At 53.8% G+C, this 63,542-nt stretch overlaps 3 protein-coding genes across 14 annotated transcripts; 2 read left to right on the top strand and 1 right to left on the bottom strand.

Annotated features, from left to right (window-relative positions):
• The first annotated feature begins 14,419 nt into the window (after positions 1–14,419).
• RFX5 (regulatory factor X5) lies at positions 14,420–21,624 on the top strand. Its single transcript, XM_084865482.1, has 10 exons — positions 14,420–14,577; positions 15,429–15,563; positions 15,828–15,861; positions 16,274–16,356; positions 16,825–16,944; positions 17,608–17,727; positions 17,871–17,952; positions 18,460–18,661; positions 18,880–18,980; positions 19,132–21,624. The coding sequence occupies exons 1-10, from the start codon at positions 14,438–14,440 to the stop codon at positions 20,143–20,145; spliced, it is 2,031 nt and encodes a 676-aa protein (XP_084721608.1). The 5' UTR covers positions 14,420–14,437; the 3' UTR covers positions 20,146–21,624.
• A 4,666-nt stretch (positions 21,625–26,290) lies between these two features.
• PI4KB (phosphatidylinositol 4-kinase beta) lies at positions 26,291–52,647 on the top strand. 8 transcript variants are annotated; one of them, XM_084865419.1, is made up of 14 exons: positions 26,296–26,435; positions 28,660–28,905; positions 32,752–32,849; positions 33,887–34,823; positions 39,507–39,551; positions 41,897–42,124; positions 42,916–43,143; positions 45,111–45,220; positions 46,006–46,110; positions 46,327–46,450; positions 47,497–47,762; positions 50,350–50,482; positions 50,734–50,854; positions 51,818–52,647. In XM_084865419.1, the coding sequence occupies exons 4-14, from the start codon at positions 33,915–33,917 to the stop codon at positions 51,997–51,999; spliced, it is 2,451 nt and encodes an 816-aa protein (XP_084721545.1). In that variant the 5' UTR covers positions 26,296–26,435; positions 28,660–28,905; positions 32,752–32,849; positions 33,887–33,914; the 3' UTR covers positions 52,000–52,647. The 8 variants fall into 8 exon arrangements, with proteins under 8 accessions (XP_084721549.1, XP_084721547.1, XP_084721550.1 ...); XM_084865423.1 differs by lacking the exon at positions 39,507–39,551 and having other exon boundaries at positions 26,291–26,435; XM_084865420.1 differs by lacking the exon at positions 28,660–28,905 and having other exon boundaries at positions 26,301–26,435.
• Positions 52,648–52,848: 201 nt separating this feature from the next.
• ZNF687 (zinc finger protein 687) lies at positions 52,849–62,112 on the bottom strand. 5 transcript variants are annotated; one of them, XM_084865418.1, is made up of 9 exons: positions 62,008–62,112; positions 56,226–58,387; positions 55,908–56,086; positions 55,371–55,547; positions 55,120–55,282; positions 54,633–54,968; positions 54,417–54,529; positions 54,067–54,208; positions 52,849–53,945 (listed from the first exon to the last, which is right to left on the bottom strand). In XM_084865418.1, exons 2-9 carry the CDS (start codon positions 58,368–58,370, stop codon positions 53,451–53,453), a joined length of 3,750 nt encoding a protein of 1,249 aa, XP_084721544.1. In that variant the 5' UTR covers positions 58,371–58,387; positions 62,008–62,112; the 3' UTR covers positions 52,849–53,450. The 5 variants fall into 5 exon arrangements, with proteins under 5 accessions (XP_084721544.1, XP_084721543.1, XP_084721542.1 ...); XM_084865417.1 differs by lacking the exon at positions 62,008–62,112 and adding an exon at positions 61,320–61,461 and having other exon boundaries at positions 56,226–58,390; XM_084865416.1 differs by lacking the exon at positions 62,008–62,112 and adding an exon at positions 61,320–61,455.
• Positions 62,113–63,542: the final 1,430 nt, after the last annotated feature.

The raw sequence follows: 63,542 nt of genomic DNA, 5'->3' as shown, positions 1-63,542 counted from the left end.
AATGGGGTGTGTGTGTGTGTGTGTGTGTGTGTGTGTGTGCCTGTGTGGGTGTTCCTGTGGAGGTGCGGGAGGCAGCTAATTGATGTTATTCTCTCATTGATGTTTCTAACTCGCTATCCCTCTCCCTCCCTCCCTGTAAAAAATCAGTAAAATATATTTTTAAAAATTTTAAGGCAGCCAACACTGGTTTGGCTCAGTGGATAGAGCGTCGGCCTGCGGACTGGAAGGTCCCAGGTTCGATTCCTGTCAAGGTCATGTATCTTGGTTGCGGGCACATCCCCAGTGGGGGGTGTGCAAGAGGCAGCTGATCAATGATTGTCTCTCATTGATGTTTCTAACTCTCTATCCCTCTCCCTTCCTCTCTGTAAAGAATCAATAAAATATATTTTAAAAAAATGTTTAAGGCAAATGACCAAATGACCCAGTGCATGAGCTCAATCTCTCTCTCTCTCTCTCTCTCTCTCTCTCTCTCTCTCTCTCTCTCTCTCTCTCTCTCTCTCTCTCGGGCATGCACGTGACTTCCTCCTTCAGGCATGCGTCTTCGCTTTCTTTCTCCTAAGCTCTAAGGGGCCTTCTTTTGTCTCTGAACTTTTCTGAGTCCACGCAGCCCAGCTGGCTCACTTCTGCCTCCACGACTTTCCCTGAAAGGCTCTCTCTGAGCAGCCCCCTTGAATCTTCTCTCCCAGTGTCCTTCCGTTTTGCAGCTAAATAAACGTTTGCAGCTGGCTCTCCCCGGCAGGCAAAGGGCGCGCTGGAAAGGGAACCTGGAGCCGGGAGCCTCCAGGCACAGGCAGGGCTCAGTCCTCATCTTGCCAAATACCTCGTGGACAAATACCTCGGACCTGGCCGGAGAAGGACGGTGGAGTGGTGGGTCATGGGGACACGTCTGTCACGCTTTCCCAGAGCCACGCACCGGGGTGGGGGCATATGTGGTGGCTGTGGGGGTGCCGGTCTGGACAGGAGGGGGCGCGGCGCAGGAGGCAGAGGGGTGCACACACTTGGGTCACAGGATGGGAGCCTGGGAGAGGGTGAGGCGCTGGGCAGGGCGAAGGGGATGGAGGGGCGCAGTGTGGCCCGGGGCACCGAGGAGGCCAGGGGAGAGCTCGTGGGGTCACCATCCCGGGTGCATGGCCGAGCCGGCCCGGGAGAACCGCCCTGGTGATCACGTGTCTCCCTGCCAGGTGGGTCTGAGCGCCCTCAGCACCTAGCAGCCTCCGTCCCTCCTCCTGCACTCGGGGCCCCCACCCCGGCCCCGCAAACGCCCACGGGAGACCCCTCTCCCTCCGCCTGGCGGCAGCGGCACCAAACCTGGCGCCCCGCTGCCACCTGCCGCTCCCCCTGCGGCTCTGCGGCGGGGTCCCGGGCTCCCCGTCTGCTCTGCCCCCACCCCCGGGCCCCAGGGGACCCCGCGTTCATCCTGCCGGGCTCCGGAGGGACAGGGGCCCCGGCCCCGCACCCGGGATAGTCCACGGATTTAGAGATAACGGTCCTCTTGGGCCTGTACCCCGGGCGGGCGGTGTGGAGCGGGTGTGATTCCTCCTCCCGCCCGGCCAGAGAGACAGACGGACGGACGGACGGACGGACGGTCACCCCTGGCGGCAGCGCCTCTTCCGAAGCCGAGCGAACATCTGTGCGCGCCCGCCGAGCTTGGGGGCCCGGCCGCCGGCGCGTGTCCCGAAGCGCACCCCCGCCCTCCTCTCCGGGATGCGGCCGAGCCGGCGCGGCGGGTGCCGCCCCCGGGGATGCCACCTCCGCACCTCTGGCCCTGTGAACCCGAGCGGGAGGCCCCGGAGCCCTCGGAAGCCCCGTGTGCGGGGTGGCGGCCGCCGGAGAGAAAAGCGAGGCCCGTGAGCCCCGAGCAGCACAGCGCGCGCCCCCGTGTCCCTCCTGCGGGAGTGGAAGGCTCCCTCGGTGCGCGGAGGACAGATGTCAGACGGCGGCAAAAAGGGTGTTCCCTGACCGGGAATCGAACCCGGGCCGCGGCGGTGAAAGCGCCGAATCCTAGCCACTAGACCACCAGGGACTCGATAGCAGTTTGCCTTGCCGCTGCCATTCGGAGGTGAGTGACAGTTCTCCCGATCTCTGATGGCCTTTACCTGGAGCAGGAGGTGGGGAGGGGCGTGTCACCCCTCCTCCCCGGGATGCTTCCCTGCCCTCCCCCCCAGAGGAGCCCGCACACCGCCCGTCGAGCGCCCCCAGGCCGGGGCGCGAGCGGTCCTGCCCCCGCCGCCCATCCGAGCCCCCGGGAGGGAGCGCCCTTTGCCGCCCGGAGAGAAGGTCTCCTGGGCGGGTCAGAGGACCAAGTGGTCGGGGAGGAGGCGAGAGGAGAGGCGCCCAGGGTGAGACCCCGGGATCCCCAACCTCAGCAGGTACTCTGGGGGGTGCGGGACCCGAATAGCGGGTGGAACTCTCTTTCCAGCGAGGCTCTGCGGCCCTGACCCCCCTCCCCACCTGCGCCCCGCATATCCCCCGCGTGGCTGATGGAAAGCCCATCCTTTCGGGTGCTCTGGCCAGAAACCAAGTGAAGTTGTCTCGGTCGCCGGAGCTTCCCCGCATCCAAGGAGGCAGGTGTCCTCCCTTCGGTCCGGTGTGCCGCCCTGGGTCTGCACGGGGGACCGGGATCCGATCGGTTCCGTGCGGAGGACTCCGCCGAGCTCTAGAGTCCCAGCGAGGCCCGGGGGTGTGTATTGGGGATGTCGCCCCGGATTGAGCACCAGCCGGGTGCACCGTCCCCGCTGCTCCTGGTCTCGGGACTTTTCTGATCAGGGCGCAGACACACACACCCCCCCCCCCTCCCCCGCCCCGGCCATTCGGCTTTCGGGCCCGGGGCCCTTGGACGTGGGATTTGAGACTCGTCCTGCGATCGTGGGGTTTTCTACCGTGAGCCTTCCCTTTGGGTCTGTCCAAAAATCAGCCTCTTCGGACGCTGTGCACGGGGGCCACCGGGAGCTGGGGAGGGTGGGCAGGCCGGGGTCCCCGTGGCCAACGCGGGGAGGCGGGAAAGTGCGGGGGAGACGGGGACGGGGTGGGTGCCTTACCAGGAGGCCGGGGCAGAGGCCGGGGCCGGGTTTGGGGAGAGGAGAATTGCTGGGAGGAGGAGGGGGCGGGGGTCTGTTTTGTTTTATCCTCAGAGCTGAGGGGAAGGAGGGGACACAGAAGGAGCAGGAAAGAGGAGATCCCTGCAGTCCTTCAGGAACAAAGCGCAGCGAACGGAATGGTTTTACGCCAAAGCTCCCAGAGCGAGGCCGCGGACAGGCGCTGCGGGCGTGGCGGGCCGTGATCGTATAGTGGTTAGTACTCTGCGTTGTGGCCGCAGCAACCTCGGTTCGAATCCGAGTCACGGCAGGGACCTCCTCGGTGCCTGGAGCTTAGTTTTTACACGTCCGTGCCGCCCGCCCCCTTTCTTATCTGGGGCCACAGGCCAGCGCTTCCCTCTGCCCGGCACCCCCTCAGGGGAAGGTGTCGCCCCGCCGGGTAAGGGCTGGCGCCGTGCAGCCTCGGTGAGGTCGGTTGCAGCCGAAGCAAATCACTGGAGCCCACGGGTCGGTCAGCTGCTTTTGGGCCCCACTCGACTCAGGCCCAGGGAGTCCCGGGTCCGGGGTCTCTGGGGCGCTGGCAGCTAAGGAGAGAGTAGAGCAAGGCCAGGGAGACCGTTCGGCCGCCCACTGCCTTTCAAACGCGACCAACGGGCAGCGGGAACTCACCTCTTCCCCCCGCCGCCCCTCTACGGTTTTCCGAGGTTTTGGAGTCTACACGGTCCTCTGTCCAGGAACAGGGATGTGGCTCTACTAGCGGTGACTGAAGACTTGGTCTCCGGTACCTTGAGAATTCACTCTCCATCCGTCTCTGTGGCGCAATCGGTTAGCGCGTTCGGCTGTTAACCGAAAGGTTGGTGGTTCAAGCCCACCCAGGGACGCCTTTGTTATTCTTTAAGAGCAAAAGCCAAACCTTTGTTACCTCTCTCTTCTCTGCACTCTCTTTCAACTATTACCGGAAAAAGGTCACTTCCATTGTTACCCCCTAGTCTTCTACGCCTGCTGCACCACAGGGGGACCTGGCCAAAATCAGGGGCAGAAAACAGGTCAAGAGGAACCTGGCAGTCATTGTTTGTTTTCCGAACACTTTTCATATACTTTTCAAATTAATGTGGGGTTAAAAGTATGCTGTAGTCTTTGTTCTTTTTATTTTTATTTATTTATTTATTTATTTATTTATTATTTTTTTTAGTCTTCGTTCTTGTACAAATATCTGGCCATTTGTTGAAGCATTTTATAGGGGAGAGTCCCAGGAGAGCAGTTGCTCTAAGATAGTGTTTTCATGCTTTCTGTAGAATTCCATTTTCTCTCCTTTTGTTGACTTAGGATATATCATTCCTTTGTTATTTCAGCGGCTGCCTTAGGCTCTAGAGCACACACCTGTCACTTACCACAGTCTGCCTTCAGGTGGTGGACTACCTCTCCCTCTCCCCTCCTGCCTGCCCCTATGCTGTGGTCACCATGCATTGCCCTTGGCATGTGCTATAAGCCCCGGAATCCACCGTTAGTGCTGTGTTGAGTCTAGCCCACGTTTTTTAAAGAGATGTAAGTGATATGACAGACATCTTACATCTTATATATTTTCCCGTGCAGGAACCATTTCTCTCGTCCTTCACCCCTTCCTGTACACCCGGATTTCTACCTGGTATCAGTGTCCGACTTCCTGGAAGCACATTGGGTGTGCAGGAGGCAGCTGGTCGATGTTTCTGGTTCTCTATCCCTCTCCCTTCCTCTCTGTAAAAAATCACATAAATGTATTTTTTTAAAATAATAAAATAGGGGGGAGGGAATAAAATAAAATAAAATAAAATAACCCTGAGGGGAAAAGGCAGAGACTTGGTGTCATTCCAATGAGCTTCTCACAACACCAGCCTTCAAAAGTTTTATATATAATGTGTTTGATGCCAAGCATTAAAAACAAATTTTAAAAATGCAAAATTACATGAGACCCAACATGGAAGTATAAATACAAAATGATAAAATGAAAATTGTCCCCTTACTACCTTTGAAAGGCAAACAAAACAAAACACTTTGGGACAGATTTCTGATCCATTATTTAACTTAATCAAACCATTTTCAGGCTCTGGTGTCTGAGTTTCCCGTAAGAGGAAGGTCTGTGCTCTATCACAGAATCATGGACAGCTGGTCCCTGGCTAGTTCTTCTCAGATGTTGCCTAACTTTCTTCTGTCCTCTAGTGGGCATCTCTAGGATTACCACAACTGTCCCAAATCCTGCATTTCAGGAATTAGAACATGAAAAACATTCTGCAGGCAAAAGAATCACAGGGAAAAAACAATTTCATGTTCTCTGAAAATATCATAAAAGTACATTTCATTACAAATTGGCTTATAAATTTATCCTGGGTTCTATGTGGGTTTGACCAGCTAGTTGTCAAAAAGAAGAACAAGCCAAAACCAGTTTGCTCAGTGGATAGAGCATCGGCCTGTGAACTGAAAGGTCCAGGTTCGATTCTGGTCAAGAGCATGTGCCTTGGTTGCGGACACATCCTCAGTGGGATACATGCAGGAGGCAGCTGATCGATGTTTCTAACTCTCTATACCTCTCTCTTCCTCTCTGTAAAAAAATCAATTATATATATATATATATATATATATATATATACACAAATATATATATAAAATATATAAATGTATATATATACATTTAAATATATTTTATTGATTTTTTACAGAGAGGAAGGAAGAGGGACAGAGAGCTAGAAACATCAATGAGAGAGAAACATCAACCAGCCGCCCCCTGCACACCACCCACTGGGGATGTGCCGCAACCAATGCATACGCCCTTGACCGAACCCGGGATCCCCCCACACACACACACTGCCGCCAGTCCGCAGAACGACGCTCTATCCACTGAGCCAAATCGGTTTTGGCTAAAATATATATTTTTTAAAAGAATTGTGAATGTACTTAATGCTGCTGAAATTACATATTTTGAAGGATCATAGACTTGAATATTTTATTTAAATTTTATTTTTATTAATATATTATTAGATTTTATTTTAAAAAATTATTTTAACTGAATATTATACAAAACTACATTACAATTTTAGGCATATGTAAGAGAAACACAAATATTTAAAAACTGCATGTCGAGGGGGAGCCCTCTCTGCCACGCTATGGCCCGGGACCGGGGACCTCAGGCCTCCAGGAGCTGCAGGTGGTGCTGCCTCTTGGGGGTCAGGGAAGGCTGTGCCCGGAGCCGCTCTGGCTCTGGAGAGGCCCTGGAGCCAGCGTTGCCTCTTGAAGTCTGTTTGGCTCTTGCTCTGGAGCTGGTTCTGTAGATCCCAGAAGAGAACATGTGATCACTGTGACTGCCTCGGTGTGCCTTCTAGAGACAGAAACTCTCCCCTAGCCATCGATGGAGACCCAGCTCAAGAGCCACCCAGGAAGTCCTCCCGGACTGCAGGCCCTGGGCATGGCGATCTGAGCCAGCTCTGCCCCTGGCCTCTAACAGCTCCTCTCTGTGTGGCGAGCCCCGTCTCCTCCCCACACGCCCACATCACCCACCCCGAGTCCTCCTCACCCTCTGCCTCTGCCTCTGCGGGCTCACGGCACTCCAGCTCCGAAAGGAGCAGCTGGGCCTGGCGCTCCAGGTCTGAGCCTGGAAAACTGAGGCGGAGGTAGGCCAGCAGCGTGCCCAGGCAGGGGAATTCTGGAGGCTGGGAGAAATCCTCAGGGCACTGGTCCAGCCACATGCCCAGGATGGCGAGGATGGCCCTGGGGAGAGACATGGCAGCAGAGTCTGAGGCCTGGCCTTTCCTTCCCCACTAACCTCCAGGGTATCCCTGTGGGAGCCTGGGGTCCCTATCCTCCCCTCACGGTTCTGACCCCAAGCCCACTCACTTTTTCCGCTGGTCCACAGGCCCGCCATCCTCCTCAGCGGAGGGGAAGATGCAGCCATACCTAGAGGAGGCCAGGAGGACATCACATCGACTGCCCTGTGGACGCTGCCTGCCTGTGGAGTCAGGGTGACTGTCTCTCTCCCGACTACAAGGAAGCTCTGGAAGGCGGGATTGGGGTCCGCTCTGTGCACTAGATTGTGGTCTGTGCCTAGAACATGCCTGCACCTGCCCATACATGTGCTGAATGAAGAAGCCCCATCACAGGTATCTCATCCCCCCTGGGGTTCCTGCTCCGGCTTCACCCAGAACAGAGAACCCTCATGAAACCTCCAACCTCCTTTCCAATGAGAAAACAGCTCAGCCCCAGGCCCCGAGGGAAGTGAGGGATGAGGCAGAGGCTTCCTTGTGAGGAAGAGAAAATGACCAATTAGCACAACCACTGCCCCCCCTCCCATCTACCCCTCCCCCCAGACCTCTCCAGTGGCCAGGCACCCAGAGAGCACGTGGCAGGGAGGACCCCTCAGGTTTCTATAGTTATCCTATGAGTTTGCTCCTGGGCTCCCCCCGCTGTTCAGAGGAGCACACAGACTCAAGGAGAAGCGTGACCTTCTGAAGACTCACAGCCAGCAAGTGCCCGGATGACCGCTGTGCTGTGGAGGGGCGGGTGCTCACCTTGTCAGCAGTAGGTCCAACACCTGCTGGGCGGTGGCAAAAGCTCTGTAGTTCCAGAGGAAGGTGGGCACGAAGGTGGGGTCCCTGCCCAGGACGGCAGGCACCAGGTACTCCACCAGCTGGCCCAGCCGGTGTGCCCGGGCGGTCTGCACCATACAGACTTTATTTGTGTTCCCGGTGGATGCGTTTTGCCCCTAGGGTGGGACAGAGGAGGGACAGGCAGTCAAAACATCATCACGGGGACCACCTGGTGGGTTGGCAGCTGCAGCTCAGACCGAACCCACAAGCCCTCGGTGACTGGTGGCAAGAGGAGGGACCCCAGTGCTCGCAGGAGAGATGTTCTTGGCATGAAAAGTAGAACTGGAGGAGGGGAACAACGAAGCACCTTAGTGACTCAGGTCATATTTTGCTAGCTGTGGGTCGACGGCACGTCCCTGTATTAACGGTGTCACCCCTGGGATTTCTGACAAAGCTGCCCATGCTCAAGATGGGAACACAGAAGTTTATCATGGGGTGGGAGGGGTCAGGAGATTAGGACATGTAGATGTTCAGGGCAGCATCGTTGACATGGCAACAGAAGGGGGTCACTCCAGGTCCCACAGCAGTGAAGGACTGGATCGCCATGGTAACCAGTCCTCCTGGGAGTATGATATACAGCCCTGGGAGACTCCCGGCTCCTGACCTGGGGGAACCACGGGGAAGCATGCCTCCGGGGCCGAAAATTGCAAAGCAACAGATATGGTACCATGAGCCCCGTGTTTTTTGGGGAAAGCATCCCTACTAATCATGATGATGGGTAAGACTGGGAGAAGGAGTATAAGGATCGTCAGGCCAACAGGGACACCTGGGGATGGGTGTTCAAACAGGAAAATCTGTAGAAAAATGCAGAAATCCTCTTGCCTGAACATGAGGTGGAGTGATACAAAACCCTCCTCTCTGATTGTCCTACAAACATGCGCACAGTGACTTTGCTCCTGGCCAGGAGGGGCTGCACAGCGAGGGTGGGCTGGGGGAGAAAAGGGAAACCCAGATTCCTTTGGGAGCAGGACTCTAGGGAGGGGCTCCGGGGAGTAGCAGGGTGGCTTCTGGGACCCGAGCCCCTTTGACTATTGGGGTCTTGGAGGTAGGGTCACCGGGCCTCCGCACTTACCTTCAGACCGAGCTGCTCTCCTTTGGCAGCGTGGGGCCCCTGTGCCTCCTGCCGGGGAACCCCATCAGCCAGCTCCTGTCTGGCCTCTTGTCTGACCTTCTGTCTGGCCTCCTGTCTGGCCTCCTGTCTGGCCTCCTGTGGGGAGCTCTGTAAAGACAGTGCCCAGCCGCCGGGCGGAAAGCCTCAGAGCCAGGTCTGTGCTTCGCAGACCCTGTGTTCTTCCCACTCCGGACACGTTCACCACATTCACTCACACCTCCACGGAGGACAGGAAAGACGTGACGGCTGAGGGCCTAGGGTCCTCACTGGCACAGAGGAAAGGCCCTCAGAAAGCCCCTCTCCACCCTGCCAGCCCCGCGCTGGCCGTGACCATGACAGCATCACTAGGAGGTGCCCTGCCCTGCAACCTGCTCCTGCCCAGGGGTCCTCCCTTCAGGCCCCTCTTCCCCCACATGGAGGGGAGGGGATGGGGCTGCCCAGGGAAGGCTCCCAGAGGTGGCCCGGACTCAGCCGGGCGGACAGGCTACCTGAGGGGACCGCCTGGAGAACGGCCAGAGACGCCGGGTAGGAGGAGGGTTAAACCAGCATCTCCACAGTTTGGAAAAACTCGCACTGTGGGGTCTCCGCAAGCAGGAGCCCCAGGAACCGGGGATGCAGCAAGAGGACATCTTCAACTACCAAGTGTCTCTTGCCAAGTGGACTGGCTGTTGGGCTGTGGCTAGACTGTGGCTGCCTGGCAACGGGGGTTCTAAGTTCTTTAGGGAAGCGACCTCACTTCCTGTGACCCCCTTCCCCGAGTCCCCTTCTTCTTGAACCTGGAGGGGGCCATTGGGACTGTCAGGGCCTGTCTATCTTCTGCCCGCACAATGATATTACTCCAGCATGGACTTCTTAGAAATAATATTGTTCAGGCACATGTGGGAAGATAGGTATAAAGTTGGAGGAGTGCTATCATGTATAGGAAGTGCCTCCAGACTGTATTTTCTTTCTGCTGTCACCTCCTTTGTGTATGCTCCTCTTAGTATCCCTCCCATAGTTGATACATCGAGAGAGAGAGAGAGAGAGAGAGAGAGAGAGAGAGAGAGAGAGAGAGAGAAGAGAGAGAGAGTCCGTGTGTGTGTGTGTACACTCATTTACTGGATCCCAGAAAAATCCAGTCCCCACATAGGCAGAAATAGGCAAGAGCTTCCCAATATGTTAGGATTATTTTCCAAACCAACCTTATGGGAGAGGTTAGAATCCTTGCCTAAGAGGTCGGAGCACTGCTGACCTCTGGATGGTGCCTGTTACATACCCTGGATCTCTATGGGCCTCAGTTTCCCAAGTGTCCACTGAGGGTGAGATTTGGAATTGGATAAGCATGGATTCAGCATAAGAGGGGCCGAGCCTCCTCCACCCTGGGTAGCTGTGGGGAGGAGTGCACTGATCAGGAGTGTTCCCTGACCAGGCCTCTCCTCAGACAAGGACTGTCCTAGAACCCAAGGCTGGATTCAGGAGCTCCATACAAACTCTCTGAACTACAGAACTTGGGATGAGGCCTGTTTTTCTAGTGTGAAATGACAGGGAGTGACTTCTACTAGAAGGCACCCCCAAAACATGGACTCTTACAGAATTTATTCTGGTCTAACAGCAAGCCTGGGAAGAGGTCTCAGTCTGGTGTGGGCTTTTAGTGTTGACAGATCTATGCACCTCATAGCTCATAGCTCATATGTCTTTTTTTTTTTTTTTTTTTTTTTTTTTTTTTTTTTTAAATCAATCTTTATTGTTCATATTATTACAAAGGTTCCTCATTTCTTCCCCTCTCCACCAGGTTCCCACCCCACCCTCCGCCCCCTCCCCATCCCCCATTGTCCTCATCCATAGGTGCACAGTTTATGTTCAGTCTCTTCCTCCCTCCCTTTCCCCGATAGTAAATCCCTTTTCAGATAGTAAATCTGTTACTTAGCATTATCTCATATCAATACCTCCACATGCCCAATGATACACTTCACACAAAAGACATTTCCAAATAGGTCAACCAGCCTCATCCAGGCCCCACCCAAGGCACTTACAGATCAACACCCCAGCGCTATACTAACTCAACACATCCAGATCTAAGCCTTCATCACTTGATTCAGCAGACCCTCAAGTTCCCGCAAAAGTTTCCAGCCATGTCTGAGAGGCAGCCGTGGGCAGGTACAGGCGAGGAGCGAGCTGTTTCGGGCCTGGCTGCTCCGGGCCTGGCCTCTGTTGCTCTGGTTCGTTCCACAACCAGCTGCTCCGGGTCTGGTCACTGCCGCTCCCGACCTAGTTGCTCTGGACTTGGCTGTTGCTGCTACAGGCCTGGCCGCACCCGACCCGGCTGCTCTGGGACCGGTTGCTCCGGTCCCGGCCGCTCCAGGCCTGGCCGCTCCCAGCCTGACAGCCGCTGCTCCGGGCCTGGCCGCTCCCAGCCTGGCAGCCATTGCTCCTGGCCTGGCCGCACCAGACCCGGCTGCTCCGGGCCTGGCCGCTCCCAGCCTGGCAGCCGCTGCTCCTGGCCTGGCCGCACCAGACCCGGCTGCTCCGGGCCTGGCCGCTCCCAGCCTGGCAGCCGCTGCTCCTGGCCTGGCCGCACCAGACCCGGCTGCTCCGGGCCTGGCCGCTCCCAGCCTGGCAGCCGCTGCTCCGGGCCTGGCCGCACCAGACCCGGCTGCTCCGGGCCTGGCCGCTCCCAGCCTGGCCGCCGCTGCTCCGGGCCTGGCCGCACAAGACCCGGCTGCTCCGGGCCTGGCCGCTCCCAGCCTGGCAGCCGCTTCTCCAGGCCTGGCCACTCCCAGCCTGGCAGCCACTGCTCCGGGCCTGGCCGCACCAGACCCGGCTGCTCCGGGCCTGGCCGCTCCCAGCCTGGCAGCCACTGCTCCTGGCCTGGCCGCACCAGACCCGGCTGCTCCGGGCCTGGCCGCTCCCAGCCTGGCAGCCGCTGCTCCTGGCCTGGCCGCACCAGACCCGGCTGCTCCGGGCCTGGCCGCTCCCAGCCTGGCAGCCGCTGCTCCGGGCCTGGCCGCTCCCAGCCTGGCAGCCGCTGCTCCGGGCCTGGCCGCACAAGACCCGGCTGCTCCGGGCCTGGCCGCTCCCAGCCTGGCAGCCGCTGCTCCGGGCCTGGCCGCTCCCAGCCTGGCAGCCGCTGCTCCGGGCCTGGCCGCACCAGACCCGGCTGCTCCGGGCCTGGCCGCTCCCAGGTAGCTCATATGTCTTACCTGGCCAACAGAGGGCAGTACATGGCTGCTGTGCCTACACTATTGACCTTTTAAATTTAACAAGTTTGCCTTCTTCAAAAGAAAACCCGTATATATGCTGTCTACAAAAGACCCACTTCAGATCAAAAGGCACACACAGCCTCAAGGTGAAGAGATGGGAAAAGAGCCCAGTCAGCATGGTTTAGTGGTGGAGCGTTGACCTGTGGATTGGGAGGTCACAGTTCAATTCCCAGTCAGGGCATATTTCTCTCTCTATTCCTCTCTGAAATCAATAAAAATATGTGTGTGTGTGTGTGTGTGTGTGTGTGTGTGTGTGTTTAAAGGATATAATACCTGTAAACACTTATGCACCCACCACAGAAGCACCTAAATACATAAAGCAAATATTGACGGTCATAAAGGGAGAGATCAACAGTAATACCATCATAGCAGAGGACTTTAACAACCCACTGACAACAATGGGTAAATCTTCCAGACAGAAAATTAAAAAGGAGTCCTAATTGGTTTGGCTCAGAGGATAGAGCGTTGGCCTGGGCCTGAAGGGTCCCAGGTTTGATTCTAGTTAAGGGCATGTACCTTGGTTGCGGGGCACATCCCCAGTAGGGGGCGTGCAGGAGGCAGCTGATTGATGTTCCTAACACTATCCCTCTCCTTTCTTCTCTGTAAAAAATAAATAAAAATATATTTTTTAAAAAAATACAAAAACACGCCAAAATCGGTTTGGCTCAATGGAAAGAGCGTCGGCTTGGGGTCTGAAGGGACCCGGGTTCGATTCCAGTCAAGGGCATGTACCTCGGTTGCGGGCATATCCCCAGTAGGGGGTGTGCAAGAGGCAGCTGATAGATGACTCTCATCGATGTTTCTAACTCTCTATCTCTCTTCCTTCCTCTCTGTACAAAATCAATAAAATATATATTAAAAACACACACACACACACAAAAACAACAACAGGAAACAGTGGCTTTCAATGACACATTACACGAGATGGGTTTAATTTATATTTTCAGAGCATTTCACCCCAAAGCAGCACAATATATGCTTTTCAAGTGCACATGAAACATTTTCCAGGATAGACCACATGTTAGGCCACAAAACAAGTCTAAATAAATTCAAGAAGATTGAAAGCATATCAAAAAATCTTTTCTGACCACAATAGTATGAAAGTAGAAACCCATTACAAAAAAAAATTTGAAATACACAGAGGCTAAGTAATTGAAAAATATATATTTTTTAATGGAAGTCTTTTATAGGAAGGAGGTGGGTCAACGACATCGTTAGAAAAGTGGAAGTTCATTGGAGGAAAGAGGTCAGGGTGCCAATGGTTGGCTGTTGGTTGGCTGCACAGCGCTTTTCCCCTTGGCTGGGCTTGTTGCTGGGCCAGGAGAAAATCCTCCTTCCCCTTGTGCCTTGTCAAGTAGAAACACCTTTCTGGTAGAGATGCAAGGTCTTCTTGCTCAGAGTATGAGAGCTCCCTCTAGAGACATTCCAGACTCCAATTGTAATTGAAATTCCCTTGATTAGTTTTCACAGTTCACCGCTTCCATCCGAGTCATGACCTAAAAAGCCTAACTAGAGAGGAGGGTTAAGAACCCATGACCTATTCCGTAGGAAGTTCTCTGAGAGTAAAAAGTTCAGGTGGGCGTCTAGCATGCCCCTTGGGGAGTCAGCCACAATTCTAGTGTTCACCTGTGCACACTATGGGGCTGCAACGATGGCTCTCAAAAGAAAATCCAATGGTTGTGCTGTTGATAGTTGTCCCTGTCGATGAATGAGTTTGCCGACCACTGGCCTACACTATTGACCTTTTAAATGTAACAAGTTTGCTTTCTTCAAAAGAAGACATATAAATAAATATGCTGTCTACAAAAGACTCACTTCAGATCAAAAGGCACACACAGACTCGAGGTCTTTAAGATGTTAATAAAGGGAGACACAGGAAACCAAGGAACCCTGGAGCATTTTAGCTGACAATTCAGCTCATTTAGTCCAGCTGCTGAGGTTTCCAGGCCTCCACCCAGGAAGACCGTGGGGCTGCTGTCTATGGGGGTCAGAGGAAGAAATGGTTCCATTTATTTTTCATCAAAAAGGAGGTTATGTGAGCTTACAGTGAATTTCCATCACTACTACCCATAGTTTTTCCAGTTTTCTTTTTTTTTCTTTTTTCTTTTTTATCACCCATCGGTTCTTTTCTCCCAGTAGCTCTGACGAACGAAGGCAAAACCGAAACACGGAAGGAGAGAGCAGAAAGAAAATGGGGGGACCAAGCGCCCCGGACTTTGGTCCTGCGGTCCCTTTAAGAGAAGAACCTCTTGGGACCTGCAGTCCCAACCGACCCCAGTTTTAACCGAAACCTAACCCGGACTTCCCCCTCTGGACTCGAATAAGACCAATTTTGGATTTTCCCTCCCCTGTCGGCCAATCAGATTCTGTTGCCAGGCAGACCCGCGCTGCCGCCCGGGCGAGCCGGCGCCTTCTGTCTCCGGATGGCAGCGGCGACCAATGAGAGAGCGGCCCCGCCGAGTATCCGGGCAGATCGGGGCGGCCCCAGCCACTCAGAAAAAAGAAAATAAAGCAACGCACGAGCCCGCCGCCGGGCCGGGACCGTGGGGCTGGGCTGGAGTGAAGGTGGTGGCTACGAGGTAGTTTCTCTTTCTCCCTTTTACCTTGGTGGTTGCTGGGGCGGGAAGGCGGCTGTTCCAGGATGGGGAGGGGGCCCGTTGGAGCTGGGAGGAGAAGGAGGAAAAAAAACAAACACATCTTCGCTGTGTTTTCCAGCAGCGTCCTCACCCGCGTGCACGTGCCCCGAACCTGGGACCTCATCCCCCCCAGCCGGGCTTCCTGCGCCCGGCCCGGGAGTTCCGCTCCCCTGAACCCCCCGCTTTGCAGCAGCCCGGGATTCATGGAGGGGGGGGGGGGCCGCAGGGGGAGGGGGCGTGGGGATGGGGTGCTGCGGGGGGATGACGCAGGGGCTGGCGGCTTGGGGAGGGGGAAGCGGGCTGAGATGAAGCCGGGAGAACTTGGGCCCAGTCTCTCTCCCCCCAGCCTGAAGGACAGAAGATGTTCGTATCTTTCCCGACCTCCCAGGCAAAATGCAATGGGGAGGCTCCTGCTTAGAGAATGAGAATAACTTCGTTGGATGGTGGTTGTTTTTTTTTTGAGGGAGAAAAGGGCAGTATGAGGTCAGAGTCGGAAATGAACATTTCTCCCTCGCGTGGACTCCCTAGCCTCCCATCTCTCTCGTCCTTGACAGTTTTTCCACGTATAGGAGCCTGCAGGGAGGTGGGGCAGATAGAATGGAGATGGCAAAGGTCTTTTGGGGGATATATATATATATATATATATATATATATATATATATGCCTGGAGAAGTAACGGAATAATTTCTAATTTCGGAGGCTTGCTTTCTGCTTCTCTCTCTCTGGGAAGAGAGATGAGGATGGGGGGGGGGTGTCTCCAGGGAAGGGACGTTCCATCGCCTGTCTCCTGTCAGCGCTCGCCCTCATGCCAGGATGGCAGAAGACGAACCTGACGCTAAGAGCCCGAAGCCGGCGGGCCGGGCCCCCTCCGGTGGGGCCGAGGCGGGAGAACCCACCACGCTTCTGCAGAGGCTCCGGGGTTCCATCTCGTAAGTACTGGTCACCGCCTCCAAATCCTGGATATAGACCCCCAGGAGAGATCCCTAGAGAGCACCCCACCTCCTCTGCAGATGAGCTGCCTTTCCCTGAGCAAATGCATCCGACCAGGGGGAGCTTCTTTCTTCACATGAGCACCTGCCCGACATCGGCGGCCGCTCCGCTCCCTAGCAGTCAGACGCAGGACTGCGGGGGAGTGGGGGGGGGGGGGGGGCGGGGATTTTGTCTGACCTCCCGCTTTTTCCTCTTCTCCACAGGAAGGCCGTGCAGAACAAAGTAGAGGGAATCTTGGTGAGTATTTTTGGGGAAAGGGCAATAGAGAGAGTGAATTGGTGGGGGATGAGGTTGGTGAAGACATGAGCAAAGGAAAGCTTTTTTTGTGAGAGAGGCAGTTGATGTCTACCCTGTCCAGAAGATAACTGGCTTTGCAACTTACTCCGCGTTTGACCTTGAGCATCTATCTCACTTCATCTCTCTCTGACCTGTTGTAAGATCAGTTGGTCCCCTCGGCTCCCCCTGTCGCCGTGGCGGCCCATCGGGTTCCTCAGAGCACAGCCGGCACCCCGCCTTAAGTCATTCTGAGGACTTTTTTCAGTCTGGCAGTCTCTAAGTCGGCTAGACCTTTTGGTACGGATCAGAGGGCACACCCTTGGGTCCTTCTTGGCCTTATTGTTTCTCTTGCCTCTGTTCTTCCTTACCTCAGCAAGATGTGCAGAAATTTTCAGACAATGACAAGCTGTATCTCTACCTTCAGCTCCCCTCAGGGCCCAGTACTGGAGACAAAAGGTATGTTTGGGGCCAGACTTTTAGATGTCAGAGGTTCCGATTCTTAAAGGCTCCCTGGGAAGGGGTGGGGTGAATAGGAATACTCACACGATGGCTGTCCTTTTTTTAAAAAATATATATATTTTATTGATTTTTCACAGGAAGAGAGAGGGATAGAGAGTTAGAAACATCAATGAGAGAGAATCATCGATCAGCTGCCTCTTGCACACCCCCTACTGGGGATGTGCCCGCAACCAAGGTACATGCCCTTGACCGGAATCGAACCCCGGACCTTTCAGTCCGCAGGCTGACGCTCCATCCACTGAGCCAAACCGGTTTCAGCATGATGGCTGTCCTTGGTGAAGAAGAAACGTCCCTGTCCTGCACTGATTCATCAAAAAAGTAGATTCTGAGCGAAGGCGTAGTCCGGATAGAACCAGGACAACGGCTGAGAATTTAGTGACGGTTTTCCTTTGAACTCTCCTGCAGCTCAGAGCCAAGCACACCTAACAATGAGGAGTACATGTATGCCTGCAAGTGGATCCGAAACCACCTGGAAGAGCATACCGACACCTGCCTACCAAAGCAAAGCGTTTACGATGCCTATCGGTGGGTGGACGGGGGTGGTGGTGGGGGGTGTGGGGGGTGTGTGTGGGGGTGCATTGTCTCTGGAGAGCTCCCTGCCTTGGAAGAGCCTGGCTTCTTTTTTTTTTTTTTTAATATATTTTTTATTGATTTTTTACAGAGAAGAGAGAGGGATAGAGAGAGTTAGAAACATCGATGAGAGATAGTCATCGATCAGCTGCCTCTTGCACACCCCCTACTGGGGATGTGCCCGCAACCAAGGTACATGCCCTTGACCGGAATCGAACCCGGGACCTCTCAGTCCGCAGACCGACGCTCTACCACTGAGCCAAACCGGCCTCGGCTTTTTTTTTTTTTTTTTTAATATATTTTTTATTGATTTTTTACAGAAAGGAAGGGAGAGATATAGAGAGCTAGAAACGTCGATGAGAGAGAAACATCAACCAGCTGCCTCTTGCACACCCCCTACTGGGGATGTGCCCGCAACCCAAGTACATGCCCTTGACCAGAATCGAACCCGGGACCTTTCAGTCCGCAGACCGACGCTCTACCACTGAGCCAAACCGGTTTTGGCAAGCCTGGCTTCTTAAGAAAGCTTTCCCAAACTTCATCCCCAGGGACCCTCTGAACCCACCCATAGGTTCCTTCTCTGAGTATCTTCCCGCTCTGCCCCCGCCCCTCACTCAGGAAGTACTGTGAGAGCCTCGCTTGCTGCCGCCCGCTCAGCACGGCCAACTTTGGCAAAATCATCAGAGAGATCTTCCCGGACATCAAGGCCCGGAGGCTTGGCGGCCGGGGTCAGTCCAAGTATCCTTGACGGGAGAGCTTGGGGCCGGAGGGCCTGGGGAGGAACGCGCACGGATACGGGGAGCCAGGAGTAGACACGGCCCAGCCTCGCCCAGGGGCTCGGTGATCCCCGGACGTTGGTTTCTTCCTTAAACTTCCATCAGATATTGCTACAGTGGCATACGGAGAAAGACTTTGGTTTCTATGCCACCCTTGCCTGGCCTTGACCTCAAGGGCTCTGAGAGTGTAAGTAACAACCCCGATGGCACTCTTCCTCTCCAGGGTAGAAGTCAGAGGTCTTGGGACATGTTTTGAAGCCTGGCACAGCCTAGGTGACTCTGCACGTAGCTTCTGAGTCTACAGATGCGCCTTCTGCCCGCCCTCTGGCTGAGCTGAGGCAGAGGAGGAAGAGCATATGTGGGTTTCCGGGACGGGATGGGACGGGCTACCCCCATCCCTAGTTTGGTCTTTACTGTGGTCCGCGTGGATGTTCAAAAGGGGCCTGGGGCCCGTTAGTTTGGAGCAGGGGTCTTCAAACTACGGCCCGCGGGCCACATGCAGCCCCCAGGGGAGTCTGATCCTTCCCGCCAGGTTTTTTGGGCAGTGAGCGCAGCCAAGGTGTTACAGTAGGGATTAGTAGTTCATATAGTCCGGCCCTCCAGCTCTCTGAGGGACCGTGATCTGGCCCCCACTTTAAAAAGTTTGAGGACCCCTGGTTTGGAGTATTAGGAGGCATGTCCTTTCCCACTGCAGCCAGAAATGGGCCCAGAAGTAACCCCAGCGCCTCGGGATGAGCTGGTCGAGGCGGCCTGTGCCCTGACCTGCGACTGGGCGGAGCGGATCCTGAAACGGTCCTTCAGCTCCATCGTCGAGGTGGCCCGCTTCCTGCTGCAGCATCATCTCATCTCCGCCCGGTCTGCGCACGCCCACGTGCTCCAGGCCCTGGGGCTTGCCGGTGGGTGGACCCTGTGTGTTCTGTCCCGAGAAACCCTCCCCGCCACTTCCGAAAGCCCTCCCCCGTGCTAGGACAGAGACACCCTGAGTTTGCCTTCGATTCCTAGAGGCCCTTCTAGGACACGCCTCAGGCCGCCTTCTTCCCACGGCCTCTGCCAGTCAGAATTGCCTTCCTCCTCCATTTCCGTCACCTCCTCCACTTACCACTTTTTCCTGCAGAAGAGGACGAGCATGCCCCCCGGGAGCGGACGTCCAAGTCCAAGAATGGAGTGGAGAACCCGGAGGGCGGAGCCCAGAAGAAACCAGAGAGGCCGGCCCAGGTAGGGCGTTGGAGCCCCTGACCTTGCTGCCCTCCCTGTCCTTCAGGCTTCATGGACCCTTCCTCCGGGGGTCCCCTACTTTCACCTCCCGTGCCTGCTCCTTCCAGGGCCCAGTCTTCCCGCTGACTGTGTTCCTCTCTTTCCTCCTCAGCCTCCTCCGGAGCCGGAGCCCCGAGCTGGGGCCGGTCCCTCGGCGCACGGAGAGCGGAAGAAGACTGTAGTAGAGAGTCCGGCCCCACCAGCCAATAACCCTCAGGTTAATGCCCTGGTGGCCCGGCTGCCTCTGCTGCTCCCCCGGGCCCCTCGCCCACTGATTCAGCATGTCGCCGTCTCCCCGTCCATGGTGGCGCCCAGGCTTCCTTCCGGCACTCTGAAGTTGACTGCCCTGCCTGTGCCCAGTAGAGTGAGGGGGACCCAGGCAGCCGTGCCCATCATTAATATGATCTTACCGACGGTTCCTGCTTTGCCTGGACCTGGGCCTGGACCTGGACCTGGGCAGGCTCCAGCTGGGGGGCTCACCCCGCCCCTGGGCACGGAGAACAGGGAGGTGGGCGTAGGCGGTGACCCGGGACCTCCTGACAAGGGGGTCAAGAGGACAGCCGAAGCTAATACGAGTGAGACCAATGGGCAGGACCCACCAGCAAAAGCCGCCAAGCAGGATGTGGAGGATCCAGGAAGCGATGCCAAAAGGAAACGGGGGCGCCCTCGGAAGAAATCGGGGGGAAGTAGGGAAAGGAACCCTGCCCCTGAGAAGTCGGCGGCTGCCACGGACCCTCCCCAGCCCTCCAGGTTACCGCGGGAGACGTGGGTCCCCAGAGAGGAGAGCCACTCCGCCGGAGTGCCAGAGAGGCCGGGGCCAGGGGGCAAGGCCGAGAAGGGGACGGTGCTCGTCCAAGGTCAGGGAGACGGCGCTGCTTCTAAAGGAGGGAGGCCCCCCAGTTCCAGCTCTTGCAGCTCCCGCCATGCCAAAGGAGGGGAAGACAAGGTTCCTCTCACCCACCAGAGAGTGAGCGTCATCAGGGGCAGCAGGAGCCAGAAGGAGGCTCTCCCCGTGGGGAAGGGAGAGGCAGATACCGGAGCACAGGGTAATAAAGACTTCAAGGGGCACAAGCTTCCGAGTTCCTCCTCCCATGAGCAGAGAGACCCCAAAGCGACACCCCCGTGATGACTCCGTAGCCGGGTGTGAACGCTGCCTGTCTGCCTTGTAAAGCCCTTGCTTGCTTCTCCTCCGGCTCTTCTTTTCCAAAGGGAATCCGTCCTCTTCTGACAGCCGAGGCGCCCCGTCTTAACGCAGTGCCTGCTTCCTGCCTCTGGCCTTTCAGCTCCATACCCTTGGCTGTAGAGTCGCTAGTCCGTGTGTGATCCTGTGGGGAAGATAGGGATGGAGTAATACGATGAATGTATGAGCTAGGAATCTTTTTGGTTTTAAGGAACAGAAAACCTGACTCAAACTGGCTTCAAAAGTAAAGACTGACTGGCTCCTGTAACTGTCAAGCCCACAGGTAGCTCTGGCTCCAGGTAAAGCCGATCCAGGGGCTCGGCACATCTCTAAATCCCCGATTGCCTCGCCACCCCCGCTGTTCTGCCTTCTGGAGGACCCCAGGAACCCTGGGCTGCCTTGTGGCTGCCAGCACTCCGAGAATTAAAATGTTCCCTCGTTTATGTCCAGTCGGAAACAGGGCATCTTTCTGCCAAGAATCCTAGCAAAAACCCTCCGATTCGCTGATGAGGCGAACGGTCACATGCCCACCCCTATCCAATCCCTGCGGCCAGGGGCCTGCATGTGCTCATTTGCGTGGCCTCCATCTGGGCTGCACCTGTGGAGTAAGGGTGGGATTGGCCTCCTTAGAGACTGGGAGGGGAAGTTCCTGGGGAGGTGGCTGCCACCTGCCACTGCTATGAAGCACAAGTGACTTTAGCTTGCTGGGTTAAGATGAGCTATACCTGCTTTCCCCCCTCAGAGCCTTGCACTTTTCTGACTGCAGCTGCAACCTCTTTTCTGGTCTCGGAAGAAATGAGAGGAAAGTCTCTCTCCTTTACAAACGATCTCTTTAGTCTCCTTTAGGTGACAACCCCCTTTTTTTTTAAAACCCCCCCCCCATCTATGGCTCAGAGATGGAGCTCCTTCCTTTTCTTGTTTCTGAACTTCCGTTTCTCCTCCTTTCTGCCTCCCTGTCTCCCACCCTTCTGCCACTATCACTAGATAGAGTGAGATTCACTTCTAATCATTTGATTAAATTCGTGCTGTATCCACCAGGTGTCAGGACTAGCCAGGTGTAGGCCAGCTGTGTGGAGGAGGTAGCTCTGCGTATCAGGGATCACCAATAGGAAGGGGATCCAGACCCTCCGGGTGGGTCGTTAGGAAAAGCAGGAATCCACCCAATGTTTATCAAGGACCTACTACTTTGTCTTCTGCATAGGGTAGCTCCTGTCAGGGAATCTTGGTTCTCTCCAAGAAATGTAGATTTTCTTTCAGGGAGACTTCATTTGTTCGTTTATTTCCACCACAGCAGATTTTTAAAAATTATAATATGTAATGTTTGTTATCTATAAAATATATTTAACATGAATAAATTATGAAGTATAATAATTAAATGACTACCTATGACCCATCACCCAACCTATACATTAAAACATAAAGAAATATCATTGGCTTTCTTGTGTTCCTAGTCGCTGCCTCACTCTAGAGGTAACTACTGTCTTTAATTTTGTGTTTATTAATTACCTAATATATATACGTATTGTATATATCCTTTTAAAATGTTCAGTTTTGCTTTTAGCTTTATGAAAAATTTATTCTCTAATAATATCCTGTAGTTGGCTTTTTTTTCACTTTTATTTCTAAGGTTCATCTATATTGTAGGTAGCTATGATTCATTCATTTTTATCTGGAGTCAGACGCGCTACCATTGCGCAACGAGGTCCTCATTCATTTTTATCTGTATACTATGCCATCAGTACATAAACCACAAGTTATTTTTCCATCTGCCTATCAATGGGCTTTGGGTTATTTCCAGGTTTTGCTATTATAAAACAATGCTGCTATGAGCATTCTTGTGGATGTTAGTGATTTTGTTTTTAGCAAGGTTTCTAAAATGGTTCTTTTGGTCTGTATATCCTAAATTGGGGACTGTTTCCTCCTGGGAGAGTTTATATGAGATTGAAATGAACCATCCCTTGATAGCGGTAAGACTCTCCTGTTAAACCGTTTGAGCTTGGCATTGCTTTGTGGGGAAAATGTTAACTATTATTAATCCAATCTCTTTAATAATTATAGGCTATTTGGGTTTTCATTTCTTTTTTAGTATAATTAAGTAAAGCATTTAAGAAAGAGTGGAAGGGAGGGGGAGAGACAGGGAGAGAAACATCGATGTGAGAGAGACACATCAATTGGATGCTTCCTGTATGTACCCTGACCAGACCAGCAATCCAGCCTGCAACCTAGGTATGTGCCCTTGACTGAAATCAAACCCAGAACCCTTCAGTTTGCAGGCCGATGCTCTACCCACTAAGCAACGCGTCAAGGGCAATTTTATGTCTTTTATAAGATGAAAAAAATTTTTTTGCCTTTGCTCTGTGTAGTCATGTCCTCTTTTTCATTTCTACTACTTGTGCTTTCTTTAATCAACTCCATCAGAAATTTGAAATTTGTTGTTTTCTCTATCTTTTTTAAGTAAATAATTTGATTTTTAGCGAGAGAGGAAGAAACATCAATGTGAGAATGCAACATCAATCTGCCGCCTCCTGTACGCCCCCCGCTGGGAATTGAGCCCACAACCCCTTGCAACCTTTTGGTGCCTTGGAGGATGCTCAACCCCCTGCACCATGCCAGCCAGGGCTACTTCTCTCCAGTTATTACTTAGGGCTTCGTTGGCCCTCTCCCTTGTGTATTCGTTTTCCATTTACATTAATTATGGATCTGATCTATAGTATTTCCTTCCTTTTGGTTTCTTTAGATCTAATTTTATGTTCTTTTATAATTTCTTAATTTTGATACTTATCTAATTACCGTAATTTTCAAACTGTCTTTTTTTTTTTTTTTCCTAGTGTAAGTTTTTTAAGGACTTGCTTCTCTACATTCTCCAAGTTTCCTGTTGTAAAGTATTTTGTTATTTAGTTCTAAGAATATTTAAATTACCCTTAATGACTTTTTTTGATTCATGAGTTATTTCAAAGAGTTTTATAATTTCCAAGTGCCTGAATATTTTAAAATATATCATATATCATATATATATATATATATATATATATATATATATATATATATATATATATTCAGCTTAATCTTTTGTGCCCAGAGAATGTGGTCTCTGTGATACCAGTTCTTTGAGATTTGTTGGGATTGTTATTTTATATTCTGTAACTTATGTTGGATGTCTAAATCTGCTTTGTTGTTTTGCCTGTGGTAGCTTGTTTCCTTAAATAGTTTCCATGTTGGGGTTTTGAGCTCACATTTTGTTTAACTTAATCTACAGAAATCCAGAGGGTCTCAGCTGTGGGTAGCTTTCTCCAGAGAGGATTTGTATTTGCTTTCAGAAACTAGGAGCCAAAAGTTGCTTTTGACCTGGGACTGTGCTGGCCCCTTAAGAGTCCCAGTTTAATTCAGGAATGCCAGTTTTGCTCTCCTTCCTTGGTTAGGCCTAAGGTTTAGCTTCTGCTCACAATACTGGTTTTGGCATTTGTCCTAACACCTAGGGCAGACCTGCTTTTCCTACTGCATGTTGATCATCCTTCATAGGTTTCAGCTTGATCTTATTTTTTTCTTCTTTTTGTGATTTCCCTTTCTAGCAAGCTCAGCAATGTACTAAATATCATGCTTGCTATGATTTGTCCAGGATCTAGTTGTATTTTAATGGGAAAGCCCTTTCTCTATCCATGCTGTCAGAAGTAGGAGTCAGTTACTGTGTTTTTATATTTTCCTTCTTGTTTTTTAAGTGCTAGATATTTGCATTTTAGAAGCTAGTAGACTTGGGCCCTGTTTCAACTCAGTAATCACAGCACAGTGTGGATGAGTTATGTTAAGAGTAAGCACAGAGCCAAAACCGGTTTGGCTCAGTGGTAGAGCGTCGGTCTGCGGACTGAAAGGTCCCAGGTTCGATTCTGGTCAAGGGCATATACCTTGGTTGCGGGCACATCCCCTGTAGGGGTGTGCAAGAGGCAGCTGGTCGATGTTTCTCTCTCATCGACGTTTCTAGCTCTCTATCTCTCTCCCTTCCTCTCTGTAAAAAATCAATAAAATATATATTTTTTAAAAAGAGTAAGCACAGAGAGCTGTGGTAACCCAGAAGAATAGTACATAATTCAGACATGGATCAGGAATGACTTCCCAGTAGAGGTGAGTAGGAATTTAGCTGGACAAGTTAAATAAGAACAGAACAACATAAGACATGAAAAAAAAAAAAAAAAAAAAAAAAAAAAAAGCTAAATCATGATACCCATTCTACCGCATAAGAGCAAGAGCTGAATGTAAATTCAGAGGGGTCACTGTGGACTGAGTAATTTGGGAAGGCTTCATGGAGAAGTTAGGCTTGAGTTAATCCTTTAAGGTAAGCAGACAGATTGGTGGAAAAGAAGAAGGCATTCCAGAAAAAGCAGGTTCTGGGGGTGCAGGCATGGCAGAATAACCCAGTAAAGAGACCTGTCGGCAAAATGGATGTGTATGAACAACAGTGGGAAATAAACTAAAAGAATACACAACCAGTGTCGATTGAATGAATGTATAAAAGGTATAAAGTCTGCGTTCTAGGATATGAGAATGGAGTCAAAAGAAACCAGCCAGGCCTTTATCCATGTGGGAGGGGATGAGGGACTGGACGAGGCTTCTGACACAGTAGAGGTGATAGACACATGGAAAAATAAATCACTGGTGATGGATAGTTTTTAAGCAGTCCAATTTTAAAACACGATTTTTAAAATATGAAACAAGTTATTCTGTAGTCCAAGCAATCTTCAGCTCATTAGATGAAGGGCTAAACTAAGATTTTGGGGCCTGTATTGCTTCCTCTCTACCTACCATTTCTTACTCTCACCCCAATACCCAGTTCCCCATTACCTTACCTCCCACACCGGGTCATCTTTCATTTTAGCTCGATTATAAATGAAGTTAAAGATAATTTATAATCTAAAATTTTTATTGATTGATTGATTGATTATGGTATCACATAGTTGTCCTCATCCCCCCATTCCCATCCCAAACCCCTCCCCACATATGCCCCCACCCCCTGTTGTCCATGGCCACTGGTTAGGCTTATATGCCTGCACATAAGTCCTTTTGTTGACCATCTAGGGCTGCAGGGTTGGTTTTGTTTATTCGTTTAGTTTCACATGATTTTGTTGTGTTTTGAAGAAAGGTTTGTGCCCTCCAAGCCTCTGTCATCTCGCTCACCTCTCCCAAACTGGCCCTGTCCAGCCGCTCCCTAGAGGGATCGAGGTCCAGAGGCCGGAGGTCAAAGGCTACCCAGGCGAGTGGTGCCTTCCCAGGCAGAACCGCGGCCTCACGTCGCACCACTGAAGGTAGGCAAGATTCCCGACGCGATAAGGGGCGTCATCTGGGCACCGTCCTTTAACATGAACAGGAAAAGGGCATCCGAGGGTGACTATCTCCTCCGCCCACCCTCCTTCCCTCTCCCACGGGGCCCCGGCGTCCATTCCACGCCTGATTCACTAAGAAGAGGAGCGGAGAGGAGGTACAGGCGCTGATTGCAATTACTCGCTAACTCAAACGGACTTGTTTACATGCAATTTGCATGTACCTGTGGGGAGTACACAGTGTGTCTGGGCTCCTCCTCCAACTGGGTACCCAAGCCCGCCCGCCACTCCACGCCGCCGGGAGCCCCAGCCCCTTTTATTCGGGAAAATGTACTTCCCTGTCGGCTTCCCTAGCCTAGCAAACGTCACCTTTCAGGCCCGCCTCCCGAAGACTGGACGCTCCCTCCCCCCGTAGGCTCCTCCCCTTTAGGCTCCTCCCCTTTAGGCCCCGCCCCTTGACCTCTTCCCCGCCCCCTCCCGCTTCCAAACATCTGTCCCCGCCCCCTTCCCTATTTCTGAGCAGGCGTGTTTCAGGCAGCTCCCTGGACTCCGTAGATTACTATGGGATGGTCCTGGGGCCTGAGCGTCGGGGAAGCAGGAAAGCCTATCCCAAGGAAAAGGGCTTGGGTTTAGAAGCATCAAGCCCTACCCGGGATATATATATATTTTTTTTTGGGGGGGGGATCTTGGTTGTGCGGAGGGAGGAAGAAGAGCTTGGGTAGCCCGGCCGAATTTGAGGCCGCGCGAAGGCCCCCTCAGGCGGCGCCGAGGGCAGCCCCGCCGCCGGGGCCTGGTGCAGCCGCCGCGGCCGCTGTCAGGGAAGCGCAGGCGGCCAATGGAGCCCCGGAGCGGCCGCTGCTGCTGAGGCGGCGGCGTCGGCAGCCTGACCCCGACCGCCCGCACCCCCTCCGCGGGGGCCCCCCGGAGGTAAGCGACTCCTACTCCGCGAGCCCCCCTTTTGCCCTGTGTGGTGGGGGGTTCCCCCCTTCCTTCCCCCCCTGTCCCACACAGCCCTCCCCCGCCCCCACACGGAGGTTCGACTCCAAAACTGCCTTCCTCCGGGGGCAGCTGCACCCGGGGCTCCTTCTCCCCCTTTTCCAACCAAGCCGGGGGGCACTTCTCTGCTTTTTTGGCTTCCTCTTCTGTGTGGCTCCTCCTCCCTCTGTCCCGGGGATTCCCCCTCCCTCTCTCTCTCCCTCTCCCTCTCTCCCTCGTATCCCGGCCGCCTTTCCCGAATTGTGTCGTCTCTCAAGCCGCGAACTCCTTTCGCCTCGGACGCCTCTCATCGTGTCCCTCCTTGTCTGTCTTTCCTGCCAGCCTGCGCTCCTGCCCCGCCGCCTTCACCCCTTTTCGTCTTCTGAGCCCCTTCCCACACCTGCCCCTGTGCAGCCCCCGCCCGGGCCGCCTCTGCCTGAGCTGAAGGCTGCGGCCCCTTCCCCGCCGCTTCAGGCTCCAGTGCCGCCCGCGCCCCTGTCCGCCGGGGGCCTCCTCCTCCTTCCCAACGCCCCTTTGAGGCTTCCACCGTAACCCTTACCCTCTCAGGTGTGTTACCTACCACCCCGGTGACCCTCTCCAGCCCCCCTCGGGACTCCAGCCTGTTTGGAGGTTTCCCCCTGTCCCTCTCCCCATCCCGGATTCCCAGCGCGGACACCTGCTCCCTGGAGTGGCGGGGTTTTGCTGACCCTCGTTGACACCTGGCTGTGTTTTCCCTGTGGTCTTTCTGGCTTCTCTTGTCGTAATCTTTTACCTCCACATGCCACTTGTTTCAGGGTCAGCTAAAGCTTGGACTGCGAGGAGCATGTGTTGGGAGGAGCGGGGAGTGGGGCCTCGGCTTTCCCCCGGGCTTCTCTGGACCTGAGAGTGTTTCTGGAGGATGGAGCGCGGTGTGAGGAAGTCCCCATCAGATGCACTGTGTTGACTGCTCAGGATCAGCCTTTGGGAGGGAGGAACGGTCCTGCGGGACACTGAATGAAATTGTGAGAAATAAGAAAAAAAACACCCTTTTTTAAAAAAATTATATAATTTTAGGCTTGTCTTAAAGGGACCAAAGTGTAGAATGTCTCCCACCCCTGCCCCGATCCCAAAGGAATCCGTTTGCTGCCTGGCTCACTGGAGTCGTTTTGGTTTATTCCATAGGAGCTGGAGGCGGGGGTGGGGCTGGGGGGAAACTGGGGAAAGGAGCCCAGGAACAATGGAAAGAATGTGTACATTCAAAACCAGGACTTCGGGGTTCGTGTGACTTCCTGCTGGACCTCTAGGGTGACATTGTTGGGAAAGTGGCCCACTGTATAGGCATCACGGCAGTGATAGGCTAATAGCAGGATATGGGTTGGGGGGCGGGGAATAGACTCAGTTTATTTTTTTTACAAAGTATTCTGGGTTTCTCAGACAAAAGTTATTAGTAGTGGTTTAGTTGACTGGAGAATTTTCCTTGGTCTAGTCTACAAGCATGGGAATAAATCTGTTTGAAAGACAAGCTCCAGGCCTGCTTCTACCCCCCCCCCCCCCCACACACACACACCCCAACCGTCCCACCCCCCTCCCCACTGCAATAGTTGCTGAGGTCATCCACTTGTACTAGATCCATAACTCCTGATTTCATAGGTGGAAAAGATGTTTGCGGCCAAGACCTTTTTTTTTATTTTTTTTTATATGTTTTATTGATTTTCTACAGAGAGGAAGGGAGAGGGGGAAAGAGTTAGAAGCATTGATGAGAGAGAAACATCATTCACCTGCCTCCTGCACACCCCCTACTGGGGATGTGCTCGTAACCAAGGTACATGCCCTTGACCGGAATCGAACCCGGGACCTTTGAATCCACAGGCCAACACTCTATTCACTGAGCCGAACCGGTCAGGGCGCGGCCAAGACCCTTGAGGAAGCTAGCTGGAGAAGAGACCGGGAGTGAGTTGGGACTTAGGGAACTAGTTGCTGTGTGTCCGTGTCTCTCTCTCTCTCTCTCTCTCTCTCTCTCTCTCTCTCTCTCTCTCTCTCTCTCTCTCTCTGCCTGCGATGGCAAAGAGGATGCATGGAGTTCCGTTCCTCTTCCGACTCCAGGCCTGATTGAAAGTAATCATACAACCTCATCCCATTCTCCCTGGTCTTTCCTCATTAGCCAGAGGGCAGTCTGCTCATCACCTCCCTTTTTTAGGAGCAGCTGTACTCCTTGGAGGCCCTTCCGAAGAGAAACCGTATTCCTTGGTTTTCCTGCTTCTCAGAGCTGGGTTCACACTGCATGAGAACATACTTGCTGAACACCATCCAAAGCAGCAAATTGAGATTCTTTGATTTGGGGAAGAACTTTGGGAGGAACCTTTCAGTCATTGGCATGAGATAAGAGAGAACCTAGTCCAGGCCCATCTGGGGCTTGCAGCAGGGAGGATCAGTTCAGAGAGAGGTGAGTGTACAGGTTGCTTTCGTTGTCGTCTGTCTGTTTCAGCAGAGGCTCCCCGAGCTGGCTTGGGCTGTCTGGCTGGAATCTGCTTAGACTAGCTCCATGGCACTGCGGAGAGAGTTCTCAGCCTGATTCAATATTGACTCAACCATCCTGAGACCACTGCCCTCCCTGCCCTCCCGCTGGTAGCTTGAGAATGCCCTCTCTCCGGATGCCAACCCCCCTTGGGGCTTTGGGTAACCGTTTACCTGGTTCCTATTAGGGCTTGAGCCTGCTTGACTGCTTGGCCCTTTGTTTCTACAAGGAAAAAGTAGGACTCAGTCTCCATCTCTATCATTGGGGTCAAGGGGGAAAGATGAGCTGAGACCTCCTCAAAGCAAGGTGTGAATTAGGCCTTAAAGCAAGAGAAGGAGCTTCTCAACAGGAGAACAGGTAGCCTTGAGTGATGTGAAGTCTCTCTTGAAGAGCAGTTTTAAAAAAAATCATTAAAGGTGTATGTGTACTTGGTATACCCAAATCCAATGGTACGTAAGAGTTTATGATGAAAAGCAGCAGGATTTGCCATTCATCTCTTCTCCTATTCCTTTAGAATTAGCCTCTTCGTTAGCTCAGTGTTGACTTCTGAAGGTTATTGCCAGAACTTTAGGCAAAATGCTTGTGTCTCTATTTCTTGATTTATTAGTTGTTACAAGGAGGATTAAGCTCTAGGATTTATATCTCTTGTCTACATGATTATATCATTTTAATTCAAGGAAGTGATTATGTTACTTTTATTTCATTATTAAGGAAACCTTAAGTAACATATTTGAACCTCCTTTTCTTTTCCATTAACAATGTTTAAAGAATTTTTTTATGAGTTTGAGCCAAACTGATGACATACACTGGGGAGCAAGATATCAGATGCTCTCTCTTTTCCATTAACTTAAAAAAAAAAAAAAGTTTTTAGAGAGAGAGATGAAGGGAGAGAGGGGGGAGAGAAGGAGAGAGAGAGGGAGAGAGAGAGAGGGAGGGAGGGAGGTGGTTGTTCAACCGCTGAGCCACGCCGGCTGGGCTCCATTAACTTTAACAGTCTCTCTTAACTACCCATCTTGTGGGATGAAGATACTGGCTCCACTTTCCCTTTTTCCAATTCATATGATCCATCTCAAAGGAGAAGGAAAGTTGATCTCACCTTCTGTTTGGAGACAGAGCACGAAATCAGATGATCTTTTAAAGGCCATTCTGTGAAAATACAGGAACATATAAAAGCATGGGGATGGTTCTGAACCAATTCATATATATTTAGCCCATGGAAAAATATTTGATTTTGGATGTTTTCGGCCAAAACGACCCTTTGAATGTGATGAGCAGGGTGAGGGGATGGATTCAGGGCTCTTGACCGTCCTGTCCTAGCAGGGACCAGTTCAGTAAATCCTTTAAGGGAGGCCAGTGGAGGGTTGTTTGCATAGAATCTTTTGAGGTGAAGAGCAGTGGAAAGCCAAGTTAAGTGATAACATTCCCTCACTCCATAGTCCTCTGGAGACATTTACTTAAACGCGCAGTCACACAGAACACATGCCTGTAACCCCTCTGCCCTCTGCAGCTGCTCTGCTCTGCAAACCCCCCTGGACGCTCAGATGAGGATTCCCGACATTGCCCAGACACAGCTGTGGAGCGCAGGCCGTTCACTCCCCTTTCCCAGAAGCCAGCTGCTGGGCCGGGGTGAGGGAGGCCTCTTGGATTCCCTTCCAGTCTCTGGGGGGCCAGATCGGGCACCTAGTGCAGCATGTGCAGCCTCATTCGTCTGAATGTCGTTGAGAGCCATGGGAGTCATTTGATTGTCTTCTCTCCGTTTTTACTTTGTCTTCTCTCCGTTTTTTACTTACTCTCTGACTTGTAAAAAGGGTGCTGATTGCAGAACTTGTTTCTTCCTTTTTCCTTTCACTTTCTAGTCCTTTCACTTTCTAGTCCTTTCTATCGATAGTTCCTTATCAATACTATTTTTTCTTTGTATTTGAAAGTGAATGAATTGATATTGAGGACCATATGTGGATTTAGATTTTAGAGAAGACCTTTCCTGTTTTTTTTTATTGTCTAAATTTAACAAAAACAACCTACATTCCCTTCGGTACTTCTTTCCCCCCTGTTTGCTTCAGATGCAGCAGGCTCAGAGAGGCCAGGAGGGAGGCCCAGCTGGGCCGTTTCCAGGGGCAGAGCTGCTTCTCTAGGAGAGAAGTCTGATTTCCCTGCACCTCTTGACATCGTCTGGTTCCTTAGGGAGTAACGGCTGCCAAGTGGGGTTTCTATTCAGTGGGAAAGTCCCCTGCATATGTCAGAGGGGACTCCTAGCTGAGTCCCAGGGTAAAAGAAATGCTATCCTTTCCTCTTTCACTGGTGCCAGTAATAATCCCCACTGTGATCAATCGGAGCAGACAGCTACTGCATTTCCTGGTGAGACCTGAGACGCTGTATGTGGGAGAAGGTCTTAACTTCCTTTTCCTTGGAAGTTTTGAAAAGTGGACCTTAGGAGGTGTTGGTGACTTGAAAGACCCTGGAGTAGAGAAAAAGGGAAAGATGTGCCAACCATAGAGAGATTGAGAAGAAAATGGGTTGTTTGCATAACACGATTGAAGCTGCCATGTGGGTTTCTCAGTAGACCTAAAAGGTAGTGGTCCCAGTTGAATTAGAGTGACCTTCTGGTGCAGAGTGTCCCATAGAGGTGTGGCAGGGGATGATTAAAGCTTTCTCATTATTCCTGTGCAACCCGTAGTTGCGAGTAGAGACAGATCCAGCAGGCAGCCATGCTGGTTCTACTGCTAGAAGACACTGCATAATTTGGGGAGAGAGTATAGTGAGTGAGCCGCCACCTTTTTACCAATGACACACTCAAACTGCATCGGATATTAAATTCGAGGGTGAACGTCTTACTTGACGGAGTTGGGAGAGGGATAAACTGCAGTAGCCTTTTTTGGTGATCTCTGGGAACAGAGGAGTTCCCTCTGCCTTCCTGCAAGATTTTAATGCTGACTGCTGGGAGACAGGGAGCTAGACTACAGAATATTGGGCAGGTGAAAGTAACCAGGACTCTTAACATGTTAGAGGAGTAAGAAGGGGCAGTGGAAAATGGGGCTTTCCAGAGTGACATCTGTATCCGGGCTTTCCAGAGTGACATCTGTATCCGGAGCCACCTCCACAAAGTATACACACCCAGGTTCACTAGGGTCAAAGGTGATGCCATCAGGGAACTATCAGTGGTTGACCCTGCACTCCAGCTCTCCAGCAGCCTGTGCCTTTCTGTTGCCCACACCCTTGAGCATGTACTAGATTCACTCTATCTGCGTTTTTGTGAGGAGTCTCGGAGCTGACTGCAATCATCCTCTGGAGCTGGGTTGATCTGACATTGTGTGCCTCTCCCAGTCCTTACTTTGAAATTTCTTTCTGTTCTGCACTGATTCTCCTGATCTGGATTTGGTGAGGCCCTGGGGAATCATTTTAGGAAGGCAATGGCTTTTGTCAGCAGTGTTCTCACTGGAATTCCTCCCAAGACTCCCTCCAGAGAGAGGGATTCCTGGTTGTGTAATTCCTGTTCCCTCTGTTCTTTAGATGTTCTAGACTAGGGGTGTCGAACTCAATCAGAGAAGGGGCCAAAATCTAAAATCCAGCCTAAATCGCTGGCTGAATGGTTTACTGAACAGTCATAAACTGACAATGTCATAAACTGACAGCGGAGTGCAGTGATGACAGCGCGGTGCGGGCCACATTGCAAGGCCTGGTGGGCTGGATTTGGCCCGCGGGCCTTGTGTTTGACACATGTGTTCTAGACCCATGAGTTCCAGCCTAATTTCTTTTCCCTTTTTTTTTTTCCCACAGCCCCTCCAGTTCTTGGAGTGTTGTATGATAATGGGGAGAGTAGTATTGGGATAGCAGAGGGCTGTCATAAATGTTTTGGAAGATTTTCAAACAACAAGGTAACTGAAATTCACTTCCCTTATAATAAACAGTATATGCGTGTACACGCACACAGGTACACACACACACAGAGTTTACTAAGCTTTTCAGTAATTAGGATTCAACTAGCATTTATCGAGTGCTGCTTTGTGCCAGGGGCTATGCTCGATCTTTTTACGTGCATGAAGTTATTTATTCTGTGTGGCAATAGTGAGGTATAAATGTGTTTTTCTCATTTTTGCAGTCGAGGAAATTGAAACTCAGAAGCCACATAACTTGCATAAGTTTATACATTTCATAATGGCAGGATTTTGAACTCCAGCCTATTTGACCCCAAGTTCAGAACTCTTTCCACTATACTTGAGCTGCCACAGCACTGGAGAAAGAGGAAATGATATCATGAAGTCAGACAAATGGCAGGACTTCTGCAGGGCGGTTGATAGTTGTTTTAGAGGTATTTATTTCTAAGTGAAGCTAGGCTTGGTGTTGCTGGCCCTTATGCCGTGGGAACTTTGATTCTAAAAGGGAAGGTAAAAATGTATCACTAACTAGAAAAATAAATCAATACTTCAGTAGTAAATAAAGGTGAGATACTTAGGACCTGTGTATGGAATGTTAATGAGTGAGGAAATACAGTTTAAAGAGTAAAAGGCAAAGGTAATGGGCGGGCATTTTAAAGGAGACATGGGAAGAGCACAAAGATAGAATAGGGACAAGGGAATAAGACCAGAAATGCTTTTCAATCTAGCTGAAGAATTTGTAGCCCTATATAAACATAACACATATAAAGCAACATTTTGCAAGTTAGGAACAGAGTCCAAGCTGAATAAATTCAGAAGGAACGAAGGGGAAAGCGGTGATTAGAGGGGAGGTGGTCAAGGAAAGCTTCTTGGCGGGAGATGACGCTTCATCTGTTTTTGAAGGAGTCCAGAGAGACAAAAAGAGAGGAGGTACCTGGGAAGGTTTCATGGCAAAGGGAAGACCTGAGGATGGCACCACTAACCTGTATGTATATGTGTCTTCCTTTCTGTTCCTTCCTCCCTCCTCCCTCCTGTAGCTCGGAAGCTCGAAGTCTGGCTGTGGCCATGGGAGACACGGTAGTGGAACCTGCGCCCCTGAAGCCAACTTCTGAGCCCACTCCCGGTCCATCGGGGAATAACGGGGGCTCCTTGCTAAGCGTCATCACGGAGGGGGTCGGGGAACTATCAGTGATTGACCCCGAAGTGGCCCAAAAGGCCTGCCAGGAGGTGCTGGAGAAGGTCAAGCTTTTGCACGGAGGCGTGGCCGTCTCTAGCAGAGGCACTCCGCTGGAGGTGGTCAACGGGGACGGTGTGGACAGTGAGATCCGCTGCCTGGACGATCCTCCTGCCCAGATACGAGAGGAGGAAGATGAGATGGGGGTCACTGTGGCCTCGGGCACAGCCAAGGGAGCAAGAAGGCGGCGGCAGAACAACTCAGCCAAGCAGTCCTGGCTGCTGAGGCTGTTTGAGTCCAAACTCTTTGACATCTCCATGGCCATTTCGTACCTGTATAACTCCAAGGAGCCCGGAGTGCAAGCCTACATCGGCAATCGGCTCTTCTGCTTTCGCAACGAGGACGTGGACTTCTACCTGCCCCAGCTGCTTAACATGTACATCCACATGGATGAGGACGTGGGCGACGCCATCAAGCCCTACATAGTGCACCGGTGCCGCCAGAGCATCAACTTCTCCCTCCAGTGCGCCCTGCTGCTCGGGGCCTACTCCTCAGACATGCACATTTCCACTCAGCGACACTCCCGCGGGACCAAGCTCCGGAAGCTGATCCTCTCGGATGAGCTGAAGCCAGCTCACCGGAAGAGGGAGCTGCCCTCCCTGAGCCCGGCCCCCGACACAGGGCTGTCTCCCTCCAAAAGGACTCACCAGCGCTCTAAGTCAGACGCCACCGCCAGTATAAGCCTCAGCAGCAACCTGAAACGAACAGCCAGCAACCCCAAAGTGGAGAATGAGGATGAGGTAAAATCCCCCAGGAGGGACAGAGGGGGCAAGGTGGCATGGAGACAGGATGTCTGACATAGGGTCACTCTGTCCTTCTCTTTCCTTCCATCTGTTTCATTTCACTGATAAAAGCATGGAATGTCAGAATGGAAACAAACCTTAGAATCCATGTGTTCCAGCTGCCTCATTTTACAAAGGAAGGACTCCGAGACCCAGAGAGATAAAGTGACTTGTCTCAGGTCCTAGAGTTAAAGGCGAGGCGGTACACCTGACTGTGTCCAGTGTTGTTTCTACTGAACTGCGCTGCCATTCCATTAACTCCTTACTTACTGGGAACCGTGGCAGAGACCCTCCCCACCCTGACTTGAGACCTGGGATATCTACCAGAACCTCTCACAGCAGCCACCATGGGGAGGAGAAGGGACTGTGTGTGTGGATTTTGTGTGTGCTGGGGACGGGGAGATGTTAAATAGAACCTCAGCCTCATTCTCCTGACCACTCCTCTTCATAATCCCTCCCTCCCAATCCCTGAAGATCCTGCTTTTTGTTTTCTTAAGGATAAGGTTCATTCTTTTATCACCGAGGCATCTGCAGCATTCCTGCTACCTGCCTTTTCTCAGGGGAAGGGATGTCGGTTGAGCTTTCCCAAATCATTTAGGGGAAGCACAAGGAAAGAAGGAAGCAGTCTTGGTATAGAGCAAATCACGGTCCTACCCAGTGTCTAGAAAGAAGACTGAGCTGCAGCAGTAGTAGTACAGTAGATATCCAATTAGGATGCAGAGCAGGGAAGAGGTGAGCGCACCAGTAGGCTCTACTCACCTTCCGTTCCACATTGCCAGCAGGCGAAGTTGCCCGGTGGACAGCCAAGGGTCAGTGACCTGGTATCCCAGCCGGACAATGGCGCCCCAGTTCCCCCCTCTGACTCACCACCAGCCTAGCTCCCATCCTGGCGACCAGCCCAGCACAGAAAAGAAGGGAGAAAGGAATGAGGAATTTGCAGTTGTTAGAAAATGCACACAGCCTTGGTGTTGGCATCTGCCTTTGTGGGGCACATAACCCACCCACAGTTTTTGATACAGTGGGACCTCTTTCAGCAAGAAGGAGGTCATAGTGACTAGGGAAGGGAAAGCGCAGGAGGGAAGGAGACTATAGAGCTTGCTTTCTCTGGAAATTCAGTCTTTTATTGTGATCATTTAATAACAGGGAGGCTAAAAGAGCTAACATTTATTGAGCGCTCATTATGTGAATCATGTGAAGTATTTTACCGATACATTTAATTCTCACAACCACCCTAGCAGATAGATTTTTTTTTTTTTTTTTTTATCATTGAGTCAACAGGCTTAGAGAGGCTAGACGATTTGCCCAGGGTCTCTCAGCTAGTGCCTGTCAGACCAGACCTCACGTCACAGCTGGTACACCTAATCATTCAGCTGAGCTGCCTTGGTTATGTCTCAGCATCTGCTCTCCTGGGTTTTCAGCTGTCAGAGTCCATTTGGGGAGGAAGAGCCCAGGCCTCAGCCATCTAGTTTCCATATCCGTGCATGGGCAGAGCCCACCTGTTTGCTTAGAACTAAAAAGGACCATTTTAATTTCTAGTTGTACTTGGCAGGGAAGCCCAGAGCCAGAAAGGGGGCTGTTGCAAAGCAAGAAGAACCATCTAGATCTGGAGAGACTGCACATGTGTCAAACACAAGGCCCGCGGGCCAAATCCAGCCCGCCAGGCCTTGCAATGTGGCCCGCACCGCGCTGTCATCACTGCACTCCGCTGTCAGTTTATGACATTGTCAGTTTATGACTGTTCAGTAAACCATTCGGCCCGCGATTTAGGCTGGATTTTAGATTTTGGCCCCTTCTCTGATTGAGTTCGACACCCGTAGACTAGGGTCATAAAAGGTTTAGGAGTCCTTCCTCTTGGGGTCAAGACTGTAACAGTGTGAGTGTGAGCACTTGGAAGTGATTGTCAGGCTTGCCTTTTCTCTGTGTATTTTATGTCCTCATCTTACCATCAGAAAGGGTGAACCTCAGGGCTTTTCTTACTCTGTGCTAATCCTTAGTCCCTCTTCCTTGCATCTGACCCCTGCTCAGGTGAGGTGATAGGCAACTCGCGGAGGTGCAGGTCTTTTGTGAGTGCCTGAATCCTCGGGTGTGGCCTCTCCAGCTGCCATTCTTCCCAACCTGGCTTCTTTATGGGGGGACACCAGACCTAGGAGAGGAAGGAGACACTGCCTCCCAGCCTCCGAGGTTATCTGATGCTGGCAGAACGAGACACCTGAGTCCACTCAGCTCCTCGGGAAATGTGAGAGTGAGAGAGTGAACAGGGATATCACTAGGAGTCTAAGCACTGGAACCTTCAGCACAGAGGTCTCTCCACGTGCCTTTGGCATTCTGAGGATACATCTGGAAAGACCTTTGTCCCCCAAATACCAGTACTTCTCCCTCTTCCCTGTCATGCAGCATTCATTCACTCAGCAGATAGTCGTTGAGCTTGTACCGTGTGTAAAGCCCCGTGCTGGAGGCAGTGGAGGCTGGGAGATAAAATGCTGTCCTTTTCTCCGGGAACTTATACATGGAGACCCCATTATCTAGGGCACTGTTTAGTTTGTGGCTCTTGATTTTGTATCCTGAAACTGGACTGAATTTATTTGAAGTTTTTTGGTGAAGTTTCTGACTCTGAAAAAGTTGTTTCCTACATATGAGGAAGATGTACACGGCTTACCCACACCAGGCGCTAATTGTCTAAGTTCTGAGCAGAGACTCTAGAAGGAGAGGCTAGAAGGAGACCTGACTGCTCCCATCCCTTGCTTTCCCCACAGGTTCTGAGTTTGACCCTACGCTCCTGCCTCCGGGAGAGGTGCTCTTGAGGGTGAGGCCAGAGAAGGCTGTCTCTTCCTGCAGAGCCCTTCTCTGCCCCATCTCACAGGGACTCCTGTTTTAACAAGGGATCCTTGACACTCTCCCGACAATCAGCACTCGAGTGCCGCTTTCTCCCCTCTGCCATCCCCAAAGCCCACCTCTTCAAAACAGTTTTTATCAGCCTACCCAGGGCACTGTGCTTCGGCAGTTTCCCTTCCCATTTGTAACCAAATGGTAACTCATTTGGCCTAGGGAGGGGCCGAGTTACGTCCTACCCCACACACCCTGCCCCACATAATGACACGCTAGTGGATCAGCTCTGTCTTTCCAGAACTGCAACCTTTGTACAGAGAAATCTGCTGCATGTCACACTGAAAGCCCCATGGGCCTTCCAGCCCGATAAGGTGCGGCATCTATCAGCTTCTTGGACGCAGCTTTTCTCCTTGGAGCTGACTCAGTATGAGTGACTCAAGTGTACAGAGTAGGAGAGAGGAGTCGATCATGATATACCTCCCCTCCCCCAGGGCTGTTAATGCGTCAGCCAGGACCTGTCTGTGGGAGGCTCAGCTGGATCATTGTTCATGGAGCCAGCACCCTCCCGCCTGCTTTTACTCACCCCTCCAGCGCATGGGTAGAAGTTGAACCACTAAGTCATAATAGACTGGTGTCCTCACTCCCTCAGGTCTCCCTGCCTTGGGAGTGTTTGGCTTGGCTTCTCCCTCAAAGTGCCTCTCTCCCCAGATTCTTCCAGGAACGGCCTGACTACAGGAACTCCAGCCAGCATAGAACTTACACCACGGAATTGACTTTAGTAGATGCTTGAAATGCTAATTGCAGAGTAAAAGCTCAGTGACCACTGCCCTTCTGCCCTGAGAGGTCCCAGGACTTTGTCTCTTAAGTCCAGGCCCCTCCCCTCGCTGCAGGTTTGTGCACAAATATTGCCCCTTCTCCCTGCTTTGGGAATGCTTGTCGCACAGAACCCAGGATGGGCCTGTGCATGTGCTGCAGCAGAGCCTCCGAATGAGAGCCTGGCCCTTTCCCCTGTTTTGCTCACGGATCCCAGTAAGACACAGGCAAGGTTTAGATAAACACCCGAGGCTGGGACCAGGACAGCTGCTGCTCAGCTGCTCAGCTTTCTCAGAGGGAGTAAGCCAGAACCTAGCTCCCAACTTCCGACGGCAAATTGTAATTGGTTGTCACGTGAAATAGCCTGGTAGGAAGCCTGTGGAGGTATGGTAGATAGGAAAGGTATTCATCCTTTATTCCAATGCTCATGGGTCTGTGATACCCCTTGTCACATGACTTAAGGTTGGGATGAGGCTTCCTAGGGTGATAATGAGGCTGGTTTAAGAGGACATAACACCTGGCACTGAAAGTTTAGCTTTTCTGCTTCCTCCTTGACACTCCCAAGAAGCTAGAGGAACACGGGTTTCCAGTGTGGGTAGGAAGGGGCCATGCAGCTTGTTAAATTCAGGCCTTCGGTGGCGGCCTCCACTGAGAAGGGTTTGGTTGAGAGCAGGGTTACCTCACTAAGGGTTGCGGCTTTAGGGTTTTGTCCTAGGAGGAAAGTTCCTGCAGGCAAGAATAGAGAGGAAGAAAGTGAAAATCAGAGGCTGTTGTCTCTTCAACCCGCTGACCTCAGGTCTGAGCTAGCCTTCCAGCACCTCCCACAGAGTCATAGCTCTGGGCACGCGGCGTTTCTGGGCTGGCTTTCTTTCATTAAAGCAGAAAGGTAGAGCTACACAGGAGGAGCAGGTATGATCCAAGTTGGACCTAAATTCTTTGCCTTTGTCTCTCTCCCCTCCCTCCCTGCCCTTCCTTCTCCCCTTGCCCTCGGCCCTTTCCCAGGAGCTCTCCTCCAGCACCGAGAGTATTGATAACTCATTCAGTTCCGTAAGTGGGGCCAGGCTGGGGCTGGGTGGCAGGCTCCCCCCACGGCCGCATTTCCTCTCCGTCCCCAGGTTTTCTAAGTCCCCAGGCCAAGGCTGGAGTTAAAAGGTGCCTGTTCTTCCTGGGAGATCAGCCCCTCCTTCCCAGGCCTCCCAGGCCTGGAGGAGTTAGTCCCCTGCCTGTCGCCAGTGCCCTGAGCCCAGGCTCAGTGGAGCTCAGTCCATCTTTTTCCCAGGGACAGCTGGGATGCAGTGTGATTTAGCCCCCAGCTCCTGGGTCTCCAGATCAAACAGCTGGGAGAGAGGTACAATTTACCCCTGGATTGATGCCAACACCTGCTTGGCAGAATCCCCCAGGATCCTGTTTCTCCCACCCAGGACCCTTTCCCCATGGCTTCTGCCCTCAGACCATCGAATATTTATTCAGTCTTTTCCAAATGCTAGGACCTGTGCTGGGTGAGCTGATTCCGAAAGCAAACAGGATTTGGTCTGAAGGAAAGTTTTATCTCCCCATAGTCTTTTTTTCTTTTTAGCTTCAACCACGTTTCTTCCAGGTCTGAGTTCTTCCCTTTCCCAGCTCCCTGCCCAGGATGTTCCTTAATCATTATTCTCCTTTCTTGTTGCCTCTGGAATAACTCCTGACCTGGTCCTACAGGGTCTTGGACCTTGTTGCTGGGCAGAGACGTGAGAGGAAATGCTGGACCCTCTGGGAGTTTGGATGATTTTTTTTTTTTACACTTTATTTTTGATTTGTCTACCCAATCAGTTTTCTCTGTTCTGTGCTGATCCCCTTTCAATCATGATTCCTATCTCCTCCCACGTGGCAGAGCCTGTATTTGGAGGCCTGGGGTCACATTTCAAACATGCTCATGTGATGTAGGGGCCCCCAACCCAAATGCTGATTTGAAGATGGGAAGGAATTCTGCCTTTTTTAATCTGAAATGACTCTGAATTGGTTGGGGTGGAGGATCATTGGAACAGTGACCATTTGCCACCTGAGTGGATGGGTTAGGGGATCAGAGTGAATGAAGAATTGAGCTCTCTTCCTTTCTTTCTCTTTCTGTTAGGTCCCTGGGATATTTCCAGGGACCACAGAAGCCTCGTTTTATTGTCTTCCTGAATCTCTCTTCAACCCTGCCTCACAAGGCATTTGCGACTGATGCAGACACCCTGTTTCAGTATTGTGGGGCCCCAGAGCCAGCCCCTTGCGGGGTAGAGGCTGAGAGATGAGCTGTTCTTTGAACCTGGCTCTGCACACATGCACAGGTGGGCCTGGTACTGCCCAGCTTTTAAAAGAAGCTCTTTTTTGCAGTTTGAGGGAGTGAGGGTAGAAATTTTCAATCAGGAAACTAAGCAAGACACAGAGAGGGAGAGAAAAGTCTGGTGAGTGAAATACTGTTTCAGTGAGCAGATGAGATACTGTTCTTATCTAGCTGAGGGGAGATTGATAAAATGCCCTATGGTAGGAGGACTTGGCGAAAAGACCCCCTCTTTATGTCTAGCTTAGCCCACCCCACCTGACCCCCCAGACTGACTGCCCTTTCTGGGAACGACTGAAGTGCCCGCATGAGGAGCCAAGCTCACAACAGGGAGCAAATCTGGGGACCCTCGTCCTGAGAAGTAGGGCAAGAGGACCCAAGGAGGAATCGCAGAAAAGGGACAGGCCTTCAGGGCCATTGTTGAGGAGTGAAAGGAGCTACTGCTTTCCCCACCTGCCTGCCCACACCAGTCTCCCTCCATCTGCTTTCCGCATTGATCATCCCCTAATCCCAAGTCTGCTCATCCTCTTCGCATCCCCTGCATGCGCATTGACCTCTTGTAAGAAATCATGGGGTGGGCGGGGATGCATGTAAATCAACAAAAGTCATTTGAATGGAGTGAGTCCTCCTTTGAAGGGGGAGCTATTGACTCGGGGCTCCCTCCCGAGCCTTGTGGGCTGGGGCTCGGTCAGGGATCCAGGTGGGGAGTGGGACACCCTCATTCTCAAGATGGGTGAAGCACTTTAGGTGTAAGCAGCCCTTCCCTCCGGAGTCCTGTAACCCCCACCCATGGGACAGTTCCTGAGGAACTCGGTTCAGAAGAGGAGTGCATCCAGAGACCTGATTCCACACTCCTTTACCCTCAGGGAACAGCTTGTGGAAAGGACTGTGCTGGCGTTCACCTGTTCCCAGCTCAGTTTGCGGGGTGGGGGGTGGGGGGTCTACTAGGCTGAGAGGTAGCTCCTTCCCTGGGGTTCTCCAGACACAGATCCCTGGCCTGCACGGTGGGCCAGTGCGAGTGACTGAGTGGGAGGGCCACCTTTTGCTATGATTTCTTTACCGTCTTTTACTTCACCCCAACCTTCTATAGCCTGTCAGACTAGCTCCTGAGAGAGAATTCATCAAGTCCTTGATGGCGATCGGCAAGCGGTTGGCCACGCTCCCCACTAAGGAGCAGAAAACACAGCGGCTGATCTCAGAGCTCTCCCTGCTTAACCACAAGCTCCCTGCCCGAATCTGGCTGCCCACTGCTGGCTTTGACCACCACGTGGTCCGCGTGCCCCACACCCAGGCTGTTGTCCTCAACTCCAAGGACAAGGTAGGTGGGCTCTCCTCCATGGTTGTCCGAGGTTTGTCTGTGCCTGGAGATGCCCGACCAGCATCCGAGACCCTTCCTGGTTTATGCGCACGTGTCCCCTTAACTTGACCTCGTGGTGATTCTGAGGGCCCTCTTGTTCCCTTCTTGGGCTTTGTTTCTCGGGGTCACAGAGACCTGATCTTTCCAGCTCACCTCTTGCCATGTCTCAGGAGAGAGTCACTCTCTACCTCTCTGTAGCCCTCTACAACTTGTTGGCTTTCCAGATATGGTAACATGGGAATAGAGAAGTATTTTGTTTCTAAGACTTTTTCTGAACAGAGTGGGCAAGAGAGATCATGCCTTATTCACATTGAGAGAATTAGCTAAATGTATCTGCTGGTTGGGATAGTATTAGGGTTCACGCTTTTCTTTTAAAAGTAGTGGAGATTAGAGCCCTGCTTGAAACAGTGCCCGCTCCTTCCCAGTCTTTTTGTCTTTAGGACAAGCCCTGCGAGGCTTCCCCGCCTCTCCGATGGGTTGTAATTGATAGTTTGGCATGGTTTAGCCCAACTGTATCATCTACACATTTTGAAACTCAGCTGAACCATTTTGAAGAGTTGGGTGCACTCTCTCACCCAAATTCTTTACATAGGACAAGTTCCTACCCTAAATATGGCACTCATAGTGTCAGGGGACTGATGGTTGTGGGTTGAAGCTAGGAGCAGACAGCAGAAAGAACTGTGTTAATAGAGTTGCGATTGGGGGGACAGTGGTACAGGTGAATTGCAAATTCTGTTCTCACTTTCCCCTAGGCTCCCTACCTGATCTATGTGGAAGTCCTTGAATGTGAAAACTTTGACACCACCAGTGTCCCCGCCCGGATCCCGGAGAACCGCATCCGGAGCACACGGTCCGTCGAGAACCTGCCTGAATGCGGCATCACCCATGAGCAGCGGGCAGGCAGCTTTAGCACTGTGCCCAACTATGACAACGATGACGAGGCCTGGTCGGTGGACGACATAGGCGAGCTGCAGGTGGAGGTGAGGGAACTCACAGAGGTAACACAGGGCACAGCGCCTATCTCCACGAGCTTCTGGTGTATTTGAGACAAGACAACACCCTGAGGCAGGCGGAGGCAAGCGCACACGTGAGAGAGGCAGGTAGTGTTGGGTATGAAAGGGGAAAGCTCTGAACAGCTCTAGTCGAATAGATTCAGGTAGAGCTCATTTTCCAGCAGGGAATTTAGGTTAAATGGAAGGAGGAACTTCTAAGCTGAGGAAAGAGAGAGAAATTTAATCAAAATATTTATTGAACACCTGCTATATAAACTTGTTTTAGAAAAGCCGAGAATGGTAAAGTGACGTTCGTTCATTCACTGAAGAATATTTACCGAGGGCCTTCTTTGTGCCTGAATGCTGTGTGCTAGGGAACAAGGCCTGGCCCCTGCCTGCAAGGAGCTTCTGACCTAACGGGAGAGAGTAGACTAGCCAGCAGGTAGTTGTAGTGTGGTGTGACCCAGGTTATGCTGGAGAGGATGGGGGATTATGAAAGCACTTGATGGTGGGGGTAGCACTTACTCCAGACTTGGGGGTTGGACACACCCCAAAAGGTTTTCTCAAGGAAGTAATAGCTCAGCCGAGGCCTAAAGATGGGTTTGAATTACCTATTCAGGCAGAGGGGATGGAACGTGCAATGACTGGAAGACGAGAGCTTGGCTCAGCTTAGGACCTGGAAGACATTTTGTGTGATGTGTGAAGTGGTGACAAATGAGGCTGGAGAGGCCCATGTGGGCCAGATTGTAGACAGGATCCTGTAAGCTGTGGGAAGAAACTTAAACTTTATTCTGTGGTTGTACGGAGCCAGGGAGGGATTTTATGTAGGGCTGTGACACAACTTTGGGGAAAGACAGAGTGTCCTTGAGCTTACAGTCCAGTTGGGGAGATTGGACTCAGACATTTAAGATATACAACGAGGCAGTGGACAATAATGTGATGAATGGAGTTGAGGAGAAATGCTCTGGTACAAAGGAGAAAGAAGAGAAGGGACTTGATAGTTAGAGGGGAAGGGGAGAGTAGATTGAAGAAATGGTCATGGACCCTAGTCTGGAGAGTCTGTTCTGGACCTTAAGGGAAAATAGTAAATGCATCCCTAGCCTGGGAGCTCTCAGTAGAAGACTGAAAGTTCTACCTGGCCGGTGTGACTCAGTGGTTGAGCATCGACCCATATACTCGGAGGTCACAATTCAGTTCCCAGTAGGAGTAGGGTTCTGGGCTTGATCCCCAAGAGGGGCAATTCTCTCTCATCACTGATGTTTTTATCCCTCTCTCTCTCCCTTCTTCTCTCTGAAATCAATTTTTAAAAATGACTGAAAGTTCTGCTTTCTGTGATGGTCATGGCAGTGGTTTGCAAACTTGAGTGTGCAGGGAGTCTTCTAGAGAAATGGTTAAATTTTCAGCGTCCAGCCCAGCTGGAGTGGCTCAGTTGGTGGGAGCATCTTCCTGTACACAAAAAAGGTTGCGGGTTCAGTTTCCAGTCAGGGCACATACCTGGGTTGTGGGTTCGATCCCTAACTGGAACACATATGGAATCGATGTTTCTCTCTCACATAGATGCTCTCCCTGTCCCTCTCTCTCTCTCCCTTCCTCTTTCTAAGCAGGTCCTTGAGTAAGGGTTAAAAAAACAAACAAACAAAAATTCAGACTTCCAGATCCATTCCCAATAATTCTAATCCAGATTGATTGTTCCATATGGGAATATGGTTTTAGAAGCATTCCAAATGTTTCTGATAGAGAAACAGCACTGTAGGGCCTATGTGCGTGCCGCGGCAGTTTGGGGTCCAAGTGATCAGGATGGCATGTAATCAGGGGAAGGTGTTGGGAGCAGACTTAGGAAGAGCGGGATGATCATTATCTGCAGATAGAAAACACTCCAGGTGATCTGTTGAGGAGGTGAAAGAAGCGAGACCTGTGCCTAGCGCTTCTGACTTACCATCCCCTGCTCTCCCCAGCTCCCTGAAGTGCACACCAACAGCTGTGACAACATCTCCCAGTTCTCTGTGGACAGCATCACCAGCCAGGAGAGCAAGGAGCCTGTGTTCATTGCAGCAGGGGACATCCGGTAAGGCCAGACCACACTGCCTCTCAGTTTTCATCCCTCTTTAAGGCTCTGCCTGTCTCTCTCTCCTCTCTGTCAGCCTGTGTCTTTCCCTTTCCTCTCTCTTCACTCTGTCCTTGTCCTGAGGCCACCAAACTTGAGGCAGTGAAGGGGCAGGCAGAGAAATTAGTAGGCTACTACAGAAAGAAATTAAATGTTGCCCTAATGGGTTTGGCTCAGAGGATCAAATGTCGGCCTGCAGACTTAAGGGTCCCAGGTTCAATTCTGGTCGAGGACATGTACCCAGTGGGGAGTGTGTAGGAGGCAGCTGATTGATGTTTCTCATCAACGTTTCTAACTATCCCTCTCCCTTCCTCTCTGTAAAAAAATTAATAAAATGAATATTTAAAAAAAAAAAAAAAAGAAATTAAATGTTAAAAGAATTCCAAAGGGTTGAAAGCAGCAGAGGGAGGAATCAGAGCAGCGTTCTCAGAGTAGGTGCAAGGATTCACATGTCAGCATCGGGAGAGAGAGATCTTTTTGAAAATGCAGATGCTGGAGCCACAACTGTTCTGAACCAGAATCTTGGTAGAGGAATGGGAGGGCCTGGTGATCATCATTTTATCAGGATTCCAAACCATCAGGTTAGCAAAAAGGTATCAGTGGCGTGTTTCCTTCCACGAGTCTCTCAGCCTAGGTTTCTCTCTGTGCCTAGAATCAAGGAAACAGTGCAGGCAGTGCTGCCACAGACAGGGCAGGAGGCTCTGGGGTAACTGCTCCAAGCAAATGATACCATTTCTTCCTGCTAGACGGCGCCTTTCGGAGCAGCTGGCCCACACCCCCACAGCCTTCAAACGAGACCCAGAAGACCCTTCTGCAGTTGCTCTCAAAGAGCCCTGGCAGGAGAAAGTGCGGTGAGTTGGGGGGAGGCGGGTGTCTCTAGACCTCTCAAAGCTCGGAGACAGCTGCAGGAACTCGCTGCACCATCCCAGTGTGCACTGGGCTCCCCCAAATCCACCATGCTCCCGCTCAGTCCCAGGCCTTGCCTTGTGGGGAGTTGAATCTGCATTTTTGGAAGAAGCTGTGTCTCTGTCATCACCTTTTGACACCTTTTGCTTCTCTCTGTGCAGGCGGATCAGAGAGGGCTCCCCCTATGGCCATCTCCCCAACTGGCGGCTCTTGTCGGTCATTGTCAAGTGCGGGGATGATCTTCGGCAGGAGCTGCTGGCCTTCCAGGTGTTGAAACAGCTGCAGGTAAGACAGGGAGGGAGAAGGAAGGGACTCAGTTCTCTGCAGCCCACCTGAGGGGACCACACAGATTGTTCAAAGGGAACTCTGCTGAGCACAGCTTCCTGCCCAGGTCTAAACTGGATGTACATTAAACTAAAGCTGGTGCTTCTTCACTATTGTACTTCCCCTGCCATAGTACAGCCACAAAACAGCTCCACAGCAACCTCTTGTGGCCCTTTTGTGATTTGCACCCATTCTGATTCCTGGACTTTGTCCTTCAGTCAAAAACTCCCATGTGAAAAGCTCATAGACACAGGCAACAGTATGGTGATTACCAGAGAGAAAGAGGGATGGGCAGGGATAGAAGAGGTTAAAGGGGGGATAAATTATGATGGAAGGAGACTTGTCTTTGGGTGGTGAACTCACAGTACAGTATACAGTAGGTATATTATGGAATTATACACCTGAAACCTATGTAATTTCATAAACCAATGTCCCAGCCTTGTGGCCTTAGATTCTAGTCCATCAAGTGAATAAAACCCACTGAAGACAAGTTTTTAAAGAAAACCTATATAATTTTATTAACCAATAAATTCAATAAAATAAATAAAAACTCCCCATCTGGTCTTCGTAAGTGGGTTGCAGTGTGCCGAGATGTCAGTCCCCTGAGCCTTTGGGTTGGTCGCCTGCCAGCAGCTCCACCTGTTTAGTCCAGTTCTTTATGTAGATATTTTCACTTTTTAGAGGAGCTGTCTGTGGACTGGAGTCCTTTCCCCTGTTCCTTGAATTTGAATCAATAGCTCCCACTCTTGCTGCTTGTGTGGTGCCCTGTTCTCTCTGCCTTCTGGGGACTATCTACCCATAAGATGCCTTTTCCCATACACCTCCCTCTGTCTTGTTAGAACCTGGGTTTTCTTTAAAAACTCCTTGGTCCTCATGGGTTTTACTCACTTGGTGGACTAGAATCCAAGGCCCCCAGGGCTGGGAACTGTCCAGGGTTAGGGATAGAGGGCTTTTCGCCTCCCCCCCCCAGTTTGAATGAAGGGTGATGGTCCTGTGTCTCCTCGCAGTCCATTTGGGAACAGGAGCGAGTGCCGCTGTGGATCAAGCCATACAAGATTCTTGTGATTTCGGCTGACAGTGGCATGATTGAGCCAGTGGTCAACGCTGTGTCCATCCACCAGGTGAAGAAGCAGTCACAGCTCTCCTTGCTCGATTACTTCCTTCAGGAGCACGGCAGTTACACCACTGAGGCATTCCTCAGTGCCCAGCGCAATTTCGTGCAAAGTTGCGCTGGCTACTGCTTGGTCTGCTACCTGCTGCAAGTCAAGGACAGGTAGGTAAATTCCTGACCCTCATCCTAACCTTTTTCCAGGGCTATTTCTGTCCTCTCATGTGTAGTTCTGGTATACTCACCGCCACATTCCACTGCCAAGACGTAAAAGAAGAGACAAACAACACATTTTAAGCAGAGACAGACCTGTTCTCATGCCATTAAGCCAGAGAGACAGACTGACAAGTCCTAGGGTAAAGGAACGAGATCTGAAGGATTTATGGGGAGAGGCAAGGGTTTGAACCAGCAGGCTCTTAAAGGATGAGGAGAAGGAGGGCAGAGGAAGCTGTAGGGGAAGGACACAGAGTTCCAGAGGAACAAGTCAGCGTGAGCAATGCTTGGGCTCCTGGCTCTGACGGGGTAGCTCAGTTGGTCAGAGTCTTGTCCCAATACTCCAAGGTTGTGGGATCGATTCCCAGTTAGAGAGCATACAAGAATCAACCAATTAATGCGTAGGCAAGTGGAACAACAAATGGATGTCTGTCTCTCTCCCCCCATCCTCTTTCTCTCCCTCGAATCAATAAATAACAAAAAATGAACATTTTAAGAGAAGTTTGGGCTCTCCTGCCAGGCAAGAGAATAGTAGGCAGTGATGTCAGACAGGTGAGGAGAGGCCAGACTGGAAGCACCTGCCCAGTGAGGTGAGGAATGACATGACCAGTCCTGGTTTAGGGAGTGCGTGAGGTTGGTCATAGTTAGGCCTTTAAGCAGCGAAGCAGGAGGTAATGAGTCCTGGCCTGAGGGAGGTGGTAGTGACTGAGAGGCATGGTGGAAACAGAGTTGAAACTCCCAACCCTGAAATCTCCTTTTGTTCCAGCATACCATTTTCAGAACGTTTTAAGTATTTACTGCTTTCCCCAGAGCTGTCTTTTCCAGTATCACATGACCATTATGGGGCCCAGCTTCGCATATAGGTGAACATAGCGTACAAAAATAATTTCAGGGGTGAGGGCATTTATGGGAGTGGGGTGCGGTGGGGCAATGGTAAGATATGTAAATATACAATACCTAAATTTAAAAAAATGGGGAAAAAATGTCCGCTCGGACGTGACTCAGGGTCAGTATCCGGAATGCTCCTGTGAGTTGCACCTCTCACGGGCACAGGGCAGCTGCCGTGGGAAGGCAGAAATACAATGGCTTGAGCTCCCAGGACACGGTGACACTGTAGGATCTAGCCAACAGAGAAGCTTGTCAGAAATGTAGCGTCTGTTACCACTGAGTGCCTGCTTTTGTGGAAACCAGCTGGAAACGCTCAGACAGGTGTTTCCTATGAGGGGCCTGGCGGTCAGAGAGCTTTCAGAACCCGCGCTCATTCCATCTGGTCAGCCCTACAGTGAGCCCCGTGGAGGCTTTGCACTTGAGGGCTGAAGGAACATGTAACTGTTTATAAGGAATTCGTTTACAAGCTTTAGACTGTCCCTGAAGAGTCAGGGTTTTGAATCGGGGACACAGCCTAGAACTGAGCCGCAAGTTTGAGTAAATGGCAGGGAAGCAGGTGCTGGTCAGGCCTCATCCTTTAAAAAAGGAGGAGAGGAGAAGGGAACAGGCAGCTGAGAAACCTTTAATAACTCAAAAAAGATCAGACATAGTCAAGCCCCGAAGCAGCCGTGGAAAGGACTGGCAGCACTGCCCCGGCTCCGCGGAAGATGCAGGTTAGGGTCTTGAGCTGCTTCAGAATGAGCCCACTGCCTCCAGCCGTTAGGAGAGCGGGCCCCTCCCTCACTGCTCGAGACCTGTTTCCCCCCTGTAAAATGGAAGGTGGAACTGAGACGGCGAGGATCTTTCTGGCTCTTAAGATTGTGCCTTTGTGGTTACATTTGTAGTGCTTCCCAGAGTAGAAGGGACTCAGGTGAGACTGGCTCTCCTCCTGTCCCTCCTTTTTTGGCCACTCACACCAACCCCGGAGAAGGTGGCCTCAGACCTGGAGCGCTCAGCCTAACCAGGCCGCTGTTGACGCTGAGGCTGGTTATCCTGAATAGGCCAGGCCTCACATGCTTTGCATGTTCGTTGTTCCTGCTCCTGGTTATTCATGTGTGGGGTCACAGACCTGGGCTCCTCTGTAACTCTCCTCTTCCTGCAGCTGGCCTTGGCCATTGCAGCCTGGCATTTCTTCCTGGGTGACTCACCAGGGAGGTAGAGCTCACCCTTGAAGCCCCCACATTATTTTCACTTACACTCCTCCCAGCCTGCCACTCCCTTGTGGGGGGGGGGCTCACAGAAAATGCAAGCAAATAGGTTGTGACTGAGGCCTGAGCCAATGCTTGGCCTGTGACAGCTGGTGGGGGCCTCGGAGGCTTTCTTCCCTGGCGTCTGGGTTTTCTACTAGGTTGGGATCAATTTGGGTGATAGAACCACAATCTTAAGCTATTAAGTTGTCAATAAAAGCGACTTCAGACCCCACAGCCTGTTAGCAGTTTACGTTCCTGATTTCCAGTTAGTGCTGCTGGCTTTAGGTCGTAGGAGGTTGCACCGAGTTACAGGAAACACGGCAGGGACTTCCCTGCCCGGAGTCATGTGGCCAGGGTTCCAGCTGGAGGCTGCCGCCTCACACTGCCTCACCCTGCCTCTTCCTCTCCTCTGCCCTCCTCAGACACAATGGGAACATCCTTTTGGACGCCGAGGGCCACATCATCCACATTGACTTCGGTTTCATCCTGTCCAGCTCCCCCCGAAACCTGGGCTTTGAGACGTCAGCCTTTAAGCTGACCACAGAGTTTGTGGACGTGAGTCAGGAAGGAGAGGTGCCTCACTGTGTTCTTTCTCTGTCATGGGAGGGGGAGCGAGTGGGCTCCCCCCAGATTACGGACAAACAGAACAGAAATGGCAGTAAGTCAGGGTGAGGCTGGGTGTCCGAGGCTTCCTGCCTGCTGCAAGTTGGGAATTAGTGGGCTTTGGCATGTTTGTCCTGACGGTGGGAGTTCCGGCTGGGGGTACGCTGAGCCCTTATCCCCACAACCTCCTCCTCCCCTCACAGGTCATGGGCGGCCTGGATGGTGACATGTTCAACTACTACAAGATGTTGATGCTGCAGGGGCTGATTGCTGCTCGGAAACACATGGACAAGGTGGTGCAGATCGTGGAGATCATGCAGCAAGGTGGGGCTGGGGAGAGGCAGGTGGGACAGGGCTGTGCCCAGCATGGGACTTCTAGGAAGTACCTTCTACCTGACACCAGGCGGGCAGGGGTTCCCAGCCCTGACCCAGTGCCATTTCTCCTTTGGGACATGCCTCCTGACTGAGCTAGGTCCTGGGGATAGATGGGCGGAGGCCCCAGAAACTACCTCCTCTCGGCGAGAACAGTCTCATCTCCAGCCTTTCGGTCCCCTTCCCATCACTCAGCTCTTCACCAGCTCAGGTGTTTCCAGTCACCACTTTCCTCCCCACCGGGCTTTGACCTCCAATTGCCCTGTCCTCGGGCCCCTTCCCTGTCCTGATACTCATCTCTCCTGCTCTGAGCATAGTTCCTCACCTGTCACCTATCCAATCACTGTCCTGCCTTCACTGCCATCATCTATTTTGTCCCTCCTCTCCCAGCCCTCTGGGCCCTTGTCCTAACCCCACTCCTTCCGGGTGCAGAATACACCCATTCTGAGCTGCCAGTCTCCTCCTCCTCCCCACCCCCAACCCTGCCCCACAGGTTGCCGCCGTTGCTCAGGAGCACCCCTGTCTGGCCCCATGACGACAGTGGCCCAGGTCATCTGTGAGTGTCAGACGTAGCATAGTCAGAGCCCTGCAAACCAGATAAGTGCGCAGCTCAGGGCCCATTCCCAGGACCTTTTCCCAGCCCTCCCTCTGGGTTTTAAGCCTCTGCTCCCTCGGCTATCACTGGGGGAGATGTGTTGGCTGCCTGCCCTCCTCTACCCTTATGCCCTCACCTATAGAGGGGTTTTGGAGGATGGCATGAGGATGGGTGCAAGACAGGGCCTCATGCCATTCTGTTCTCCGCTCAAGCAGAACTGCACCCACGTGCTCAGGGGTCTTTCTAAGGTCTTGCTGGGCTGTTACCTCTGGCCCTCCCTCCTTTCGGTCCATGAGCCTCTGTCCTTCCTGCCTTCCCAGGTTCTCAGCTCCCTTGCTTCCACGGCTCCAGCACCATCCGCAACCTCAAGGAGAGGTTCCACATGAGCATGACCGAGGAGCAACTGCAGCTGCTGGTGGAGCAGATGGTGGACGGCAGCATGCGGTCCATCACCACCAAGCTCTACGATGGCTTCCAGTACCTCACCAACGGCATCATGTGACACCCTCTCTCAGGCCCCAGCGTGGTGGGCATTCCGGGGGCCTCCCTGGGAGAAACCCACCCGCCCACTCACCCACGGGAAACGGAAGGCAAGAAACACAACGGATCATGTGGTGACTGGAGAGCTTGCCAGGGGAGAGCCAGCTGTGGGGCCCAGGCTTGCTGGGGCTTCCCTGCCCCCAGCGGTGTCAGTATTACCACCCGAGGGACTCCGGGACTCACTGCCCCCAGAGGAGAGAGGGGACAAATGGGAGGGCACTGGGCCTTTCTGCTCCTCGCCAGGGTCCAAGAGGTTCTTTCCACAGGCCATCTTCTTACTCTGTCCTAGGTCCCAGGAAGGGGAAGAGTGGGCTCTTGGTACTTACACTTTGATCCTGTGGTTCGCCTTTGGCCATGCTGCTGCCCGACTTCCCCCAGGGACTGACTCCCAGCCCAGTTCCCCTGGCAGGTGGGCTCTGGCACAGGGTCCTGCCCTTGCCAAGGTCCACATCATATCACAGAGGCCAGGAAGGGTTATCACAACCCCGCCCCTACCTGAGGGTATTGGCCTGGCCACAGGGAATTCCTTGCCCTGATCCCTTCCCACACCCAGGGAAATAGCTCTCAATTTTTTAATTTTTGTTTGAAATAAAGTCCTTAGTTAGCCATGTGTCATTTCTGCGTTGTATTTTTTGGGGGTGGGGTGAGTGATAAGCAAATAGATGTACTACACGAGCAAGGTGGATGAAGACTGCTTTCCCTACCTGTCTCCGCCAGTACCACTTCTTCCCAGAGAAAGGCCTCCCTAGATTTCATCCTCACCCCCTCCTTCAAGTCTACATTGTCCAAGTCACACCAAAAAGAGCCTGAATGGGGATTAAACCACAAGCAGTTTTAATGGTCTGGTTTTCTCCTTCCCATCTCTCCCACTGTTAGTATTATCACTACAAGAATAAAGGATTCCTGAGAGCCTGTCCCCCTCCTCTCCCTGGGCCCCCTTGACAGGACTCATCCCTACCAGCCCCCCTGGATTTCTGGGAGTGGGGGAAAACAAGTGAAAGGCACTGTGGGGGTGGGGGCTTGAGTGCCAGGGAATCTAAGGGGTGGTGCTAGGGCAGGGCAGGGCCGGGCCGGGCCTGAAGCCCGCCTGAGGGGCTGTGGAGTGTGACTGCCGGCTGGTCCCTTGGACCTGTCTAGCAGGCCTGGAAGTCCGTCCTCCCAGTCCGCGGGCTGCAGCAGGAGCACAATTAGTGTGGGCTAAGAAAGGAGGAATGGAGAGCCCGCTCTACTAGGACCCAAGGGCCAAACCCACAGTGGGGACTGCCAACGACTATAATGCTCAAGTCTGTTGTCTCTGGGGACTAGGGGGCGAGGAGTGGAACAAAATGTGAATGTAAGGAACCCCCAGCCTGTGGAGCAGCAGTGACCCGGGCTCCCGGGGAAGAGGAGGGGCCAGTCAGTCCAGGCCTGGGGCTAGTTGTCCCCGCTGACTCCTTGCCGAGCCCTGATGAACGCCATGCCGTGTGTGCGGAAGTGGGTCTTGAGGTTGAGAGGGCTGTCACAATCCTTGCCGCAGACTTTACAGGTCAGTGGACCCGCAGCAGCAGGCAAGGGTGAATCCGCACCGTCCGGGTCAGACCTCAGCCGAGCGGGCCCCTCTTCCTCCCCATCCCCCACACCCAGGGCACTGGCGCCACCCACACCCCGTTTCTTCTTGTGGCTGATGAAGCGGTGCCGGCTCAGGGAGCCAGGGGAGGCAAAGCATAAGCCACAGTCGAGGCACTGCTGGGTGCCACCATCAACCCTCAGCCCCACCACGAGGCTCTGCTCCACGGGGCCCCCGCTCCGGAAGCGCAGGGGGCCTCCCGACCCGGGTCCACCCAGCCCGGGGGACTTGGCCGGAGGTGTTGTGCTGTCAGGCTCCTCACTGCAAGAGTCAGAGGACTGCCGACGCTTCCGTCCCGGCCCCTGGAGAAGATAGTGAAGAGCTGGGCCTCCCCGTCGCCCCCGGGACCCTGGCACCCCCGCCTCGCTTGCGAGGCCAGCCTGTAACTGCAGTTCCCACCACTCTACCCCGCAGGGGGCTTACCTGGGCTCTGGCCCCGGGGCCCCGGACCACCACGCTCCCCCGGCCAGGAGACTGGTCCCCGAGCGGCAGGCCGTGCCGGACCTGGACGTGCTTCTCCAGGATGAGGCGGCTGCTGAAGGTGCGTTTTCCTTCCGTGCAATACCTGGAGGGAGAGGCGCGGTGGGTGCCGAGGGCACAGCCCGGGGACCGAGGCCAGTGGCTCCGGAGGAGGGCGACTACCAGCCCGTCAGCCCTCCGTCCACTCGCACGCGAGGCAGGAGGGGAAACACTCGGGGGGACCGGGGAGGGGTGGGGAGTGGCAGGGGTCACCGGCGGGCAGAAACAGGAAGGGGCAACAAGAAAAGGGTTACCTGCATGGGTAAACTCGCTTGATACCCTCATGATTGACCCTGACGTGGCGCCTCAGGCTGGGCGCGGAACAGAAGGACCGCTCACACAGGCGACAGGGAAACTTTTTCACCGACTAGGAGAGCAGGGAGGGGGCCCTCAGAGCCAGGCTTGCAGGACCGAGCCCCACCGCCGGATAGGACGACCCCAAGGCTGCCCCTCCAGCCCACCTTGCTCACCTTGCCATGCTCCTTCTTCATGTGGGCCACGTACTCGTCCCGCTCCGGGAACCAGGAGTGACAAAGGCCACAGCTCCAGCCTGCAGAGCCCCCACCCCCGCCCCCGCCCTTGGCGCCTGCGCTCTCTACATCCCGCCGGGGCCGTTTGGGCGGGCCAGCAGCCTCTGGGGAGCTGGGCAGGTCCTCTTCTGAAGAGGAAGACAGCTCCTCTATAGGGGGAGCTGCTCCTCCCGGAGACACCGCCAGCTCCTCAGACTCAGCTTTAGGGGACAGAGGAGTATCCCCGGCCCCTTTCCCAGCAGTCTCCTCTCCCGAGCGACCAGTCTGATGGGTGTTCTGTGAGGGAGACAAGGGGGACGGCGGCTGTGGGGAGGGCCTGGCTTTGCCACGACCCTTGTTGCCCCCTCCCCCTCTTCCGGAAGGTTACGTGACCCCGGCACCAGGTCAACACAGCCGAGCACCCCCACTCCAGCCCTGACTCCGATACCTTGAGATGATCCAGCATGGTCCTTTTTTGGGCAAAAAGCAGAGGACAAGACGGGCACTTGAAGACACTGACGCGCTGCGGCAGCAAGTGCTGGTCGAAGTGTGAGGAGAGGAGGGGCTTGTGCGTGAAGACCGTGTCACACATGGCGCACTTGTAGATCATCCTGTGCAGGCGGAGAGGACAGTGCAGACACCTGCCCCTCAGGCCCAAACCCTCGGGCCCGCCCCTCGTCGCCCCATCCCAGGTCTCACTTGGCCTGCTGCGTGGGGAAGCTGGGGTGCTGGGTGTAGAGGTGGGCGTGGGCGCTGGGTCCAGACTTGAAGGCCATGGGGCAGATGGGGCACTTGTGGAAAACCTCGCAGTGCGACGTCTGGATGTGCGACTTGATGGAGTTCGCACCCCCGAACACCACCGCACAGCTGGGGCACCTTCAGGGAGGAATGGGAGGCACAGTGGTGAGGGGCCGTCTCCATCCCCTGCCCCCCCACCACACACACACACACACACACACACACTCATCCTCAAGGAACTGGGTGGACTCTGAGCAGCTCATCGGAGGTGAAGCCTGAACAAGGTGAGGGCAGGAGGGGGCTGCAGAGACAACGCCCAGGGGAGCCCACTGAGCAGAGCTGGAGCTGCAGAGGCGCCCTGCTGTCTGCCAGGACACCAGGCCGCGGGACTAAGCAGGAAAGATGGGGCTCTCAGGAGGCATCTGAAAGGCTGGTGCGGGGAACCATGAGGCCAGCAAGGGCCTGTGGGAGTGTGGAGACACCGGGAAGGAGAGGCACCTGTATCCCACACGGCGAGAGAAGTGCAGGCAGGCCTCCCGGAGGTGCGTTTGGAAATTCGCCTGCAGGAAGTTGCCCCCGCACTCGGGGCAGACGTGGGGGGGTCGGTTCTTGTGCATGCGCTGGTGGGCGCTGAAGCTGCAGCGATTGGGGAGCATCATGGGGCAGGTTGGGCACACCTGTCAAAAGGGGGAAACAGGTGAGTCCGGGAGGAGCGGCTTGTCCCCCATTACCTTCTCCTGACCAAGCCCCTCGCGCCTCCCCAGGCGCCAGCCCCCGGCCTCCCCTTCCCCGGGAAGGGCAGGGAAAGGCACTCACATTGCTGGCGGCCCCAGGGGCGGGGGGCCCAAGCTGCTGGAAGTGGGCAGCCATGCCCGCCTTGTCCCGGCACAGCTCCTTGCACTCCAGGCAGCGAAAGCACGTGTAAGTGGAGGTGGCGGGGGCGGCAGGCGGCTCGGCGGAGAGCGGCAGCACGGGGGCCTCAGCAGCAACCGTAGAAATGGCAAAGGTGGCGATGGCCCCGTCGCCCTTGCCCAAGGCGGACAGGACGGAAGGTCCGAGGCCCGGGGGGACGGCCAGCAGGGGCGTGATGTCCGGCTGCCCCACCATCTGGTCCAGGGCCACGGGCCTCATGACCAGGTGCGAGCACTGCATGACCAGCCCCTTGTCCTTGTGCTCGCGGGCGTGCAGCAGCAGGCTGCACTTGTTGAAGAAGACCAGGCGGCGCGCGCAGTGGTTGCAGGTGACCTCGATGCGCATGCTCCGCCGGTCGTAGTGCCGGGCCAGGCTCTTCTCCAGCGAGAAGGCGTCCCCGCACTCCAGGCAGCGGTAGCCGGAGGGCGGCAGGGCCAGCCCGGCCTCCGCGGGCGGGCTCAGGTTCGGCCGGTAGGCGGGCAGCAGGTTCTTGGCGTTGAGGATCTTGTTGAAGGCCTCCACCAGGCTGGACTGCGTCCGCGAGATCACCGAGCCGCCCCCCGCGCCCGGCACGGGGGCTGGCTTGGAAGGCTGCACTATCACCACGGAGGCCCCGTTCACCTTCTGTCCCGCTATGCCCAGCCCGAGGCGCCCCTCGACCTTGGGCAGGGCTTGGGGCACCAGCCCCAGCACGTTCTTAGCAATGGTCTTCGGGCTGGCGGCGCCCCCGGGCAGCACCACCGCTTTGCGGGCCACGCTGGCCGCCATCAGCATGGCGGTGCTGGCGTTCTGGAAGGTGGCCACAGGCAGCACCGTGCCCTTCAGCCTTGTGCCGTCGCCCAACTGGACGTTCACCACTTTGGGACTCTCAGGAGTCAGGACTGCAGAGGTCAGCTTCAGGAGGTTAGCCTCGGCCAGAAAGGTCCCCTCGGGCAAGGGTGCAGGGGGCCCCGGGTCCGAGGGCACCCGGGTCACCGTCCTCATGACATTCCCACAGGACGTCTTCACGGTCTTGATCCGCACCTTGAGGGGCCGGGAGGAGCCGGAGGAGGCCGGGGAGTCATTGCTGTCCTCGTCAGCGGCCTCCGCTCCGCTGGACGGGCTCTGGGGACTTCCTGGGGGAGACTTGACCACTGGCCCCGGGTCCTCCTCTTCTTCCTTCAGGGGCTGGCAGCTGGGCACTTTGGGGGAGGCAGGAGGGCTCTGATGGCCTGGAGACTGCTTGAAGAAGGGCACCCCAGCAAGCTGGGGAGGGGAGGGGCTGGCAGGGATGCCCGCGGCCTCGGAGCCCGAGCCGAGCCGGGCTATGGCCTGGGGGTGAAGGGGACTGCCGCTGTCCTGCTTGAGGGCGCCCAGCTCCTGCTTGAGGGCGCCCAGCTCCTGCTTGAGGGTGCCCAGCTCCTGCTTGAGGGTGCCCAGCAGTGGGGGAGAACCGGGGGGCAGGAGGGCGGGGCCGTTCTCCGCGGCCAGCTCAAAGGGAGAGGGGAAAGGAGGCGGGGTCATGGTCCCTTCCCGCAGGGGGGAGGGCACCGAGGAAGGCAGGGGATCAGGGTGCTCTCCTGGCTCAGGCTCAAAGTGAGCAAAGAGGTCCAAAGGTGCTTTGCCTCCTATGGCTCTGGCTTTCCAGGAGCCGTCCCTGGGAGGAGTTGGAGAGTGGGGGTTTCCCCCAAAACCATTCTGCAGCAGATGAGGCCCCACAGGTTCCTCCTTAATCGTGACCCCAAGCCGGGCCCCTTCCCCTCCTGAGCTTCCAGCCAGGGGCTCGGGCTGCTCAGGGCACACAGTGTTCTTGACAATGACGCTGACTACCGAGGTGTCCCCCGACGACAGATCGTGCTCAGAGTCCTGGGTGGAAACCCCAGAGCCACCCCGAGTAGCTGCTGCTGTTGCTTCTCCAGATTCACCCTCGACACCGGGTTCTAGCTTCACTGAGATTCCCGGCCCCTCGTTCTCCTCTGGCCCAGAGTGGATGGCTTCATTTGCATCAATGTCGGGGATGTCGAAGGCAGCAAGGAGGTCGTCAAAATCAGGGGTCTTCATGTCTCCCATGGCGGCCAGTCCCGGACCTGCTGAGAACAGGAAGAGGGAGAAACTGCAATCTCTGGAAGCACAAACCCTGGGCCTCCTTCCTCAGGGTCTCCGCAGTTCTCTCCTCTCGGAAAGCCCCACACTGACCTAGGCGCACCTCCATCACGGCGCAAACCCCAGAGAGTTGGTAGAGGCGCTTGGTTTGCCAAACCCTAAAACAGTGCAGATCCCTTAGAAGACACCAAGATCCAGAGAAAGCGGAGGAAAAGACTTCTCAGAAACACGTATACAAGGTGAGAGGGACAGAGGCGGAGGGATTCAGTGTGTATCTTGGGTGAAACCACCTAAGCCCCTCCTGTGTCCAGACCAGAGCCAACCGCTCAGAACTACTATGAAGGAGGAGGACAGACACAATGCTCCAGGTTTAAGAGCTCATTCGTGGCAGCATGGTATCCATTCATATTCTTTTTTTCCCCTTCTTTTTTTAAGTACAGTTTTATTGATTTTAGAGAGGAAGGGAGAGAACCATTAATTGGCTGCTTCCTGCATGCCCCCCAATGGGGACTGAGCCTGCAATCCAGGCATGTGCCCAGACTGGGAATCAAACCATATGACCTCCTGGTTCATAGGTCGATGCTCAACCACTGAACCATGCCAGCCGGGCTCCATTCATATTCTTCACGGATCTTCTGAGGGTTTACAGAGATCCGGAAAACCACGTCACGAGACACAAGACATGATTCTCACTCCAGCTTTATCAACAGCCTGCTGGAGATGAGCAAGTTACTCCACTGCCTTACTTTTGCCATTTGAATGAAAGAGGGGGCAAGTAACCCACATATCATAGGGTTATCCTGAGCATGACGTGAAATTGTAAACATGACCGAATCCAGAATACAATTAATTATGACAGGGCAAACAAGGCCACGTCAGGTCGTGGCAGGGCTGGGCTGGGGTCAGAGACGAGAGGCAGGGATGATTACAAGGTCGAGTCTGAGGCACCTGGGGTCATCGCTGGCACCTGGAGACCCAGCTCGGTTAACAGAGAGAAGCGGACTCAGTGTAATCACCCAAGAAACCAAGAGAGAACGAGACACAGGAAGAGAAAGACAAAGAGAAAAAGACAGGGGAAAACCGAGAGGAGCCTGGTCACAAGGGCCTCCTCCCGTCACAAACACCTGGTGCTCCCTCACCTACCCCGCCCCTCCCACCTCCCCATCTTGCTCTCTCAGGGCTAAAACTCTAGGGTACGAGCTTATTCAGCACAGCTGCCGCCTGGGGAAAAGCCAGGCCCCCTCAGCCCTACCCTGGCTGCTCCGAGTTCCTCCCCCATTTAATTTTCCTTTGGCAACGGTAGCCCAGGAAGTCTCACCCAACCCCAACCTTGCCCAGGACAAAAAATCAAAACAAAATCAAATCCCATAAGACGCGTGTCTCTGAAACAACCGGAAGGCCAGCCTAGAGCTTGAGGGGGCCCCCAGGCCTACTCCCCTACCAGCCTCTCCCACAAGTGCACCTCCATCTCCGAAGAAGCAACGGAAGCACATCCCCTGCCCAATTCTCTCACCTCTTTCTAGCCTTAGACTGTAACTGGAGATAGTCCCAGCAGGTGGCAGGTGGCATTGCTGGGACCAAGGTGGGGGTAGGGGGTGCGGGTACCAATTAAAGGGAGAAAAAAAGGGGCGTCCTTCCCTCACCCCCCTCTCCCCCACCCCCAATTCTGCAGGCTCTGGGTTTGAACAAAGCCCTCCACCTCCTGCCTCGGGCCCTGATGCTAGGCCCTCCTCGGCCCGGCTCTCCCTCTCCTGACCTGGGGAGGCCTGAGCTGCATTTCGCGCGGCCGGCGGAGCCCAGATCAATGGGGAGGGACCGGGAGAAAACATCTGCAAACTCGCCTCCTCCAAGCAACCACCCCTTTGGCTCGGCGTCCAGGGGCCTTAGAGGCCGGCCGAGAGCCGGGAGCAGACACAGACCACGCAGAGGAGCTCAAGGCCAAAGAGGCTCCCCCCACCTCCCTGCCCAGGCCTTTCTGCGGCGGCTGCGCCCAGTCTCTTGGGCTCCGCCCCCGCCTCCCGCCCCCCCCTTCCCTCGGTTCTTCCCCAAAAGCCAAAGGAAAGGGCTTAACAGGAAGAGGGGGAGCTGGTCGGGGTGGGAGGGGGCCTGCAGCGCAGAGGGCGAGGGGCTGGCGGCCCGGGGCGATTAGGCTGCGGCCGCGCTGGGCAGCGGGCGGAATTAAGTCCCTGCCATCTGCCGGGGGCCGGCGCCCGGGGCGCGTCCGTCGCTGCGAGGAAAGGGGCGGGGTGTGCACTGGAGGAGCCAGAGGGGAAACTGAGGCTCGCACCGGCCCTCCGGCAGCCGCCGCCGCACAGCACCCCGGGGCCCGGGGGGCTTAAAGCGCGGAAACCGAGCGGTGGGCACTACACGGTCGGTCCCAGCTCCCACCGCCGCCCCTCGCTGCCCGGCGCCCCGCAGCCTCCCCACCAGACCCCCAGGCCCCCCGAGACCCGAGGGCGCGGGAGGCGCGCGGCGGCGGCCGGGGCGCGAGCCCGAGTCCCGCCCGCCGGGGCCCGGACGCTGCCCCGCGCCCAGCGGGGTGCAGGCTCGGCTCCGGCCTGCGGGTCCCCCGCCCCCACCCTCCCTCGGACGCGGACACCATTTTAGGTCGCGACACCCCGCAGCCTCCAGCCCCCGGGCCTTGCGCGCTCCGGACGCTGCTCGGGCTGGGAGCCCCGGGACCGGGAGACCCCGGCCCGCCCTCCGCGTTTACCCGGCGAGGGGCTGCGCTTTCACCGGGCCGGGGCTGCGCCCATCCGGCCCGGGGAGGGGAGCGGGGTCCCGGCCTTCCCAGGAGCAGCCCCGGGGGGGACGCGCGGAGAGGGGGGTGGTTGACCAGGTGGGGGAGGGGCGGGGGCATTTACCCGCCCCCCGGGGGCGGAGCCAGGGGCGGATATTCACCCCCGGCGCGCTTACTTCGTTTGGCTCCCAGTGCGGGCCGAGCGCCGGCGGGCCCTCCCCTGCTCCGGCCGCCGCCGCCGCCGCCGCCACCGCCGCCGCAGCCCTCCCCGCCGCCGCCGCTACTTCCTGCTTCTCTCCCGTTCGGCCTCCCCCTTCCTCAGCTCCCCCGGCGTTCCCGGTCCGGGCGGCCGGCTTTCGTACTCGCCATTGGCCAATCCCCTCGTCGTTCAGCGCCGCGCCCCGCCCAGCCCCGCACGGGGTTGGCCTTAGGTCCTGCCGCTCCGGACAAGCCCCGCACGGGCTTCCCAGCTTCATTGGGCAAGGCGCCTAGTCCTCCTGAAGCGCCTCTGGCCATTGGCTGGGCCGCCACCTGCCCCATCTGTGCATCTCAAAAGCGATTGGCCGCGCCGCCTGTCGTTTAGGAAGAAGCCGAGCCGATTCCCTGCTTTTCTACCGGAGGCGGTGACTCTCCAGGTGCGTCCCCGCCCCCTCGCTCCCCATTGGCCGCGATCCCGAAAGCCTGCAGTTCCCTGATACAAATTTCAGGAACTCTCAGCTGCGATGTGGGGAACACTTTGAGGGGAATCTCTTCGGCTCTGAAAGGACCCGGATGTGTAGGTCCGTTTGCGCTTTCTCAGGCTAAACTCCAACGTCAGTCATGCCATGCAGGAGAGAGAGAATGGGACGTCACCCAAAACATTACGTCATCTGGCTATGTTCCTGCGGTTTTCCTACTGTCTGAATCGCCATATGGACGGGTCCTCGCGCGGGCCAGTAGCTGGCCGCGTCACCCATCGCTCCCCGCAGTGCGGAGGGCTCTGGGCAGAGCAGGTGCTGGGGGTGGAAGGAGCCCGCACCTGAAGCCTGGGCCGGGCGTGCAGACCGGAAGTGGGGGAGCGGTGACGTGAGAGTGCTGGCGTGGCCTGGGCCCTTTCCAAAGGGATCTTAAAGCGGCGCACTGGTAGGCTTCCGAAACACGTGAAGGGGAGCAGGGAGAGAGTCCACACACACACACACACACACACACACACACACACACAGTGTCCCCCAAAATGTATACACGATGATTATAAAGGTAGTGTTTATTAAAATACATTTCATTTCCAAAATTGAGCTAACAGCTGTTACAGTGCATCATTTTTGGGGGACTCCCTGAATTACGTATTTGCGTGTGTGTGTGTGTGTGTGTGTGTAAATACACATAGATATACCCATTTCCCATTTAAGATCTCTTTTCCCTGCCCCCCGCAAGGATGAAGGTGGAGTCCAGGCCGATTTTCCCGCGCTTTGCTGCCCCGCCCCCTAGAGGCGGGAGAAGGAAGAGATGCTTGGAACAAGAGTTGCCTGATGCTGTAATCAGCCCTCACCAGCAGAATTCATCTGCTAGCCCAGGTGCCACCTCGCGCACACCGCAGCTGGCCGGTGAGCCTGGGTAGACGGTGTGCACACAGCCGCCGGCAACCTGGGCGTGGCTCTTCCTATGGCTCTGTGCTGGCCGCCGTTGCCCAGTGGATTGAGGGTCCTCGTATGCACCAAGAGGTGCTTGGTTCATTTCCTGTGAGGGTGCATGCCCAGTTGTGGGTTCTGTCCCCAGTGAATTTACCAACTTATATGGGCTGACAACGATGATAGGGACCTTCATTATTGGATATTTATGCCCTTTCCTGTCTAGTAAAGTCTTTCTTTACAACGAGGGGTACTACATGTTCTTTTCTCCTTGAGGACTCAGCTCAGACTCCAAAACAGAAAAATTCTATTTCAACATCCTGTTACTCCTTATGACAGGGGTCCTCAAACTTTTTAAAGTGGGGGCCAGATCACGGTCCCTCAGAGAGCTGGAGGGCAGGACTATATGAACTACTAATTCCTACTGTAACACCTCGGCTGCGCTCACTGCCCAAAAAACCTGGCGGGCCGGATCAGACTCCTCTGCGGGCCACATGTGGCCCGCGGGCCGTAGTTTGAAGACCCCTGCTATGAAGTAGAGGTAACTGAGACTTCAGGAAGAAGTTTCTAGTTAAATACGGACATCAACATGACAGTTAAGAAATAAAAAAAGCATTTTACTGTACAAAACAAATACAAAATTATGCACGAGAAAATGATGCAGTCAAGAGACATGGTAACCATGAGATGTATGAGGCTGCTGCTGGTGTAATATGTCAGTTTTACAGCAATTTTTTTTTAACATTAAAAGTTTTTTTTTAAATATTTTTTTAATTGATTTCAGAGAGGGAG

Source organism: Pipistrellus hanaki (assembly GCF_964339955.1).
Source record: "Pipistrellus hanaki genome assembly, chromosome: 18".
NCBI classification, from domain to species: domain Eukaryota; kingdom Metazoa; phylum Chordata; class Mammalia; order Chiroptera; family Vespertilionidae; genus Pipistrellus; species Pipistrellus hanaki.
This window is presented reverse-complemented; position numbering and strand designations above follow the sequence as displayed.

What these genes read in the sequence shown, in the direction of transcription:
- ZNF687 (XM_084865415.1), bottom strand. Translation starts at nt 60,232, where the DNA reads ATGTTTTCTCCCGGTCCCTCCCCATTGATCTGGGCTCCGCCGGCCGCG. An exon ending in TCTCGCCGTGTGGGATACAG is followed by an intron (nt 55,548 to 55,907) that starts GTGCCTCTCCTT and finishes TCCTCCCTGAAG; the next exon opens with GTGCCCCAGCTGTGCGGTGG. An exon ending in CCATGCTGGATCATCTCAAG is followed by an intron (nt 54,969 to 55,119) that starts GTATCGGAGTCA and finishes TCTCCCTCACAG; the next exon opens with AACACCCATCAGACTGGTCG.
- PI4KB (XM_084865421.1), top strand. Translation starts at nt 33,915, where the DNA reads ATGGGAGACACGGTAGTGGAACCTGCGCCCCTGAAGCCAACTTCTGAG. An exon ending in TAGGCGAGCTGCAGGTGGAG is followed by an intron (nt 43,144 to 45,110) that starts GTGAGGGAACTC and finishes TGCTCTCCCCAG; the next exon opens with CTCCCTGAAGTGCACACCAA. An exon ending in AGGTGTTGAAACAGCTGCAG is followed by an intron (nt 46,451 to 47,496) that starts GTAAGACAGGGA and finishes GTCTCCTCGCAG; the next exon opens with TCCATTTGGGAACAGGAGCG.
- RFX5 (XM_084865482.1), top strand. Translation starts at nt 14,438, where the DNA reads ATGAGAGAGCGGCCCCGCCGAGTATCCGGGCAGATCGGGGCGGCCCCA. An exon ending in GTGAAGGTGGTGGCTACGAG is followed by an intron (nt 14,578 to 15,428) that starts GTAGTTTCTCTT and finishes GTCTCCTGTCAG; the next exon opens with CGCTCGCCCTCATGCCAGGA. An exon ending in AGGCTCCGGGGTTCCATCTC is followed by an intron (nt 15,564 to 15,827) that starts GTAAGTACTGGT and finishes TCTTCTCCACAG; the next exon opens with GAAGGCCGTGCAGAACAAAG.